The 69,892-nt window shown below is 52.5% G+C and overlaps 5 protein-coding genes across 5 annotated transcripts in view; 2 read left to right on the forward strand and 3 right to left on the reverse strand.

Moving 5' to 3' along the window:
• Positions 1-14,972: 14,972 nt before the first annotated feature.
• On the forward strand, positions 14,973-22,742 carry SOX10 (SRY-box transcription factor 10; the record flags this gene model as incomplete). Its single annotated transcript, XM_081996672.1, has 3 exons — positions 14,973-15,397; positions 21,359-21,624; positions 22,027-22,742. The coding sequence occupies exons 1-3, from the start codon at positions 14,988-14,990 to the stop codon at positions 22,740-22,742; spliced, it is 1,392 nt and encodes a 463-aa protein (XP_081852798.1). The 5' UTR covers positions 14,973-14,987.
• A 4,981-nt stretch (positions 22,743-27,723) lies between these two features.
• Positions 27,724-31,877, reverse strand: POLR2F (RNA polymerase II, I and III subunit F; the record flags this gene model as incomplete). Its single annotated transcript, XM_081998045.1, has 5 exons — positions 27,724-27,917; positions 29,587-29,658; positions 31,302-31,432; positions 31,599-31,668; positions 31,858-31,877. The coding sequence occupies 5 exons, from the start codon at positions 31,875-31,877 to the stop codon at positions 27,827-27,829; spliced, it is 384 nt and encodes a 127-aa protein (XP_081854171.1). The 3' UTR covers positions 27,724-27,826.
• A 167-nt stretch (positions 31,878-32,044) lies between these two features.
• Positions 32,045-35,420, forward strand: LOC309403727 (UPF0193 protein EVG1; the record flags this gene model as incomplete). Its single annotated transcript, XM_081997974.1, has 6 exons — positions 32,045-32,225; positions 32,499-32,561; positions 32,952-33,131; positions 33,589-33,723; positions 34,919-35,019; positions 35,316-35,420. The coding sequence occupies 6 exons, from the start codon at positions 32,045-32,047 to the stop codon at positions 35,418-35,420; spliced, it is 765 nt and encodes a 254-aa protein (XP_081854100.1).
• A 2,687-nt stretch (positions 35,421-38,107) lies between these two features.
• MICALL1 (MICAL like 1) lies at positions 38,108-58,839 on the reverse strand (the record flags this gene model as incomplete). The annotated part of the gene is made up of 16 exons (XM_081999941.1): positions 38,108-38,229; positions 38,531-38,577; positions 38,918-39,032; positions 39,398-39,471; positions 39,859-39,949; positions 40,582-40,708; positions 41,037-41,171; positions 41,660-42,138; positions 42,469-42,863; positions 44,242-44,305; positions 44,802-45,382; positions 47,708-47,844; positions 48,573-48,676; positions 49,795-49,936; positions 51,823-51,871; positions 58,694-58,839. 16 exons carry the CDS (start codon positions 58,837-58,839, stop codon positions 38,108-38,110), a joined length of 2,808 nt encoding a protein of 935 aa, XP_081856067.1.
• Positions 58,840-67,539: 8,700 nt separating this feature from the next.
• Positions 67,540-69,892, reverse strand: part of EIF3L (eukaryotic translation initiation factor 3 subunit L) — a gene marked incomplete at its 5' end in the record, with an annotated part of 14,741 nt that continues 12,388 nt past the window's right edge. Inside the window, 2 exons of the mRNA XM_082014807.1 lie at positions 67,540-67,646; positions 68,995-69,075. Of these exons, the coding sequence (XP_081870933.1) occupies positions 67,608-67,646; positions 68,995-69,075 (120 nt within the window). The 3' untranslated portion in view covers positions 67,540-67,607. The remainder of the gene's footprint in view (positions 67,647-68,994; positions 69,076-69,892) is intronic.

The raw sequence follows: 69,892 nt of genomic DNA on the forward strand, positions 1-69,892 counted from the left end.
GGCTGGTTTGAAAGCCTCATTTCATTTATACCAGAACCTGTTGCCCCATCTGGGAAGCCATTGCTGGACCAACTTTACATGGATAGGAAGAAGATTATTCAGCAAGTGCTGAAATGGCATCCCCAAAAAGCTGACAAAAAGCCTTAGTTCCTCAGTGTCCAGTTGCTACAGGCCATCTCCTTCTCCCACAACCTTGCACACTCGAGAGTGGTTCATGCCAGAACATTTGCATCTCCTTCCTGATATGGTCCACCAGGTCAAATCTGTTCATCACTCAACATCCTAGCTTTAAAAAGGGAAATCCTTCTGTTTGAGAAATTCCCCAACCACGGATGGCTACCAGTGTTTGAAGTGAGGAAACAGAACCTGAAAACCCAGCATATGACTTTTTTTTTTAATTGTCAGGGTTCCTTGAGGGTGCAGAATTTCATGCAGTCTAATATGGTGTGTGTAATGCATTGCCACACTGTTATTTATCAAGGGGATAAAATAAATATTTAACTTAGACATAGAATTAAGCCCCCAATAAAGAAAAATTCAGATTGTTTCCAAATAAACTATGTCTGAACATAAAAGACTGTACCTGGATGATCTGGCAAGTCAGTCTAGGTGGGGGTGACAAGTGCTGCCAAATCCCTTCCCTGCCCACTTGTTCTGGCTCTGCTTTTAAAAAACAGGAAGAAATGTGTAGCGACGGGTAGGAGGTGGCGTGGTCCCGGGGAGAAGCAGAGCCCCGTCTCCTTACACAGCTAGCAGAGAGTGGAGCAGGAGAGCGGAGGGTAGCACAGCGCTGTACAGCTGCAGGGCTGCTCACAACAGGGCAGAGCTCCCAGAGAATGTGCTCTTTGTTCCCTCTCTTTAAAGGGTAAGAGAAACACTTATGCATGGCAAATTAGCCCAAAAATGTATTTCTCTAAAACACCCGATTGTCTGGCCAGCTCTGCAGCTGCAGGGAAGTTCCAGGGAGAGAAGGGGGAGGCGGCGGGAAGGAGAAGGAGGGAGGCAGGGAAGAAGGATTTTGATGGCTGGGGGGGGTGGGGGGTGGAAGGCAAGATGATTGTGTGAATGAGGGAGAAATTCTCATGCCTCGATTCAAACAGAGCAGACCATGGAGCACGGGGACCCCTGACAGAGGGGCCACATTGGCGGCCAGGGGACGACGGATGCTGTGTGGTCTGCTGGGGGATAGGGAGAAGAGGGGGCACGAGACAGCTGTGCTTCGGGCAGCACGGGAACGGGCAGTGGTGCAGCCGGTGGTGCCGGGGAGTCCTGCCGCCCAGCAGGTTCAGCTGTGCCATCTGGGCTGGGATGCTCAGTGAGCTGTGCCATGCTCCTCTAGTCACCATGTCGCGCGTCCCAGGGGCGACGGGCTGTGACTCCTCTCCTGCTTCAGAGCAAAATGCGCAGGGTGCGACTGTCTGCGGAGGTGCAGGGCCTGTGCTGTTCCCAAGAGGTGGCACTTGGGTTTAAAATGTCCCAAATGTACTTCTTGATTAGGAACTTGATCAAGGCTTGTTATGAATTACCAGCTTAATGCTGATACTCATTTAAAAACTCCCAGACCGTTGCTGGCAGACAAGTGATTCCTTGAACTTCCCTGGGGTTCAGAGAGCAAAACCGAACGGTAAGATTCTCAACAGCTGCTCAGACTGTGAAGTTCATGGTGAGTGCCACAGTCCTGTCCCTGCCCCAAGAGATGCCACTGAAAGCAGAGTCAGGCCCACCATGAGCACAGCTGACACCTCAGTGTCCAAGGAGCATTGCCCATACTGTCTGGGATGAGACATCCTTTCCATGTGCATGATGAGAATTTATTTTCTCTTACATTATCTGCTGATGTGGAAGGAGAGGTGCTCCCTGCTGCAAACAACAGTGTTTTGCAGGTACAGCCCTGAGGCAACCTGACCGGTCCTCATTGCTACCTACTGAATGCTCCTGGGGACACCTGTGGTGTGATCGAGATGCTGCTCTTGGGGGAAGCAGCTCAGGCAAGACTTTGCCTTTGAGGATACTCAGGGATATGCCTGCCTGCTATAAATCCAGGTCCCAGTGCTCTGCCCTTTCTGTGATGTGATCAGACCTACTCTGGGCAGACAAGGGCATCTCCTTCAAAGCCACCAGTGCCACCTGCTTGTGAGGGCTGATGAGATTGGCAGGTAGCCTTAGGTTAGGCAAAGCTTAGACTGCCCATGAGAAAAAAAGAGAGTCATGAGAGTCTCAGATGGGGATTTGGTTTCCATACATTCCTGTAACTGTCCAGCTCAGGTGTAGAGTTGATGTTGCTACTGGTTCAAGTTGGCACAGGCAAATTGTTCTCTGTTTCCAGGTTGCTGCTAACCTCATTGTGTGACCAGATTTTTCCAAGGAAAACCCTATAACTCTTCAGGCTTGTAATCCAGAAGAAATATGAAGTTCCCTCTCACTGGACTGGAGGAAGGGAAGGACAGGTGGACCTGGATGTTTTATCTGAACAAGTAGTGATACCAACTGCTGGTGGGAATTACTTATTCTTTCTTGTCAGGTTAGATGAAGATACTTTGGATGACACTGGGTATGGAGGTACCTGCTGGATATGGAGCAGTATCTGACTGGGGGAAGCCAGCATTAGGTTTGAGAATTCCCTATAGCAGAGAAGCAGATCAGACTTGTGTTGGAGTGTAATGGGCAGAGGAGGAGGTGGGGAGCTGAACCTCTCTTGAAATGGGAAGCTGTTGACAACTGTATAATGCTGTCATCACTACCTGGCTCATCTCTATGTGGCCACCGGGATGGTTGACTCTCTCATTTTATGTTTACATGGGGAGAAGAAGGTACAAAATCAAGTCAGCAATTTTTCTCAGCTTTGGCACACTTTATTTTCCACTCAGGTGAAAAAGAGTCCCTCTGCGTGCATTGCCACACATCCTTGCGGTAAGGGGGAGTCTGTCCCGTCCCCTTCTCTCCGCCCTTCCACTTCTCCTACAGCTTCAGACCTTCACAGTCCTGCCACACAACGCCTCATATGTCCCTTTAGAAACACCCTGAACTGCAGCCGCACGAACATGTGCGACTGCGTTACATGAGTTTAAGCCTCTAGTTTTTAAGGCCACAAAGCTACAGCTGTGCCAGCGCTGTGCTTCACGCCTGACCTTCAGGGAGTGGGTGGCACAGATTGATGGCAGGCCTGCCACAAGTCCCAAGATCACTTGTGGCAAGGTGGGACTCAGGGAAACCAAGAATCCAGGCACACTCCAGCACTTTGTGGAGACCCTGAGATCCCCCAAGGATGGCAAGGATGTCATATCATCTGAAGGTGGGAATGACTGGTACCGGACAAGCATTTATTGGCAAATCATTTGCCAAGAATTGGGACTTCAGGGGAATGAAAAGAGTTGCAGATCCAGACCTAATTCAACAAGCACTTTTGGCTGGAAAGCGAGTGTTGGAGGGGGATTTTTAAAATAGCAAAACATTTCATTTCAAGACAATCTTCCTGAATTCTTCTGTTTTCTAAATGCAAGAATGTTGTGAATGGACATTTTCAAAGGGAATTTCTGATACTTCATTTCAAAGCAGCATTTTGCATTTAAAACTTGACCCAGGTTGAAAGATGAGAGGTCAGACACAAGAGCCTAACAACCACAAAATAAAACCTGCTATTTCAAGTTCAGCAGAATATTTTAAACTCTGAGTTTAAAAAAACTTGGGGAAAAAAAGGAAAAAAAAATCACAGCAGAGCTCCTGTGCATGTCCAGATCAACGTGCCCCTGTGCGACACCTCTGAGGTGGTGGAGACACTGGAGCAGAAACAGCCAGTGTGACTGGGATAAAACCAGCCAGGTAGTGGCCTGAGATGTACTGGAAAATGCCCTTGAGCATCCCAGATGGAATTTCACTCTTATCTATCTCAATAGATTTCACTCTGATCTCAAGAAGGCTGTTTATGGTGCGATGTGCACTTCTTAGGTATACTTGCTTTGGTTCAGCTCCATGGGTAGCAGCAGGCAGAGCAATGACTAGCAAAGCCCCTGTGGCTGCGGCAGGTTTACCCACGTTGTCACCACCCAAATTTAGGCAAAGCGGCAACCAAAGCACCATTGTCTTCTAGCACTATACTGCTGTTTCGTATGAAAACCAGCAGAGCTCTCCATGGGCATGTGTCCATAGCCAGCTCCAGGGGAAAAAATGCTAGCGTAAGCAAGGTCTGGGCACAAGAAAATCTGTGCTAATTTGGGAGAGGACCCTTCTTCTTACTTCTCATAGCAGGTGGGTAGGCTGGGGGACGACGACCAAGTGGGATGAAGGACACTGACAATGCTTTGAGAAGATGCTGTGCCATGCAACTGCCTCTTCTGTACAAAGACCCGAAGGTTGTGAAGAATAACCTTCCTCCCCTTTCTCTGCCGGCCCCAGCCCCTCGCTCCCGCCGCCCCATCCTCTCTGCCATGCACACATGGTCCCCGCTGGCCATGAATAGAGTTGGCACGGGTGGGCCCAGCCCGAGCCACTGGGACTCACGACTCCCGACCTGAATAAGCAGCATAAAGGCACGGAGCAGCCCCGTCGTGGCTCCGTCCCGACCCATCCTCCCCAGCTGCGACAGCATCCGCTGCGGGCCCAGACCGGCCATTCTTACCAAGTCCTTCTGTGCCATGTGTCTCTCCCTCCCTCTCTCGTCTCCCCCGCCTCTTTTTTTTTTTTTTTTTATTTAATCCCCTTTTTTCGAACATATCATTACAGGAGCAACAAAAAAGATGGGACAATACAGCCATTGATGAACTGCTCTCGTCCTCCCGTCCCAGTCCCCCCCACTCCCTCCCTCCCCTCCTCTGGTGCGTGCCAACACTCTTTCCACCCGCCCAGGGCTGGAGCCAGCGCCAAACAACCTCTGCTAATAAACAAGAGGAACCAGATAAACCAGGAACACAATAGAGGGATTTGTTGCACTTTAGTGATGGTGGGAACAATGTCAACTCCGTGGCGCAGCTGCATGGACCCCCTCCCATCCTCTCCCCCCACCGCCTCGCGCCCCCCGCGCACTCGCAGCCCAACACTGTGATTTATGAAAGGCCAAAGGTCACCGTGCATTAAAGGGCTCCTTTCTTGCATCATTTATTAACCCCTCTACGACAAGAGGCGCTCATTGTGGCAGTGGTGGTGGCGGTGGTACGGGGAGCGGGGAGGGGGGCGGAGGAGTCTGTCCTGGTGGCACTGCGTGTGTGTCTCAGAGGATGCCAAGATACAGAGCTAGTGCTTAAACCTGGTTTTGCACCAACCTGGTGTGTATGGGGAGGAGAGAAGGCTTTGGTGAGCTGTGTTTGGTCACCAAAAGCAACTCGTGTGCTCCAGCATGGCTCCATTCATGTTTCACGCAGGTCACCATCTGCCCAACCTGCGCTTGCTGCCAGGCTGGTGAGCTCAGCTCACGGCCGGTGCTGCAGCCGTGCTCACAGCTAGGGCTGACCCGAAGGGTTGGTCTGAAGACCTCATAGTCCATATGGTAGGGTTGACCATGGTGCATCACTGGAGCCTCGGGTCACCTTGTGCCACCAGGTGTGGTCACGCGGGCCACCAGCAATGCAGCCAGGCAGAAAGGAGGTGGGTCAGTCACGGAGCAAGATGGGCCACTCCAAGGTCCCCTTCTCAGTCTAGTAGAGATGTGGCCAATATCTCTCCTTTTCTCACCAGAGCTGGTTGCCATTACAGGCAACGCTGCAGTGTCACCAGGCAGCACTTTCAAGCCTCCCTGCGCAGCCGTGGAGCGACACTGAAGTGCTGCCGTACAAACTCACTGTCCTGATCTTTTGCTCCTGAAATTGCAGTGTCCAAAGTCAGTTTGGGCAAGACAATGCAGTAGCAAAGGCTTCAGCACTGAACTTTGTGGTCCCTTGAGCTACAGCCCCATGCCCCCGGCTGTGCTTGAGGGCTCCCTGGAGACCCTCTCCATGGGCAATCTTGTTTGGGAGGACAAATCCCGTGGCCATCACAGGCTGGGGGTGATGGGAGAGCCCTGGAGAGGGGGTGTCTGGTTCACATCCACCATGGGGGCAGTGGGGTTGTGCTGGTGGCGGGTTGCCTGGTCCACCCCTCCTGGCTCAGCGGAGGGGAGGCTGTGGTGTTGACAGGTCAGGATGTCTTCCCTGCTCCGGGATGAAGTGATGGGTAACAAGCTTAGGAGATGGTGGGAGCCCTTCGAGTATGAGTGTTGGGGTGAGCCCCTGCACGGGGCAGAGGGGACGCAGAGGCTGGGGTGAAAGGGAAGATGGTCCCACCACCCGAATGCTGGACGGTGATGCTGGTTACCAGCCAAACGGCTCCTGCCCTGGCTTTGGTGCCTCGGCCTCGGGCCGTGCTCCCTCGCTCGCTCTCCCTTGCATTCCTCCGGGAGCTGATCAGGGCTTGAATGACACCCCAGATGACTCTTTGCTATTAATTCCTGCGAACAGAAAGGGCTCCTTGTTCTCCCAGTCCTACTCACTGGAGGAATTACAGGGGCCAAGGCAGCAGGCTGAAGCCTTCCCGACTTAACCCTTCCCCTGGCTCCCCAGGAGCTTCCCTGCAGCCAGAGGACTGGCAGAGGTGAAGATCACTCCAGAGCCACCTTGGCCACTGCTCAATGAGCCCACCGGGGTCACCCAGCACTGCTACAATCACAGGTCCCACTGGGAGGGTCCCCTTTTCTGGTTGTTCTGCCCAGTCTCGTACAATTCCATTTCTTTCCCCTCCAGGCATCTCTGTCGCGCAAACCGAGAACACTGGCTCCCTCCATTACATCGCCCTGGATATGCCAGACTCCACCCGAGAAAAGGCAAAACCAGTCCCCTTCTCCCCCAGCTCCCCACTCCTGCAGTGCTTGCTTTTGGGGGTCCACTTTTTGGAAGTGCACCTGGCCTCTCTGGCAGGAGACGAGGGGGTTAACAGCCAGGAAGGCTCCGTGCCACCCATCAAAGCGGGTAGCAGACAGGCATGCTGGCCAGGTTCCTCTTTGATCTTCCCATACCCAAGTAATGCAGGAAAATTGCCCTGTTTAGCCATTGCAAGGCCTCCCTGTGGCCATAAAACTTTGGGCTGGCCAAGATGACAGGCCAGGAGATCACATTGTGATTTGATGACAAGGTGATTGTCCCCTCTCCTTTCCGTGAGATTTTCCCTACGCCTCCTCTCTGAAGCAGCTGGCACCGTTAGCCCACTGCTTTAGAGCAAAAAATGCCTCTGGGCAAAGTCTCCTGCTTGGCCACATCAAGGCAGCACACCAGCGGCAGCAGCAGCCTCCTGCACCTGCGACAGCGCTCACCGTGCCTTGGAGAGGGAATGGGGTTTTCTCCTGCTCTGGCACTGGGTGGGACTCTGCAGCCACGTCCCAGCCCCAGGCCCCAGAGAGCTTCCTGAGTTCTCCCATCCCATCCCACCCCATCCCGGGGTGATGGGAGCGCAGGGCCACGCACCGATTGGCATCATCCAGCCCGTGTCATCTATGGGGAATGATAACCCCGGAGGAGCGCAACCACCACGATGTTTCTTTTGCAGGACACCGGGTGTGACAGAGAGACACAAACAGCCCAGTCTTGCAGAAAACAACTTGTTTCCCCTGATACTCCATGACAAAAAATAATGCACAGAGCTAACTGTCCTGAAACCACATGCATGCGGTGTGGTGCTGCCAAAACCTGGGCAGGGTTGCAGGCAGTTCTTTGCTGTTCATGAGGGACCCACACCACTTTCTTTCTCCTCAGGCTGCCTCCTGGGCAGCCAGTTCACTGAGACTCCTGATAGAGTCATGGCTGGAAGGTCTAAGACCAATATTGGGAGCTTCAGCCAAAAATGGTGAGGGGTGATGAAGACCAGAGCCCGGCAGTGGTTCCTGTGCCCAGCTCCATGTTGGGAGGCTGCCTACAGCACAAGGCAAATTGAAGAGCTCTTTGGAGATCGCGGCCACCACAGAATTGTGGAGGGTGACACAAATGTGGGCTTTGAGGACCCTCTGCTTCTCCTGTTCATGGGAAGGCCTTGAAAACGAGAGCCTGGGAGGGCAGTTGTGACATTGAATCAGAGAGGAATTTGGAGAGAAGGGCATGAGGAAGTGGTGGAGACAGGGCTGGGCTTGGATGCTTCGGCAAAGGATATGGCCTGGTCCTGATCTCTCCCAGGCTGTCATCAATCATGTCCCATGATGTCTCACGAGTGAGACCAGCTGCAGACCCATAGATTTTCCAAGTGTTATGGGTGCCTCTCCCTTTGCTCCTCCCTGCTTTTCATTGGAGCATCACACTCAGGCGATCTTCAAATAAAAAGAGTAACCATTTGAAACCTTGCTATTTTTTCCAATTCTTTCATGACTTCCTCTGTGGATGGTTCAGATGGTCACCTGGCTATCCCCTCACTAGCCTCCACTTCCCCCCAGTAACCAGTTTCCCAGCTATTTTATGATCATGGTGATGAGGTATGATAGGGTGCCATGGCATCTCCATACCAAAGGGGACATGCAGTCCTCACGGTGGATGGTGGATATACTATTTCTGGCTGGGGCAGCCAGACTTCCAGCATGGGCCAACTGTCCCTGCCATCCACAACCTTCCCAAGACCACCTGAGTTGCCTGGTCCTCTCCCTTTCTCTTTCTCCCTCCTGAACCACCATGGGACTGAGCAAATCCATTCAGACATGCTCCCTTTCCAGCTTGAGGGCTCTTCCTGCCTCGTCTTCCTCACCAAGCCCTCCCCTCCAGCCACCGTGGGCCCAGCGAGCCTCATGCTGGCGAAGATGCAAATCTCACGTGGGATCCAGGGAGGGTCAAGGGCTTGGCTTTGGCACGGGAAACCCGGCTCCCTTCCCCATCAGGGAGAGAAGGGGAGACTTCTGCATCCCCCTCCCTGGCAGGATGTCGGGACGGTCACCCCCCGTCCTTCCCACAGCATCACAGGGGACACGGCCAGTACAAACCCGCAGTAGTCTGCCCGGCGCAGGTAAGAAGGCAGCAGGGGCAAGACCCCCTCCCACCCCCAAATCCTAAACCTTGCCCCCCGCCACCCCTCCTGCCCCTCATTGCCTCGCATGCCCACCTCCGCAGGAAGGGGATTTTGCAGAGAGGCGGTTGCGCCCGCTCGTCCATCCCCGTGGCCGTCCCCATCTCGGCCACCGCCGCTGCCTCAGCTCCTCCTAGCCCGGGTCTCCTCTCCCGTCTTCGGGTCTGGAGCAAGCTGGGCGCTCTTAAAAAGCTTTTTATGTGCGCGCGCGCGTGTGTGTGAGTGTGTGTTAATCACATGATTGTCGTTCACCTGTATCCCGAACAAAGACGGCGCACTGTTTAAGGCCCAAACAAGAAAGTCGGCAAGGGAAGGGGGGGGTGTTGGGAAAACTGAAGGGGCCGTTGAGAGAACAGGCGCGCGCGGGAGAAAATCCTTATCAAACTCCCAATTCATGGGTCTCCCTTTCCCTCAGCACACTGCGGGTATTGTTTGGCTGGGGGGGGTGTGTGTGTGTGTGTATTTTTTCAAATGTCTGTGTCATCCCCCCTCACTCCCCGGCTCTGACGCTGTTTTACTGTATGGAAAGATTTCATGGGGAACCCCTCCCATTTTCCCAGGCGATCCTGGGACAATACCAGTGCTGTGCCCCCGAGCTGGGCAGGGGACAAAAGCTGGCCCTGGCTCTCACGCTGGGGAGCCTGATGCTCCTCTGCTGTGGACAGGCTCTCCCCTTTTACTCCTCCCTTCCCACGGGTGCAGGGGATGGGTGTCATCTAGTAGAATCCCCTCCGCAGCAACCTCAGTGGTCCCACCTTGGTGGTAGAGGTGTCCCACCGTTGTGGTCTCCCTGCTGAAACCCTACTGAATAGGTGCCCCTGCCTGCCCCTGCGATGACACAACCGGCTTGCCAAGCACCCAGCCCAGAGCAAGACACCTTTCCCATCACCCTTGGGAGTGGTGTGGATGCAGGGGCACCTAGCATGGTGAGACATCTCCACTTCCTACCCAGTTTTACCCACTGCCCTCCTGATACGGCTTTATGGTGGAGAAGTGGCATCCTTCCACCTTTGCATGTTGGGAACTGAGGCCCATATAAACTGTTTCACTGACATGTCACAGGAAACTTGTGGCTTAGCAAGGTCTCCAGCTCATGAACCACCTCCACTGGTAGACCCTTCATCCACAAAGGACTGTCCCTTTTTATGGACTACCCAATCCTTGGACCTGGAGCACATCATCCACCCAGAAATACATGCTGAAAAGAAGAATAAACCTGCTATATGAACACTTCCCTGGGCACCAGTCATTAGGAAGGAAGACTTGCATTTAGAAAGACCACTTCTGCAATGTTAGCTAGTTGCTGTGGCCGGCAGTGGCTCTTGGAGGATCCTTGTCTCTAAAAAGGGCTCCCAGGGGTCACTGGAGGATGAGACATGCCACCCCAGTGATTCCTGAAACAGGGGAGGACTGCTTTCTTCTCCTGACCCTCTGCCTATCTTCTCACATCAACTAAAGAGAAAGCATCACACCTCTTCCTGCTGCAGTAGAGTTGTATTTTCCACCACAGCTCACTTTCCTGCCTCTACCTGTTCATAGCACAAGAGAAGAGATGACACGTGGACGGAAGAGCCTTGGAAAAGGAAATCCAAGCGTGCATCTGCAGCCAGTGCTGTGAGAGAGGGCTGGAAACAGGGAAAAAGGTGCTAGAGGGAAAGAGAGCTCAGAAAGAGGAGGCAGGACCAAAGGATACAAAAAGCAAGAACTGGAGAAAGGCAGAATGAAAGGAAAAATACCTTCCCTGCCATTTAAATGTGAGGAGACACTGAGACTGCAGATTGCAGAGACTGTGTAGCCAGTACACGCTTCTTTGAGGACATCCCCATCTGCAGCTGATGCACCCACAGCTCTTCTAACAGGGCACAAATGAGAGCCAGCTCCTGTCTGGCACGTGGCAGCAGCCCCTGATGGGGACAGTGGGCAGTGGGACAAACACTGGTCCACAGCCCTGTGGGTTACTGAAATCCCTTCTGGGTTTGATCCCTTTCTTGCCCCAGCTGGGAGTGAGACACTATTCTGCTCACCCAGACCCTGTGGACATGCAGGAAAATGTGAGCCCCACTGCTCACTGTCTTGTTGGGGTCAAGCACCATCTTGTTCTCTCCGCGAGCCTGCCAAGTGGCCACTGTTTGGGGTATGAGCTGAGCAGGCTGTGAAGCTCCTCTCAGTCCCCTGAGGGGCTCCTGGTTGTGGAACTTCTCCATCAAAGCACTAGCAGGACCCCTGGATCCTTGCTCCCTACCACTTGGTGCCCAGCACACTGTATCCCCACTCTGGAGGGCAATAAGAAAACCCTTCCCCATTGCCTCTTTCCCATGGGGTCCATAGAATCCAGCCTCCCGAAGGAAGGGCAAATAAACACCTTTTTCTGGCCATTTTCTGTGACATCCTTCCTCCCTGCCCGAGGATGGAGGTTAGCTGCAGCCAAGAGAGCAAGCAGGGCAGTGCTTCTCGGTGGTGGCTATCTCCCCATGGGACAGGAGACCAACTGTCCTCTCCCTCCAGCTTTCTCACACCTCACATGCAGGATCCCTGCAACTTGACCCTTGCAGGCTGTGGGAAGATGCCATGAACTCTGCAGCATCATTGACTTGGCATCCAGTGGGCCATGGACATCTTTGTACAGCCCCACTGAAGAAGTAACCTTGCCCCATTCATTTTCATTGGTTATCTGTCTTCCAGATGGAGGGTGAGCTGCCAAACTGCCCCTGTCCATGCCGTGAGACCCTTCTCACAACAACCGCAACCCCACTTCGCAGCCAGGGTCTGTCTTGGTGAGAGAACTTGTCCCATACTGTAAGACTTGAGATTCACCAGCTGCTGCTTTGACGGATGAAGCGGGGTCCAATGCTGGTTTGCTAGGCTCTCCATCAGGTTTTCCTAGCATCCAAGAGAAAGGCACCCACATTCATCTCTTCCAAAGGAAAAAAGGTATCATGTGAAGAAGAGTATCTGAGCCCATCTTCTTCTGGAGCAGGTAATGCTGAAGAAAGAGAGAAAGGGTGGAGATGAACTCTTGAGAGGTCTTTTTTGAAGAGGTGCAAGACCACGCCACAGAGGCACCTTTAAGCACCTCTGCCTGCTTGATGCCAATGTCACGTAGCCATTACCCCTCTCAGCTCTGTTCAGTAAAGACTTCTCACTGGGCTCTAGTGAGGTTTTCCCTGCAGCCACCCTACAGTTTCAGAGCTTTATTTACTCCAGGCAATGGCAGACGTGCAGGGAAATGGCCCTATGCTGTCAGCCAGATCTGCAAAGGCAGTGGCAAGCCCCACAGGTTTGCTCTGAAAGCTTTAGCTCAGGTGCTGAGCACCAGCACCATCCTTGGGACTGGTTCCCTAATGTTTCATGTAGTGCCAGCCAGTGGTTTTGCTGGGTCTTTCTAACACAAAGTTTCTAGAGAGTGAGTATCTTCTACGGGAGTTGAAAATGTTCATGAAATCCCTTGAAGCTGGTTCCCTTGGTCACATCCATTCATATCTTTGTGTTTTCTGACTTAGCACTGAAGTGTCTTCAGGTTGGCTCTCCAGCAAGGAGCTGGGGCAGGAGCTAGGTTTGTCTCATTGTCAGGAGGACCTGGGAGGATCATCAGATTTTACATGGGTGACCTCTCATGGTTAGAGGGTTGCTGCTGGTCTGTACCAGCCCTGGTGACAAAGGAAACTGAAGAAGCCAACTACTAGAGGCATCTGGAAAGGAAAGTGAGCTAGAAAATGGAAGATGTGATGGAGAACATCCTAACCCATTGAGTGCTGAGATCCTCTATATGTCCCAGTGCACAAGCAGCAAGAATGAGGATGAGTGAGTGTGAGAGAGTCCTTCTCATCAGAGACCTCCCTTTCCTCATGAAAGACCCCACATTTGCCTTCAGGAGCAATTCAGCATGCTGGAGAAAGCAGAGCCTGCTTGTCTCGGCAAGACCCCACAGAGATAAACATGTTGTGACAAGCCCATCCTTAGGGTGCAAAAGTCCTAAGAAGGTTCAAACTGGTATCCACTGTCCAGCAGTGTGGTATATCCCTGGATCTGATGTCCTCCATCCTTAGACACCCCTGACCTCCTGCATCCCCTTCCCCACCCCACAGACTGAGGTCTGGATGAGGGTACCCTTTTGTCAGTGGCTTGACCCCAGGGTCCCAGGCCAGCTTGTTGCAGCACACTGGGATCTCTGTGAGATGCTGTGATGGGGACCAGGGACTCACTGGGCACATGGGGCCACAAGACCCCACAGGAGCAACTGCACTAGCTGGGGGAAGGAGGGGGATCGCAGCCCCAGGGTGCACGCCCATCTCCCCAAACCACTCCAGACCCCTTCCAGCGCCCTGCCACCCCAAACACCCCGGGGCTGAATCCTCTATCACCATCTCTGGGGCAGCCATGCCGCCGAGAGCAGCCCAACACCAGCGGCTCTCGTGAAGAAGTCGGTGCTGGGGGAAAAGCGGGGAACGTGCCGGCAGCCAAAGTGGGGTGGGGGGCTGCCCGTGTCCCCTCCCTGCCGTCCCCGACCGTATTCTGGCTCTGAGGAGTGCTTGGCTCCACCTTCCGCCCTTCCCTCCCCCGGTGCTAAGCAGCAAAGGCAGCTGGAGACATCCAGCCGGGGTATTAGTAAAAACCAAGCCTCCCTCTAGGAATGGCACTCGCCTGAGAGCCTCCCTGCGCTGCGCGCCCCGACGCCGCCGGGGCTGGGAGGGAGAGCAGGGGGGCCACCGGGATACGCAGCCCTCGCAGGATCTGCCCGGCACACCGGCCAGCAACGTAAGTTTTCCTACCTGAGCTTGCTCACACGCGCGCGCGTGTTCGCTCGCGCTTTTTTTCCCCTACTTTCTCCTACTTTTTTCAATTGCCCCAGCGAGGGTCCATGTCGCCCTCTGAAACTGGGAGGCTAGCAGCCCTTGCTCTGCATTGGCTCTTTTTCATCTCAGCCAGAGGCATGCTTTTCTATCCCTTCTTGTTTTCTTTTTTAATTTCTTTCTTTTTTTTTTTTTTTTTTTTAATTTCTGGATGGGGTACTAGAGCGGCCTTTATTTTTATTGTTTCTTTCTTCAAGGGGGGAAACTGCTGCATGGCAGCAGGGACTTTTAGGGGTGACCGCAGACAGAAGGAGAGAAGGGGAGTGTGTGGGGCTGGCAACCCAAAGCTTTGGCTTGTCTCAAAGTTAAACTTGGTTTGTGTTCGTATCTATATATATATATGAATGTGAATATGTATATGCATACATACACATAGACAAGCATGTATGGGGATACAATGGAGATGTATTTGAAGTCTTTGGTTTATGAGCTGCGAGAGGTTGGGTGAGGGATGGGGTGTCCCCGCAGAGGCACTTTCCCACAGCTGAGATTGGGGTCTCTGGCTGCGGATCCAGGGCCAGGGCTGGCTCCCTGCCTGGTGGTGCTGCCCGTTGAGCTTCTCCGGTAGCCGGGATATAGGTCCCTTCTAGTTTATCGATACGGTGCTGGCACTCCTCCTCCCAAGCCTCTCCCTGGGCACTGTGCTGGCATTTCACCGCATGCCTTCGAAAGAAAGCAGCACTTCCCCACACAAGTTTTGAGGCCGTTCTGCCCCATCCCACTCCCCGTGGGGAGCTGCACGCGGGCAGGACGGTCCATGACTCTCTCTATTTGGGTCCCCAACTCCCCTTATCCCACTTGCCGCAGGCCCCTCCGCACATGTCAGCTCCAGACGATTGCAGAGATAGGGAGCAATATTCCAATTAATCAGGGGCCCCGACCCATCCCCACCCCCATCGATCACGGGTTTTGTGGTGTGCACGGCAATTGCTTTGCTTGCGCTTTTATCAAGCGGCCCTGTCTCGTGGTCAGCTCTTCAGAGAGCTTGGAGTCCCTTTCAGATTTGGTGGTCGCTTCTCCGTTTCTCTCTTTCCCCCCCTTCTTTCCTTTCTTTCCTTTGTTTTGGTCTTCCTCCCTCCCTTCCCCAGTGAGAAGAAGGACACCAAGAAGGAGGAAAGAAAGGGCTTGTGAGTGACAATGGCTGACGACCAAGACCTTTCAGAGGTGGAGATGAGCCCAGTGGGCTCTGAAGACCACCACTGCCTCTCACCAGGACCCTCCATGGCATCGGACAACTCCCCCCACCTCACCGGCTCCGGGAACGGGGAGATGGGGAAGGTCAAGAAGGAACAGCAAGACTCAGAGGCGGACGACGACAAGTTCCCGGTGTGCATCCGTGAGGCGGTCAGCCAGGTGCTGAGTGGCTATGACTGGACCCTGGTACCCATGCCTGTCCGGGTCAATGGAAGTAACAAGAGCAAACCCCATGTCAAGCGGCCCATGAACGCCTTCATGGTCTGGGCACAGGCTGCCCGGAGGAAATTGGCTGACCAGTACCCGCACCTCCACAACGCCGAGCTCAGTAAGACCTTGGGGAAGCTCTGGAGGTAAGAGCAGGCGGGCAGAGGGGGAGCACAAGGGCTGGGGTCCGGAGGTGTCTGGAGAGGACTGCGCGGTCATGTGGAAGGATGAAGACTTAGTGGGATGGAAGGGGTGTCCCTTGAGGGGACCTTCTTCCCTATGGGGAGCCCCCTCGCAGGAGGCACAGTCAATGACTGGGGCAAGAGTGGTGGTTGGATGTAGTGAAGGCTTCCTCAGCAGAACTCACCTCCATCCTGGATGGCAGCCCTTTCCACATGTTTTCTACTAACCTCCTTGGTTGTTCCTGACCAGGACGTTCCTGTCCTGGTCCTCTCCTGCCTGACTGCCAGGGGAGATCTTGTTTTCTTGGTTCACCCTCTCTGTTGGGCCAAGTTGCGCGCTAGCAGAAACTGGGCTGAGCCCCATCCAACTTAACTCACTGGTGGCTGCCTCAAGCCTGTTTGAACTTGGGTCCCAAGGCCAACAGGGAAGAGCAAGCGGGAAAACAAGTTACAGCTGAGGAGGAAGGTCAGGGGAAGGGAGCCAGGAGGTCCGAGCCCTGCACCCATCTTTCCCAGGACGGTCCCAGTTTTGGCAGGCCATGCAGGTGCAGCGAGATGGGCAAGGAGAGACCCTACTAGAAAGGGTGGCTGAGGCTTAGCATAAAGGATGAGACCTGCAACGGCTCCGGTCTTAGCACTCTCTCTTGCAACATGCTGGCTCAAACCATCCCCATCTCCCTTTGCACCCAGAGAGACGCCCTCCCTTTTCGCTAGCACACACACGCTCGTCCCTCTGGCCCCATCAGTTGTTGCGCTCATTTTCATTTTGGCTTCATGCAGATCCCTGGGTCCTTCACGTACCCTCCCCAACCCACCCTCCTTCCTCCGGCAGACCAACAGGCTGCCCCGATTCACTGCAGCCAGCCTGTGGGTGTGCAGACAGCCGCCATGCCCAAGCCAAGCGTGTCAGGCTGGCCGTGCCACTTCTTTCCCATCCGACCATCTCTGCCGATAACCCCACCAGCCTGTTATAAACACTTTCCACCACAAGTCCCCAGCACCATCCCCTGCCTCGCCTCGCACCAACCAACACAAACCAAGGCTCGTGTAAATGGTCCCTCTCATTCTCTCTCCTGCCCTGATGGCATTTCGTGCAGGAAGCCCTCAACCTTGGGTGGGCCAAGAGACCTTTTTCCAAGCAGAAGCACAACACACTCCGTCCAGCAGCTGATGCCAAGGTCTCCTCCTGGCTTCAAACCTTCTTGCTCACAAGGAATCAGCCCTTGGGCATTGGCTTCTCCCTCTGCTACGCCAGCCCATTCACCTTGGCCCGTCAGTGTCTACTGTAACCCCAGCAAAGGGATTTCTCTGGGAAGTCGAAGGCAGGGCGTGATTGCCAATGTCTCATCTGATCCTCTTTCCCACTTTGTTCCCCGCTGCCTTCCCTTCCCTTCCCTTTACCACAGCACTTGCTCCCACTTGGGGCTCTGCTGACAGCCTCTGGACCAGGAATCTGTGTTGGAAGAGGGGGGGTGTGTGTGTGTGGAACTCACCTTATTTGTTCCCAAAGTGTTATGTCAACGTATCGTTACTTTATTGCAAAATTTTGCCAGATTTTAGAGCAACAGCCTCCCTCCGGACATTGTATTTCCCTTGAAATCATAGCAGAGCGGTGAAACACTCCATAGGTACCGCGTTCAGAGCGCGGGGAGACGCAGCCCCCGGCCCGTGACCACATTCATGCACCCGACTGCCTCCCTGCTCCCAGGGCACGGCTCCTGCCGCTGGCCCCACGGGACCCCGAGCAGGGCCACGCTGCCGCCGGTCCATGGTCAGCATCCCCGGGCGTTTCTCGGGGCACCGTCAGGCCAGGGAGCGTGGGTCAGGCAGAGAAGTTTGCGGGATCGGTCCTGGGGTTGTTGCGCGCTGCTGGGTTTGCCACCCGGCTGCTCTGCTTGAACAGGTCCCCCCTCTGAGCGCAGCTCGTGCAGGCTGCAGCCCTCCGAGCCGCGACAGCCCCTGCGGGGACTGTACGGAGTCCAGTAACCCAGAGTAAGCTGGGTTATGGGTGCAGTCGGTGTCTGGCCTGGGTAGGACCACGTGTGTGTCTTTCTGTGAGGCTGGGGGGGAAATACCGGCCCACAAAACTCCAGAGGAGGTGGCCCGAAAGTTACCAGGATACTAGCCCCCAGCCTTGCCTTCCAGCCACAGCTGGACTTTCCTCCACTGAGGTTCCCACTGCCCTCATCTTCACTGTCCCCAAGGTATAGCTCCAACGTTTTGGTACAACTGCGAGCGGCCGGGTTGAGCTCTGGGCAGCTTAGTCCCAAACATCTGATGAGGGTCCCTGCAAAGGGCCCTGGCTATTTGCGTATCCCCACCCTTACAGGTGGCCACCTTATAGCCTACGTCACTAGTCGCTGTGGAAAATGTGGGTGACGTTTCCACATGGGCTGCTCTGAGCTTATCCAGGTAAAAGGCATGTTAGGCAGGGAGATGAGCGCCGGCGAGCATGGCGGCTGCCTGCAGACCACCATTAAAGCAAACACGTCCCCAGTGACTGGTGCTGGGTGGGGACAGCAGAGGCTGGGGAATCTTGAAAGGCAGATAGATTGAGCGGTAACCCCAGTGCCATCCTATGTGCTCCTCTGCAAAATGGGCTGTGATGGCCTGTGGTTTTTTTTTTGTTTAAGCCTGGTGTTTGCTCTGGCTCTGTGCCCTCCATGGGCCCCAGCCCTCGTTGGGAAGGGCTGCAGGACATGCCCCGATGGCTGCGGTAGCCGCCTGGCCCCAAATGCAAATGAAAGCCCAGGGGCCTTTCAGCCCCATCCACCTCCATCTGTATCCATTTGGGGTGCATGAGGGGTGCAGTCAACAAACCAAATGTACTAAAAAAGAAAGGGGAGGTTTTGTGCTCAGCGGTCATGAAGTCTCGCCTTGGCTGCTTTCCTTCCCCGGGGTGGGACAGAGAGCAGCTCTCAAATGGTGGCCAGCTGCTGAAAATGTCGGCATGACTCTCAGCCAAAATGCCAGCCAGCACCACCTCCGGGGCTGAAAACAAGCGGGGCATGGGCAGAAGGGGAGGAAGACCTGGAGAGGGAGGGTGAGAGGACCCGATGGAGGGATCTTTGCACAGGGGTGGCAGCTCCCAGGGAACAGGGTCATGCCCACAAAATCCAGGACCGTGGACATGTAGCAGCGCCCACCCAGCTGCTTTCTGCTCCCAGCCAGCCCTTGCCTTGCATCAGCCCCAATGCCCAACCCCATCACTGCACTGATTCATGCCGATGGCAGCTGAGTCCCAGCACAGGGTCAGGCCTCTGGCCGCCGAGCCAGTCGCCTGGCACGCAGCGCGGTGCAATGCCAGGCGGCAGGAGGGGAGGCTGCAAGAGGCAGGGAGAAAGATTTTAGCCCTTCGTTCTCCTCCCGGATGCTTGCCCCTCTCCCCTCGGCTTGGGGGTGAGCATTCGGTGTTGGGGAGGGGGGCAAGGGCTCGGTTAAGCCCCATGAAGGGCTTTGCTCCGTGATCCATAACTTCTCTGCCCGTGCGAGATTCCTTTGCATTATGGTCTGGGGAGCACTGGGGGCAGGAGGGGGAGGGCAGGAAGCAAGTGAAATCCAAATCCCCCCAAATCTCCCGGCCTTTGCCTGCTCGCACCAGTTTCACTTTGCTAAAGCCGATTTGAGCTCTGATCCCAGCGGGAGGGAGGACGGAGCAGGCAGCCTTGGAAAGGAGAAGGCAAAGACGCGGGGAGTGGACTTGCCGCTGTCCTGCTGGCGGCACTGCCCGTGGGCTGCTGTCAAGGGGAGAGGTGGTGAGGCACTCGGGCATAGCTCAGAGGGCAGGGATCTGACTCCTGCATAGCCCTGAGTGGCTCTGGTTCAGGCCATCCATGAGACATATCTGGGGGGCTGACCTTCAGTCTCTGTGGGAGTCTTTGCTCTGAGCTCGCCTTGCAGTCCACCCTGCAGATCAAAGCTGTCTGTGCAGCCTACAGCCCTCCCGCTCCGCCAGGTGCCCGCATAGAGAGACCTTTCATTCCCAACCACAGCATCTTATTAGCTTTAGCACCATCTGGGCTGGGAGTGCAGGAACGCCAGAGCCTGGTTGCCTTGTAGTGAAGTGTCGTGGGTTGCAAGGCTACAGGTTTTGCCTCTATTCTCCATCTCCCATGGAGATGGGCCGTTCTGCAAGAATGAAGGTTTTGCCAAGGCAAGGTTGCCTCCCAGTCCACAATGCCTATGAGGTTTGTCCATGATGTCCCTTTGGATCCCTTGGAGGGCCATCTGGTGCAGTGCAGGCTGAGGGATTAGAGCCCTCCAGGATGTGTGAGTGTGGTGTATGGTGGCGGGAGGGTGACAGGAAAGTTAGTCTTGGATTCACAGTGGCTCAGTTGCTTTAATCTCCAGGATTAAGGCAGTGGAGGAATGTGGTGTGCGGCCGCGACCTGCTCAGGCTGCCTGGAGTGAACCCAGGTCAGAACCGTAACGGGCTCCAGCCCATGCCACACACCTTCTGGCTGCTGGCCGAGGGGATGCACAAAGAGCAGGGGGAAAGGGGGTGCTTAGGAACCAACCCATTACTTGCTGGCAACCCCTTTGATCCCCTGCCAGATTTATCTGTGTGCTCCTTGAGCCGTGCCTCCTCTTCATCTTCAGTTTTTCAGGCCAGTTCAGGCCTTTGTATCTTCCTCAGTGCCTACAGCTTAACAGAACGGGTCACTTTTTAGTGCTAAGGGCTTCAGAGGTACCAAGGTACTGGCACAGCCTAATTCCCAGGTAGTTCTTTTGTTGGCGAGAAAAAGGTGTGGACATCTCATAAATGGAATGTTTTTTGCTGTTTGGGAACCCTGACATTTCTAATGGCTGTTGGAGTTGCAAGTCACGGGAAGACTAGTCCCTTCTGAGAACACTGGTTTCTGGTTGGAAGCAGGATGACCTTGAGTCACAAGAATATTTGAGGGGAAAATCATAAAATGAAACTGAAGATGCTTCTAAAGGCTTAAGCAATGAGGTTGATCTCATCTTCCAAGTGCTCTGAGCCATCCTGCCTGCACATTTCACCATTTCCTCAGAGAGCTATCTTAATGAGAGCAGCCCATGATCTGGCAGGAATACAGAGAAGAACCTTACATTTCTGCAGTCCATTTCATCCAGAGACCAAAGCTCATCTATTTCTACAAAGCTAGCAACATAGCAGCTAAATTTTTTGCAACCATCAGCTAAGTTCAGGAAGGGCTGGTCCTTTGTGCTTCAGCTTTTTGCATTATCCATGTCTAAGGTGAGCAGGGGCTTCAGGAATAGCAGAACACAGTTTGCCCCCTTCAAAATTTTCTGTAATTCCCTTTTAGGATACTGCAAGATGCTTAAAGGCCCAGCAAGCTCCACGCAGCAGCATGGGTACTGTAAAGCCAACACCAGTTGCTGCCATTTGTGCTCAGTAGAGCCTCAAACTTGGAGCAGAGCCTATGAAAGGGTGGGAGATTACACTGGAATAAACAGAGCCTGGGGAAGAGCAAGAGACATGTGGGAGGCAGCGCTATAGGATAGCAAGGGTGTGCCACACTGCCTTAGTTGAAGGATGATCCCAACTGCCCTTAATTTGCCCAAAGTCTTTGAATGCAGCTTGTCCGGCCTTATTTTACATGGCTATGAAAGGCTGCACTTTGCCTTTGGGCAATGCAAGAGAGGGTGTTGAAGTTACCGAGGTGAGAAGCATCACGCAGCTGGGGAAGGGGGACGCAGTGCTGGCACCAACCAGTGTCAGGGCTTAATAATTAACGAGGAGGAAAACATTGCTGGCTCCACTGAAACACTTCCAAGCTCTTCCTGTTGTTCTGGGAAACACCCTCAATGGGGCAACACCCTGACTTCTGGATTTACACGCTGTGTCCCACCATACTGTGCACAGGTGGGTTTTTTTTTTCTAATGTACCTGCCCCTCTCCTTCCCATCTTCTCTGCTTTACCACCTTGGCCTCTGCAGGCTGTTGAACGAAAGTGACAAGCGACCCTTTATCGAAGAGGCGGAGCGGCTGAGGATGCAGCACAAGAAGGACCATCCCGATTACAAGTACCAGCCCCGCCGGCGGAAAAACGGGAAGGCCACGCAGGGTGAGGGCGAAGGCCAGGTGGAGGGGGAGGCTGGCGGGGCTGCTGCCATCCAGGCCCACTACAAGAACACCCACCTGGATCACAGGCATCCTGGCGAAGGGTCACCCATGTCTGATGGTCATCCAGAACATTCCTCAGGTGAGTCCCAGTTCTCCGTGAACCTACTGACAGGTTACAGCCAACTCAGAGGCTCAAAAGAGAAGTCATCATGGTGAAAGCCTTAGCCATGTGGCTCACACCTTTCTTGTGACCCAGTAAACTCTGCTGGAGTCAGCAGTATAGGGACGTGCCCAAGTTTCATGGGCACTTGCATTCCTCTGGTCAAGCAAGGTATCGTTGCACCCTCCCTCTTTTTCCACAAGATGATATAGAAAGGTTTGGTTTTGGCTGGCTATTTCTCTCTCCCTCCACTGAAATCTCCAGCTGGACAGCTGCTGGTATACTGGAAGGAGTGGAGCTGAGCTGTGTATAAAGCCATGCAGAAAGAAGTAACTCAACTCTTCTCTCCCTTTCCTCCTCAAAATGTTTTTCACATTGCAGGTCAGAGCCACGGGCCCCCCACACCTCCTACCACCCCTAAGACCGAGCTGCAGGCTGGCAAAGCTGACTCCAAACGAGAAGGGCGATCCCTGGGGGAAGGGGGAAAGCCACACATTGACTTTGGCAATGTGGACATTGGGGAGATCAGCCATGAAGTGATGTCCAACATGGAGACCTTTGATGTCAATGAGTTTGACCAATACCTGCCGCCCAACGGACATGCTGGCCACCCAGGCCATGTTGGGGGCTACGCAGCAGCAGCAGCTGCTGGCTACGGCCTCGGGAGCGCCCTGGCTGCAGCCAGCGGACACTCTGCCTGGATCTCCAAGCAGCATGGAGTCTCCTTGTCCACTGCCACATCATCGGTGGTGGACTCCAAGGCCCAGGTGAAAACAGAGGGGTCCACCCCTGGAGGTCATTACACTGACCAGCCCTCCACCTCCCAGATAGCTTACACATCCCTGAGTCTGCCCCACTACGGTTCGGCCTTCCCCTCCATCTCCAGGCCACAGTTTGACTACCCCGACCACCAGCCCTCAGGACCCTACTACAGCCATTCCACCCAAGCCTCTGGCCTCTACTCTGCCTTCTCCTATATGGGACCTTCCCAACGTCCCCTTTACACTGCCATCTCTGATCCTGCACCCTCCGTGCCACAGTCTCATAGTCCCACACATTGGGAACAGCCTGTGTATACGACTCTCTCCAGACCATAGGGAATGGGGAACGGTGACTGAAGCAGCGATGGAAAGGCTCCGAAGAATCAGCACAGGCAGAAGAGCCTCTGAACTCCGAGCTCACTCAGTGTCATCCAGCCACCAGAACCCACTGAGTATACAGAAGTGCCTTTCTTGACCCCGGCTATCGCTGGCTCACCCGCCTAGAGGAAGGTTTTTCGTCCTTTCACCCTTTACCAATTTCATGCAGGCCATGCAACTGGCTTGCAACACCTTATTGGCCTTCTAGATGAGGATTCTAGACATGGAGTGACTGGTCCGTGGTGGGTTTCGTTGTGCGCACCCTGGACTGTACGATGAGAGGGACTGTCCTTTCCTTCCCCTCCCCAAACTGCTCCAGAGAGTTAGCAAGGGTTTCCAACAGGCCATGATGGCCAACACTTTGTCACCTGCTGCGGGTGAAGAGTGGTTGTTCAGCCTTGGTGAACATGCTACGGGAGGAGTAGTAGGGAGGACAGAACAGCTGGCTTCCTTGCGATCAGCGTCGTGCAGCAGTCCTGCCTAAGATTCACACATGCATGAATCTTGAACCCCGTTGGAAGACCAACCTACGCTTGCTTCCCTGCTGATTTCCACAGCTGCATCCTAGCTTTTGTCCCTGCCTCTTCTCTCCATTCTGTCTCTGTTTAATCCCACACTCTTTCCTGCATGGAGATTTTAAGGCTTGCCTGAACTACGTGTAGGACTCAAGAACTGCATTATCGGTTTTTGTTACTGATATCACAGCCTGTATGCACAGGTGCATTCATGTATGGAGGTGCAGGAGAGGTGGGGAAGGACCAATGAATCATTAAGGTGCTGTGGGTGAATCCTCCCTTCTTACAATTACTCTATATCATTCATTTATGTCTGGCATTTCTGGTATCTCAGTCTTTTCTAATCTCTTCAGCATCCCAAACAACCTCTGAGCAAACTTGGTCCTTGCTCTTTCATGTCTGACTGTGCCTGCCTGAAATGAAGAGGCACCAAGAAAGCTACTATGCGCTTGCCAACACCCCGAGTTGATTCCAGTGATTGAACCCCCACTCCAAACTCAGGCTGATGGCATGTGCATCCCCGCTCGTTTGTTCATCACATCTTCCAGTCAGTCAACACCTCCCTCCTACCTACGCTGAGGATGGAAAGATACTCTTGCAGCTTTAAGCATGGTAGATATGCACCCAATCTTGGATGAGTATAAAGAAAAGCAGCCTATTTAGGTGCAAAGGAATTTGTTTTCCCCTTTGGGTTTCAAATGGGAAACGATCAGCTCTCGCAGTCAGATCAACCTCCTTTTTTCAGCCCAACGCCTGAGGAAAGTCTGCTTACTTCTCCTTTGTCACCTCCAGGACTGGGGTGGTTTGTCATGCCAGGGAGTGAACTGGCACAAAAGTTGCTGCAGGAAAAGATGACTCCTGGCAATTGATCACAGAGACATGCTGTGGGATCTTACAGTGGATATTTGAATCTAGAAAGACAAAATACTTTGACCAAACATGGACTGTGATCAGTGCCACTGTATCCCCCTGCTGATATGACTGTCAGATGCCCTTCCTGCCACCCTTAGCTATGGATGACTTATCCTTGTGGTGTCTGAAAAGATCATGTAGAATGTTTGCTCCTTGTACGCATGTAACCTCTTCCAGCTCTGCCCCCTTATTTATGCAAGTAGCACCTTCCTCCCCCACCTCCCTTTCCCCAGTCTCTATGCTGTCCTAGCACCATTAACTCCGCATTAAACATATGGAATAATAAACTTAAAAGTTTCATTTTCATGTGTCGGGGGGTTTTTTGACCTCTTTCCTGCAAGGTCTCTGTTTTTTCCCCCCCAGTAAAGTGTATGATGGGTCACACCACCACCACACAGATTCTGTGCACAGCCTTCCTCTGCCTGTCAAGAAGAGGACACAGGCGGAACTCTAACAGGCTTACCAGACTCCTTCACAGAGATGAAACTCATCTTCTGTTCACACCCCAGCACCAGCCATTTCTTCAGTGAGAAATGTAGTAACACTGATCCTGTTCTTCAGCTACGATTCAGCATGTGCAATTAAGAGCAGCACTGTTTTGCATGTGCTTCACCCAAGAATTTCTTAGTGTGATTGTTAATGCTCTCCATAATAGGAGTGTGGGGTTTCTCATCTTGTTCCTCATCAACCAGGTGGCAGACAACATACCTTTAAAAAAAAAAAACCCTCCCCACATACACAAACTTGTGTATTTCAGAAGCAACCATTTCATTAGTTTCTCTGTAGAAACTCAAGCCCCCGGCCTCTCACCTTCCACAAGCAAGAACCTAAATACAAACACTCACACACAGAGAGTGTATTCAAGAATAGATGTATACACCTTTTTACTTATTGAAAAAGATATCCTGGGTGTAGTCAGGTCCTGGCAAGCTATCTGAAGCTGTTTGGAAAGAAAATGTACAGCAGGTATCGGTCTGCTTAAGAACATCTCCCAAAGCCAATGGTAGTAGCAAGGTAGGATCCCAATTAACACAGAGACTCCACAACAATTACAAATTGATTTCGAAGGGTTTCGGTGCTGACACATGTGATCAATCCAGTAAGTTTGTGTTCACCAAGCACTTTACGGGTCAGTAGAGTAAGCAGGACGTCTAGGAACTATGGAACGGTTCAAAGCTTTTTAAAAGTCACAGCACTATTTGGATGAAATCCTGTATAGGGCCAAGAGCATCAGCAAGCAGAATCGCTTAATGGATCTAACAACAGTGATGCCAGCTGAAGAGCTCCATGCAAAATAGGACTGTTAGCCATTCACTGAAGAGGAGGAGAAATCTCCACCCCAAATTACAGGCTGTGGGAAGAGTCCAGAAGGGAATGACTGCACTGCTGTGCAGGTCAGGAGCAGACCTGGAGGGATGAAGAAGGGAAGCCATGGTGGAGTTCAGAGTAGGAGAGCTGATCACAGGGGTGGGAGAAAGAAGGGACATGGTGCGGATGAACAGAAGAGTAGGAAAAGAAAGTTCTTAACCACACACAAGTACCATTCTCCAGCTCTTCAAAAAGCAAATTAAGAAAGTGAGTGGGCTCTGCCCCAATTATTCTCTAAGGGGATGCCTCTTATCATCGAGGAGAGTCCTCACAACTAAGACAGGTCTGAGAAAGCTGCTGGTAATAGAGGGGTTAACCACTCCTCCTGCAGCCTAGCAGGAGCTGGCGCGGCATCCTTCCCTATCCCTTTAATCGTATCTGATACAGATGCAAGGCTGGGGAGGGGAGGTGGGTAGGGAACAAAGAAGCCATTTAAAAAAAAAAAAAAAAAAAAGGACAAGAAAACGACCCCCGCTCCATGGCGGACGCCAAAACTGCTGCACAAAGGCACCATTTCAGGGCTGAAATTTCACCGCACCAACGTGATTAAAGGATTCCATGGAGGGTGGGGGTAGAAGGCTGAAGGCCACAGTGCTGCAAATTAACCTTTTCTTGGTAAGGATGGCCTAGACCAGGAAGCACTTGTGTTCCTCACAATCAGCCCCCTCCCTACACCTGCAAGCATCTCCACATTCCCTTTGACGTGTCATTTTGCCCAGGGATCCACTTAGCTCTTGCATTCTCATCTCCAAAGCCAGCCCCTCCTGTGCACATCATGAAAGGAAGGATGGACAGGTGCTTTTACAGGAAGCAGTAAGAGAATGACATTCATGGCTGGTTACATGAGCTGAGTTCCCAGGCAGGTGGATCTAAACTCCCTTTGGGACATGGATGCTCACCTGCAGGCAGCGACCACACATACAGCATGGAGAATGGATGCTTTATATACACAAGTGTTAAGACAAACTAGCTAGGAAGATTCTTCCCAGAGCAGTACAAGGACAAAAATCAATGTAAAGTAAAAACCACATTTACCTTCCCTCTTCTTCTCTGAATAAAGAGAAAACAAAAACTCCAGGGGCACTTTCTAAGAAGAAAATTTGGAAAAAAAAACCCCTCAATGTGTTTTACATAAGAGCTCAGATGTTCCTCATGCAGAGCAAGAATCTTGGAGCACAGAGAAGATCAAGAAATGAAAACCAGGTAGCGGCTGGCTGGAAGCCCTTGCAGATTGCAATGCATCTACCCAACTCACCTTGATTTGAGCAAGGGGTTACAATTTTTGTCCTCCCTGCACATCAGAGGTAAGAGTGCAGGTACCTTAAGGAGACAAATCACCAATCTTTCATCACAGTACAGATTAAAGGAATGCTAGGGTTTAACTACTGTTGTGCCACTATATGGTCCACAGGAGTGCATACGGCTGAGATGGCTGGAGAGCACCCACAAGCCCAGGACCATCAGTTCCACCACGTGTCAGAGAACAGTCATAAAAGGAGCAAGTGTGGCAACAACCTAAGACTGCTGAGCTGGTGGGACTGCGAGTGACAACCCTGCTTCCGGCTGGGGCAGTGCCACTGAAAGGGGATCCCCACCTCTGATAAGCAGCAGGAGCAGGGAAACAATAGGCGATTTGATGAGAGCTGCTCTACGATACTCCTGAGAAGCCCCACAGCCAGCCCTGGCCAGAGAGGAAATTGGGGGTTTCCACAGCAACCTGCTGAGGGCACAAAGGCCCAACTGTCTAGGGAGAAGCAGTGGAGGTGTCTCAGCACTCCCGTTTTAAGAAGGAACAGGGGTGGAGGGATGGAGTCTTTCTGAAGCCAAAGTACCTGCAAGCACATTTTTGTACAGCAGGAGTTGAATTGGCTATCGGGCCTATAACTGGGGAGGAGTGGTGCTGGAGGAGGAGGAAGTAGTTACCCCAGTCTTTAGCCTAGCTAAAAGGTACGGCCTTTGCAGTTGAAAAAAAGCTGCAAGAAAAGCATGGCACTTGGCTCCCTAATCTTATTAATATAGCCCATGACACAGAAAAAATAATGACCAAGCTGGTAGAGAGAAGTAAGAAAGTCTTCTGTTGGGCATGTAGGACCAAGAAGAAAGCCAAGGTGGGAGCAAAAAAAACATTAACAAACAAAACCACATTTACCTTAAAATGGGGAGATTTATAATTTATTTACACAAATATAAACAAAAATAGAAACATCTCTGGAGACAGAAAGAACCAAAACAATGGCTGGAAGCTGATCAGTCTGTGATAATTAACTCATCCACGCCCCAGTCTTCATAGCTCCCATCTGGCAGGTAACGACGGATGATTATGGGGATCTTCCGTGCTCTGAAGGGAGGACAGAGAAGTGAACAGAAATGCTGGAGCCTTCACTATACCACTTCAGCAGGCAATGGGAACTGTCGTGCTTAGCAGCTTCAGTAAGCTCATCAGGTTTAACTGAGAGATCTGTGTAGCACCAGTGATTTGGTATTATATCGTAGAGGGAAGTCCAAACAACCTTCTCTCTTTTGTAGGTGCAAAGCACTGAGCACCCTTAGAGTTGAAACAACCAAAGACCTACAGAAGGTCAGCCCTCTGTACTGTGTAGGAAGTGAGCCCTGTGATCTGAACCCACTGTGAGACAACACCGAGCATTTAACACAGATATAGGGGGAAAAAAATAAAAATCAAGGGACTTGAACAAATCCACTTTGTTTGACGGAAGACTTTTCCCCACAAGATACTACAAAAGCAGCAGAATTCTGAGAATGTTTATGAAAAAATAATATTTACAGAGTGTTTTGCACCCTGAGAGCATCAGTTACATTTTAAGGATACATGAAATAGGGACTATTCAAGGACCCAAACCTCATACAGCTGGGGTGGAGCACAGCATCTGCTAACAGTGCAGATGGAACAGTGGTTCCAATTAGAAAGCAAGAAAATGCTGAATACAATTTAACTTAATGGAAGTAGATTTAAGTCAGCAGAATGTAATCAGTCTGGAATCTAACCAGGGCATCAGGTTTCAGCCGTATCAGACTTGAAAAGTAACACAACTTCTTTAACGATCACATTCAGGGCCATTGTTTTTCCAGTAGCAAAGTAGCTCTCTCTTGCCATGAATTGCAACTGAATTTTGGCACAGAACAGGATGCCACTATACTTTGTCACACCCTGACTTACTTTCTAGAGCACATGCTCAGACCGTGACCAGAAGCAACTCAGACTGAGCTTGGAGATCTGACAGGAACATGACCTAAGGAGCTTCTGGCAATGATAAAGGAAGCTGTAATAGATATAAAGTCTGCAAGAGCAACTGCAATGCAATGAGAAACTGAGGGAGCAGCAGGACAATTCAGTTCAAGAGCAGGGACTTAATTATTAATGGAGTCCAGTTGCTCTCCCTGAAGGATACCTGCATGTGATCTAGGTCACCGACCATGCAGGCAACCTGTGGGCCAGCAGGGAGCTCTGCTGTGGAAAGGTGGGCCTGTAAATGGTCATCCAGAAGCTGCCTCTGCTACAGTCAGAAAGGATTTATTTATCTTTCTGTAAGCAGGTGATGTGTCTCCCTGCAAGCACAAGGGTGAGGGAAAAGAACATTCTTCACAGGGTCTCCACACCACCAGCCTGAGCCTTATATTTTGCCAGCATTTCATTTGAAGACAGGTCTGTTCAGATGGATGCTTCAAATCAGTTCCATTCAGGGAATTAAACTGATTCCAGGAAGATGAGGACCTTGAGTTCTCATCACAGAAATAAAGAACATTTGGACTCAGAAGTAAAAGAGGTCAGAGCACTTCTAATCATCAGTACTTTGCACAAGCAACTAGGATGGGAAAGAGCAGCTGCAGAGAAGTCCCAAAGTGAAAAAAGGGAAGGCAACTGCAGTGCTCACAGTTAACAAGGGAAGACAAGGTTGTCTTGGAATAAGCTACTAAATGCTGGAATGAGGATAGGACTGCTGGCTTTGTGGAAATCAACACACTCGCTGCCGAAGTGTGGGACTTACTTGAGTTCTTTCATGGCAATCAGCAAGGGGTCTGTCTCTCCTTCCAACTCCACCATCACAGGGGCACACATCCTGGGACAGAACAACAATCATTTGAGAGAACACACAGAGAAGGAAGAGGGACAGCTAAGTACATGCCTACCTATGTCACCTGGACAATGGCCAGCAACATAGAAGTGTGGGACACCACCTTGGCAAATCTGATTTGCTCTGTTAGGCACTTCAGGAAGAAAATTCCCCCAAGTGGTTAGACTGAGCTTTTATTTCAGTGTTGTTCTTGCCTCATTCATCAGCCTCTGCTGACCAGCTGATGCTCAAGGGCTGGTCAAATCCATACCCTTCTAGTCACCCTCTGCTGTACTTAAACATGAGGAAAAGAGTAGTTCTAAAATTAATCCAGTAAATAGGGTGGAAACACTGTAAAATGAGCATGCCTCCTACAGCTCTAGCACATCTCTTACATTCTGATTTGCTCACACCTTCCAGGCTGTTTGAGGGAGAGCGAGGAGCTGAGTTTAGGATGCGCTCTACCTCTAGGAAGAAAAAATTAAGTATTTTGCAGAGGGTTCTAACAGCAGAGCAGACATGGGTGATGGTATCCGCTGTTAGACAGCGGCGGCAAAGAAAGTTCACATTATGCATGGATAAAGCCACTGGGGGCTGCTGCTGGCCTAGGCTGGCTAGCTAGGTTGGCTAGCTAGGTTGGCTAGGCTACCAAGCACTGAAGGCAGAACAGGTAGGTAAAGCAGAACCAGGCGCCAGAGTGTTTTGGATTAAAGGCCTGGCATGGGCCTATCTTGCCGCACCCATTTTTCTGGCCTTCCACCAGTTGAAAGAATGTGCACAAAATAGCTTCACAGAGTGAAGACGGTGCAATGAATAGATTGACAAAGTGATGATTAAGGAAAGATCTGACCACCACCTACAAGCTTCTAAACAGTGTAGAAGAAAGGCACTGTTTTGAGGGTGGATATAACCAAGATGAAACTCAGCAATGTGCTTTCAGACAAACCTTGCCACAGCCTTATAATCTTGCTTATAAGGCACTTTTTCAAAGAGCGCAAAAACATTTTTATATGTATTATTAAAACAAGTCTGGAGAGGTAAATGGCTAAAGTTGAGAACAGCCAGCCTTAAGAGCACATAAAAAAGAATTGAAGTGGTATTACCTATTATAAATGAGGCACCACTATTCCAAACACTTTAAAAGACTTACAGCTTGTCACAATGCAACTGCACTTCAAACAGAGTTCAGGCTGGCTACTCCATTCCCAATTCCTGCAGCCCTGTGGTAACAACTGAAGACATTCTGGAGCATCCCTCACTCCAACCTTGGCTTTCGTAAACCAGTTCTGAGCCTTCCAGCCCACATTGGTTCCATTATAAAACGCACAAATCAGGATCAGCTTGTCACATTCCCCCCTGCCCCCATTTTGCCTGTGACCTAGGAAGGTTCACTGCAGCTGCTGAATGCCGCCCTTTCTAGGCACAAGTACCACAGTCTCAGCCATGGACAGACACAGGGAATTCACATGCAACTAAGAGCTCTGTGGTCCTGTACTTCAGTGTTGAACCAAGATGTCGATCCACAAGCTCAGCAGTCATGTAAGGGAATACATGAGATCCAGGAGTTTTTAAGGAAGAAGGAAAGCAGCTTTAAGAGGGAAAGTAGAAGCAGCTGTGGTAATGCTTAGGATATAGAGTGAAATACTCACGCTATTTGGAGGGCACGAGTGCCCAGGACTCTGGCTCGCTCGTATTTGGTCATGTAGGGTGTAGTGATCCGCTTCTGGTTCGCCTGCTGCCGCTCTCCCGAAGGGAGAATTTCCACGTTCTCCTGTCCCTCCTGGGGAAAGCAGACCAATGCTGCCACTTGGCTGTACCCACCAGCCAGGCCCCGCAGCGCTGGGAGATCCCCCGAGGCCTGCCCAGCCCCAGCCACTGCCAAGCCGGGCCACCACACAGGCCTGCGGTACCAGCAGAGCTTGCCCAGGCCAGCCGGTTCCACCCACCTCCTCCGCGTTCTCCAGGTCCTCCAGGCCCTCATCCTCCTCCACATCATCGAAGTCGTCCCCGTCAAAACTGCGGGAGAGACACGCACGTTGCACACTAGGTCGGGCCGCCCCCGGGCTCGCTCGCTCGCTCGCTCGCTCACCCGACCCGACCCGACCCGACCCGACCCGACCCGACCCGACCCGACCCGACGCCCTAGGGCGCGGTACGCCGCCGCCGCTTTCCCCTTGCCCACCCCCCGGCCGACCCCGCTCTCACTTGTCCTCGTTGTCAGACATGTTGACTCGCCACTGCCGTCCTGTCCACCGGAAGTAGGAACCACTTCCGGGTTCCCGCCGTGACGCTACCGGACGTGCCCCAGCGGCGCCGTTCCCATGGTGACGCCACGCCGCGCTGCCTCCGCCCGCCCGCGGCTCCGTTACCTCCCGGGGCGCCGCTCGACGCTATGGAGACGTCGGAGCGCCGCGACGTGACGTCGGCGCCGGCGGCAGCCGGGCCCAGCGGGAGGCGAGGAGGCGGCGGGGTGCCGGGCCGCGACGGGATCTCGGCGGCGGCACGGGGAGGCGGCGGCAGGCGCGCTGCCGGGCCAGCCCTGTACAGCCCGGGGACCCGGGAGCTGCTGAGAGGTAACGCGGAAGCGGGGCCGGATGTTCGGCCTCTCCGTATCCTGCCGGAGCGCCGGGGTCCGGCCCGTCCTGCCCCCGCGGCGGCCGCTGCAGGAGCGAGGGGAGCCGGGCGGGCCCCGGCTTGGGTCTCCTGAACCTGCATCTTCCCTTTCGGGTTTGGGTTGTGAGGGGGGGACGGCCCCGCGGCGGGTTCCCTAGCCCGTCCCCGCTGCCGGCAGGGAGGTGTGGAGCCCCCTGGGGCTTCCGTCTTCACCCATACGTTATGTTTTTCAGCGATGATGGAGGAGTCGAAGCTGACGCGTTTCCAGAGGCGACACCTGATGGACTGCGTGAAGCGTGAGTGACAGCCCTCTCGCTCTCCTGCCCGCTGCTGTGCTGCGGTGAAGAGCTTTTGCTGTTCACCATGAGACGGGGGCGTTCGCCCACAGCCTGCTTGGATGGGCAAGTGCTTTAAACCAGCAGCATGGCTGCTGCTGACAAGCGGGGACGTACGGGGTGAGGCGTCCTCAAGGGTCATCCAGGGAACAAGACGCAATGGCGTGACTTGAACCAGAGTCTGTCTCATGTCAGCACGTACCAACAACCAGGGTGAAATGTCTGTGGCACCCAGGGTCTTTACTTGTGGTGCTACAGCAGATCAACAGGCAGATCTGCTGGTGGTAGCCCGGACATCCATCCAGGCTCCTTTTCTGTCTGACTTACCAATATTTTTGGTTTGTTCTCCAGGAGGAGATACTTTGCCCCTCCAGTGCCACCCCACGTCCAGCAATGAGCCAGTGCCTACAGCTTTCTCCCCACCAGTCTGTCAGCAGAGCAGGCTTTCAGCTAAACCACATCTCCGACCAGCCAAAGTCTGCCAGGCAGGAGATGCCTACACCCGAGAGAAATTCAAGCCACGGGCAAGGCGTAAGTTGGCAAACATCACTAATAAATAAATGATGCCGCCTGGTCCCTCTCTGCCTCTTATGTCCATCCCCTGTCTGCAATTTCAGCAGTGGCAGGGAGTATCTTAATTCTTCTTCATCCTCATGCTGTCTTCAAAGATGCTTTAGAAAGAGATCTCTGAGGGAACATCTACTGTAAGTGCAGGCAGATACAGGTGATAGGGACGCACACAGTCCTTGTGTAAGATGGGAGCGCTATGTCATTTTCTAGCTTATCAATGTGAATCAAACCTCTGATGCCAGTTTGGTTGGCTCTTCACCACAGGTATGCCTGTGTGGTGCTTGCACAGTTCAGTCTGGGGATGGGCGGTCGTTAACATAACACTTCCTCTGGCATCATTATCAGGGAAGCAGTGTGTCCAGTCTCCTCCCTGAGGATATAGGCTGCTAATCATTTATTTCCCCCTTGGCATTCACAGGAGATTTGGAAAAGGAGAAGCAAAGGCTCCAAAACATCTTAGCAATGGGGAAGGATGCGGTGGAGCACAAGGTGAAGCAGATGCTGGTTCAGACAAAGGAAGAGGAGATACCTGAGCCTGACCGGTTTGAAGAACGTATGTCTTTACATACCCTGGAGGAAGGCAGGCAGGAAGCCTGGGAAGCCAGCTTCCTCCGAGGGCTGGGGTGGCAGGCTTGGGGTGGCAGGCAGCGTTGCCAATAACCCTGAAGCTCGTTGTGGAAGGAGGCACAAAGCCCAGTTTCCAAGAGAAAGGTCTTGCTGCTGTGACGCTGTGAGCCAGCCATCCTTGCAGAGCTTATGCTGCAGGGGTTTGCTGGCAGATTCAAGCTCCCTGGGCTGCCCACAAAAAGTGAACTCCGCTGGCAGGGGAATACCCTAGGGACACGCAGGGTGACCTGGGCAGGAAGCCCAGGTACTGCAGGTCTTTTTTCCAACCAGCGTAACTCAATATAGACCAGGACACTTGCCAGCCTGACCTTGGTTTGCACTGTTTTCTTTCACTCCAAGATAGAGCAGTTACACTAGCAAAGCTTAAATGTTGAGCAGAATTTTAAGCAGTGATGGACTTTGGCCTGCAGGGTATTCTGGGATGGCAAACCCCTGCCTACTAGCTCTCTGTGCTTGACTCTTCAACGTGTGTGTACACCCCAGCCAGCCCTTCACTAGCCACGGCAGCACAAAGATGGATGACACTAGAATAACATGTACAGAAGGGGTGCTTTGGTCCCTGCTGCAGGGAAGCTAGTGCAGCTGGCTTCACACATGCTTTGTATCCTCTAAAACTTGTGGCAAGCAGAGTCTTGTCCTTGACACATCTGAAATACCCATGTACTTTGTACTGTGGCAAGATATAGACCAGCTGGCTGCAGGTCTATGCTGCAAAGTGGCAGCTAACGTTCTCTGCCGCTGCTGGTCCTGGTTGCGGTCACTGGGTGAGGCATGTCAAGTAATGAACTTCAACAGCTTTAAGCAGGTTCTGTCTCCATCCACAGACTGGTTAAATTGCCCACAAGAAACAGAGAATTGTCTGTACAAAGAAAACTAGAAAGTTACTGTTCCTGCAAGATGGGGAGTGGTAAGATGGATAGGGGGTCATTTCCCACTGTGTAAGGGACTACTGAGGTATTTTGATGACACTCACAAGATCAGTGTTACAGCAGATATCCCCCTTCCCCTGGCAGGATGCTGTTCAAGCAGAGCTAGGAAATTGCGGGTTCAGATCTAGACAGAAGTGTTTTCTTGCCATTCGACTGAATCCTGTTTCCACAGTGTTTTCTCTCATCTGTCAGTGGTGAATGAAGTTCAGGAGAGGAAGGAATTCCTGGCAGAGATGGAAGCATTAGGACAGGGCAAGAAGTATCAGAGGATTGTCCTCACTGAAATCTCAGAGGTATGTGAGGGCCCTGGTGGCATTGACTGTACAGTGTGTGGAGGGAGTCCCTAGTGTCAGAGACCTTAAAGCAGTCTCCCTTCAGTACCTGAATGGGGAAGGAGAAAGGGCAGAGAACTGAGTGTTCCCCTTCTTGTGGCACAGGACAGGCATGGAGGTTTTCAGCTTTTTTTTCCATGTCTGCATGTAACTTCATCAGGGAATTAGAACCTTTGTTCTTGGGGTTGGTGAAAGAAAGGGAAAAAAAAAGCCACCAGCATTCTTCCCGCTCAGCCCTTCCCCTTTGTACTTCGCAGAAAATGCGTGAGATGGAGATCATTGACAAAAAGAGAAGTGAGGAACTGCGAGAGATCATGACAAAAGACTTCCCTGCTGGGAACAAATCCAATCCCCACGACTAGGCCAAGGTAAAAACACAAGTGCAATTTGTTCCCACCTCTTCTTCCCAGACTCTCGGCATCGGAGTCTCAAGGACTGGTCTGCGCCTGTGCCCAAAGAGGGGGCAGCACCACCTGTTGCCTAAATCCAGAAAGCAGGAGCAGTTTGTACATAACTAGTAACAGAAAAAATCTGTTGTAAAATCCTCCCCATGTGCTGATTCGCTTCTTGCTCAACAATATTCAAGAGATTAAAACACCTAGCAGCAGCTACCAAAACATGACAAAGCAGAGCCTCCTTTCACCTAAGAGTATAGCAATCCACCGATAGAAGTCTCACTCCTTTCCATCCACCCAGAGGTGGTTTCTCATGACAGCACAGTGCTAAGACGCGTGTTGCCACCCACATCTATGACCTGCTCCTGTCCGCACGACTCTGGGAACAGCTGTGCTGGCAGGTGGCGGCGGGGAAGATGCAGCCGCCTGGCCTTGCGCAAACACAAGCCTCCAGCATTGCTGCAGGTCAGCACAATTGTCTGCATCAGCAAACTTCTTGGCAGCAGCTGAACAGGGCAGGCGCTCAGGAACACAGCTGTGCTGAGGAGGGAGAAGGGATTTCAGCCCAACATACACTGCTCTCTGCTGCAGGCCTGCTGTGATTTTTTGGTTCCTGAAAGCATGGTGTGCTGAATAGCCATCGGTCTCCCACAGAGCCTGGAAATGTCTGTTTGCTCACCTCACACATATCCCCACCTCTGTCCTCCAGCAGGCTGAAGCATGATGCTCCACTATTCCTGCGTAAATCCCAGCACAAAGTCCACCTCCCAATTTCCTTAAGATCCCATCATCTGCTGCTTAGCAATACTGTCATCAGCCACTCCCCAAAGCCAGGCAGCATGCCCTGTCCCTGGGACAGCGCGAGTGCACAAAGGAATCAGAAACCTAAGCCATGATCCATTTTTAAATCCAATGTTTCTTTTATTTCTGTTCAGGTGAATGGAAGTCACAGAGTTAGTACAGTACAATTTACAAATCAAACTTCTGACTGGGCGTGGGGCCAAGGGGTGTCAGGCTGCAGCGATCCCAACGGCCTTTGGCAACAGTGATGCGACAGCAGGCTCTAAAGCAGCTTTCTTTCTCCTTGGAGAAGAGTTGTGCTTTGGGATCTCCTCCTCCCCTACCACTGCTCCTCATCAGCCTGCTGGGGTATGGCAAGAGCCAGATGGCGTCACCAGTGCGGGACTGAACTTGCCACCTCCCAGCCATGGGGGGATTGAGGACTGAGGACGGGCTTGGGTCCCTCAGGTTTTGGGAAATAAGGATGCCTTTCCAGAATGCTATGCCAGCCACCTTGCAAGGCACTGCTCCGAGAGTGTTTTGGCTAAATCCTGTTGGGTTTTTAGAAGGGACTGCAGCAGATTGCTGGGGGCTGGTTATGTCTAATTTGCTAATGAGAAGGCATGATGAATAGCTGACCAACCGAACACCCATGAAACTCTAATTCAGACTGATCCAACAATTCAATAAATAACTCCTCACCTTGGAGAAGGCAGGAAACAAAAATGGAAGGAAGAAGGGATGGTTGGAAGAACACTGCTCCCCCATTCCCTCCTCCAATGTACACACACGCACACACACGACAAATAAAATAAGGGTTTTAAAAAGTTTTAGGGTGGGTTTGAATTCATCTAGTAAAGGAGGTGTAAAAAATAACCAGCCAAACCCTGCACACTTTTAAAGTATACACAGATGAAGCTGGGTAAAGGTCAGTTGTGACCGTGCCCCTCTCCCCAGCCACTCAAGGGCAGCACTGGTGAGCAGGGGCATAAGCTTACTGCTCCTTGCTGGCACTGAGTCAGTCTTGAGCTTTTCTGCCCTTGCCTGGAAAAGGAATGTTCCTCGCTCCCCATGAAGGCAGCAGAGTCAGGGGTGTTTAGCAGCAGTGGGGGGCAAGATGTCCTGAGTAGGGCGCCTGAGCTACATCTTAGCAGCTGTACGCCATCCTCTTGGGTCCTCTCAGCCCTGTAACAGAGCCCACCCAGCCGTGGCGCTCAAGGGAGGGGACAGCTCAAAATAAATAGGGCATCAGTTATTTTTTGGCTATGGCTCTAGAGCCTTGTGATGTGGGAGTGTTTTCTTAACATTTTAGTTTAGGCCAGTAAAACCCAAAGAATCCTGATTCTAATGCCAGAGTTTTCTCCTGAAGTTAAAAACAGGACAGGAAGGGGACAAGAGTGGGCAGGCAGGGAGGGACAGGCAGGCCCAGTCCCCTCCTGGCAGAGGCTGGAGGCACATGGAACCCTCACAGTTAGAGTGGGAGAAGGGACGGGGGGCAGTTAGTGCAAGTTTTCCCACAAACACCAAACTCCTTCGCTTGCTTCTCCGTTAATAATAAGAACACGCAATGGGGTAACGTATCCAAAAAGTGAATCCATCTCCTCCCCACCTCGTTAGCAAGGCTTCACGGAGGGGACAGTCAGGCTCCTCCGCAGCCTCGGGAAGGGGAGCGCTTTGGTTGGACTCCCCCACTCCGGGCAGAGGGCTGGCGTCTCCCCGAGGTAGCAGCTCCAGTGCCTGGGGAGGGAGCGAGGGGAGAGTTGAGGGGAGCTGAAGGAGACAAGCCCCCGTTTCCTGGCAGGCATCCCAGCCAGCTGCAGAGAGGCCATGGCAGTCGGGCAGCACATCCCTCCCACTGCTGGTGTTCCCCTGCTCTAGCTTTTCTCCTTGGGCGACTTGCTCTTGGAGTCATGCTTGTTGCCCAGCAGCTTCAGCACCTTCATGGGCTTGAATTTGCCCTTCTTCTTGCTCTCGGTCTCCACCTCCTTGTGAAATTCTGGGGTTGCAAAGGGAGGTTGTTACTGCAGGATGCTCACAGTTGCACACATGCACGACAACAGGGGTAAGGGCAAGAGCCATGAATCAAAGCCCTCTATACACACTTCTTTCTGTGATAACAGGGGTGCACAGCACAACTGTGCCCCAAACCTTAATGGCCTTACAGGAAAGACTCCAGAGTCTACACGGAATAGATTCACTCTCTCCTCCTCACACAGTTTCATGAATGGTTCATACTGTCCCTCGCTGGGGTCAGCAGTGAAAACATCACTCCAAAAATCTTCCCAATTGTTTCTTACCTTTCCTTTTAATCATGGCTTCCAACATTTTATCCTCCTCCTCTTCTCTGAAAGACAGAATGAGAAAGAGATCAGCAATATAGCCCTGAAAAACAGCTGCTGTATTGTTTAAGGCTAGAGAGACTCCTACTTATAAGCCACAGAGGGGCAGATTCATCACTGTCTTCTGAGCATGTGCTACCAGCAGGATAAATCCCACGTGCTGCATGCACATACTGCCCTGTCTTTCCCCACACAAGGCATTCAAAACGACAAGGATCAGGAAACCTGTGAAAGACGTCAGCAACAGGAACATCTTGGGACACCCCCACGAGCCATTCATGTGGTACTGAGTCAGACAGGCTGCACTTTTCCCCTCTCCCCCAGCCCAGCCTACTCCTTACTCACCTCTGCCGGTCCTCGTCCAGGCAGTTCACAATGGCGTTTCTCTGCTCAATGATGGTCACCAGCTCCTGCATCAACACCTTCTCCCTCCCTCGGTCCTCATCAGTCCAGTCCTTCTCTACCCAGCCAAACCCCAAGGAAGGACAGGCAATTAAATGGCTGAAGAAGTTCTGAAACTCAAGAGCTTTTGGGGCAGAGATCACATAGCACTATCCACTGCTACCTTGCCATGCTGCAGGGCCAGCTGGGCTAGTGGTGCTGTGGAGGGAGAGCCCTGCAGGTGGCATCCCATGGGCACAAAAGGAGCCTGTCCCTGCACAAGGCTGCGACAGGCAATGAGATGGGGTCTCATCTCTAAAGACAGACGATTGCACTGGCATCCCTAACCATCTGTCTCTCTTTGCCTGAGACCCACCAAGACAGAGCGAGGGGATGAAGCCCGGGAGGAAAATGGAGGCAACTTCATGCAGAGTGATGCTTTACCTGGCTTGTTGAGGAGGCAACGCAGTTCGTACTCCACATCCGACTGCCGCTGCTCCAGGTTCTGCTGCTTGAAGCTGGAAGGGAAGGGGGCACTGCCAGGAACCACTGCAAGGCTCCAGAGAGGCAGAACATCATCCCAAGGTATGGGGTGCGCTTAGAAAAAAACACCGAGATGCTGATCTTATCCTGTAGAGCCAAAGGGCCAGGGAGCCAAGCACCAGATGGGGCCAAACCTGACTGCTCAAGGCCTTCCTGGAAGAGATGCTGCAGGGGCTCTGGTGACTCACAGTGGGTCAGTTCCGAGTGTGTTTGGATACATTTGTCTGCTTGGCCTCTTTCCCTCCCTCCTCCAGGCAAGGAGGCCGTGTCAGGCTCTCCACTAGAAGCACAATTTCAGGAGGGCTGTGGCAGGGCTTCCCACACGAGCGTCAGTGCCTACCCACACGTGCGCACACACTTACATGTAGATGAGCTCTGATTCGTGGCGCACCAGCATGTGCTTCTCATGGATGAGTTTGAACCAGTCCACCAGCAGGCTGTCCTCAGGGCTGTCTGCCAAGCGAAGGGACAATTCAAAGCCATCCCCAGCCCTGCAGGATCCCATCACTTTGCAGCAGGATGGGCTCTGCCAAGCCAGGAGAGCAGCACTGGGTTAGAGCCAACCTGACCTCAGCCTGTTCCTGAGCCCCAGAGGGACCTTAACTCTTCTCCCATGTTTCCATTCTACGGACATCTCTGTGTCCATGGTATGGCTGTGACCGTCCTTGGAGTCCAGCACAGCCCCCTGTGCTCTTCCAACCCCAGCATCAGCAGGAAGGAAGTCACCACTGCATTCTCCTTGGCTAAACACAGGGCAGCCCTAGGGTCCCGTCCTGCCCCACATCCACAGAGCCCATCACAGAATCACAGAATCACACAGAATCACAGAATCACTAGGTTGGAAAGGACCTTTAAGATCATCAAGTCCAACCACTAATCCAGCACCACCATGTCCCCTAAACCATGTCCTGAAGCGCCACATCCACACGTTTTTTGAACACTTCCAGAGATGGCGACTCCACCACCTCCCTGGGCAGCCTGTTCCAATGCCTGACCACCCTCTCAGTGAAGAAATTTTTCCTAATATCCAATCTAAACCTCCCCTGGCGCAACTTGAGGCCATTTCCTCTTGTCCTATCACATACCATTCTCAGCACTGCGAAGTTTTTCCTCCAAGGCCACGCCACGGTGCTCCAGCTGGTCCAGCTGGTGCTCAATGGCATCCATCTCCCCATAGATGTCTTCCTCGGGAATGTACTGATCTGTCTGCACCTGCCAAACCACACGGCAGAGACTTCCATTACCATCAACCCCCGGTTTCCAGGGGTAACCCTGAGGCTGGTCAACACTAGCGGAGGCACGGGGACAACAGAATGCTTCACCTAAGTGTGGACCTGAAATCCCCACCCCACTCTGGAGCAAAGGGAGACCATGGTGCTGCCACCAACTGTGTCTAGCCTAGACACCATCCTCCCCAGCCACAGCCCTCTACTGCAACCCCTACCCAAACATGCATCAGCGGGGTGCACGTATACAGCTATAGCCCTGGGGGATAGTGCAGACCTGGCTTTTGCCCCCCTGCTCCCGAGGGCCCTTTTACCTTGCGTTTGATCAGTGGGAAGCCATGTCCCGGTGCAGGAGGACGCACTGGCTTAGAGCCCTTGGGAGGTTTCTTTGCGGAGGGAGAGGCAGCAGGTGATGGCTTCCGGTTGAAGGGGTTCTCTTTACAGGAAGACTGGAGCGGGGGGGACAAAAGGAGATACATGAGGGTCTGGGAAAGGGAAGGGATATAGCATCCCAACAGCTGGGACTGAGCAGACAGGGCAGCCCTCAGGTTCATCCTGCCTCACATCCTCCTAGAAGAACACAGCACTGATCTCCACCAGCAGCCTAGCCATGGGGCAAAAAACAGCTGTGCTCCTGTTTGGCATAAGTTCCCCAGCCTCATCTCTAACAAGCATGCTGAATTATTTTCCTTCATGGTTCCCTTCCTATTTTCTCTGAGCACAAGACATCCCTCCCGCCTCTTCTCTAGCATGTGGGGCAGGCAGAGTATAAGCAGAGCCATGATTTAACGAGCATGTGCCCAAGTCTTGCTTTCAGGGAGTCACACACCAAACCTGCCTAAGTTGCAAGCCTGGACTCATGAACCCCACTGTGACCAAGTGATGGATGGGGAAGAAAAGCCCCCTGATCGGGATGGGTGGAAGGTCACCGTCTCACCTTCAGCTGTGGCTTGGGCGAGGAGGGGGTCTTAGGGCTCCCAGCACTCCCATCTGAAGCCAAGAGGATGGGTGTAGGGCTAGTCCCAGCAGGAGGCTTGGGGGGCAGCCGGCTGGGGCTGGTCTTTAAGCTGCCAGCAGAGACGCTCCTGCTGGCATGTGGGGTGCTTGACTGTGTCTCTCCGCTGAAGCTGGCCAGCTCACTGGAGGAGGAGAAGGAGGAGTTGGTGGAGAGGCTGGCTGGGGCAGCAGGGCTTTCGCTGGAAGAGATGCTGGCCAGTGGCGTGTCAGTGCTAGAGGTCTTGGTGGCCGTCGGCATGTGGACAGTGGGCTCAGAGGAGCTTTTGGGCACCAAGGCCTCGTCGGCATCACCCAGCACCTTCGCTGAACTCTCAGAGTTGATGCTCTCGAGGCTGAGGGCTGGAGATGGGGTGGAGGACGATGGCTCGGAGTGTGACAGCCTGGAGATGGGGTGGTGGGCTGCAAAGCAAAAGGAGAGCTCAGGGAGGAAGGGGGGGAAGCTAGGAGAAAAGGGGAGAGTGGTATGTACTGGGGGCAGTCATGAGTACAAAGGGAATCAGTGTCTGTCCTCAGAGAGGACAGATGGGACCCTCCAGAGAAAAGGTCTTGCCTGCCAGTGCTGTGCTCCAGTGGGTAGAGAGGACATGACTAACACAAGTCCCAGCACAACCATCACTGCGTGAAGGCCTGGACAGCCAGGGTGATGCAGAGGCACCCTGGGAAGGGGGAGCCACCAAGGGGCTGCACAGGAGTCGCGGAGGAGGGATAAGGGGGTGCGGGGAAGCTCACCTAGTGGGGAAGCACTGGGAGCTCGCGGAGCTGGCCGCTTCTTCATCTTTGGGCTGCTGGTAGGAGTGATGCCATACCAGGGGTGGAGAGGCTTGGCAGCAGTCTCGCTCTGCTCCTGCTCAGGTGTGCTCTTTTGGGCAGCAGCGCTCTCCTCTTCCTCCTCCTCCTCCTCCTCCTCCTCCTCGAAGGGGTTGTATGGTTTGGGCTCTGTGGCATCAGATCTGCTCTCCTCACTCCTGGCTTTCCCCACCTCCTCCCCATCCTCCTCTTCTGAAGTCTTGCTCAGAGTCTCATGGCTGCTGCCTAGGGGTGGAGGGGGAGCTGGCTTCTTCTTGGGCTCTGCTTGCACTAAGGCCATCCACGGTGGGTCCTTGGCTCTCGCAGCAGCTCCAGCACTGGGAGAAGAGAGGGGGGGGGGGGGAGAGAGAGGGGGGGAGAGGGGGAGAGGGGGAGAGGGGGAGAGGGGGAGAGGGGAGAGGGGGAGAGGGGGAGAGGGGGAGAGGGGGAGAGGGGGAGAGGGGGAGAGGGGGAGAGGGGGAGAGGGGGAGAGGGGGAGAGGGGGAGAGGGGGAGAGGGGGAGAGGGGGAGAGGGGGAGAGGGGGAGAGGGGGAGAGGGGGAGAGGGGGAGAGGGGGAGAGGGGGAGAGGGGGAGAGGGGGAGGGGGGAGAGGGGGAGAGGGGGAGGGGGGGAGGGGGGGAGGGGGGGAGGGGGGGAGGGGGGGAGGGAGCGCGCCAGGAGGGTGACGCACAGGAGAGGAACTTAGCCCTCAGGGAAAAGGATGGATGGAGCAGGACACCTCCCATACAGAAGCAGCTTTCTCATCCAAGGGTGGCTCTAGTCTTCCCCAGACACAGAGTGTCTTGTTCTCTGTGGGCAAACCTACAGGCCTGAGGGAAGCACAGCCTGCCTGGCTCACCCGCTGGGCCCAGCATTTTGGTTTCTGAGTATTACAGCCTGCTAAGCAATAGTAAAAGCTGAGCTTTATGGGCACAGCTGTTCTTCCCTCCCCAACACCATTCCTACAACCAGCTCTGCTCCCCAGGCTGTGCATGGAGGGGGAGTCAAGACCAGATAACTGCCCTCTGTGGTCATGCTCCATTCCTACACTTCAGAGGACTGTCTGTCGCCTTCAGAGCGTCCCAGGGACTGACCCCTCCTCATTAACTCCTGCGGTGGAAATCCCCTGCTCCTCTGGAGGCACAGCCCACAGCCAGCCCGCACCACGGCTCAGTGAATCACTGCTCACCAGGAAAGCAGCCGTCACTTGCCGCATGCACCCGCTCCGTGGCTGTTGCGAACACGGAGTGCTCGTGCAACCTCTCTGTCCCAAGAGCAGGCAAGAATGAACCAATGCCAGCGGGCTCCTGGGTAAGAGCCCAGGACATGTAAAGGTTGCAGCCAGGCACTCACAACATCCCTGCACTGGACCTTTCCCAGGACAAACACTCCACAAGGCAGACAAGTGTCCCCTTCTCATCACCCACAAGTAGGGCCGTCTCAGAAGGCACTTGGCAGCCTGCATGTGCCACAAAAACATCTTTCTGAAGCCCCCAAACTCTTTACAAACCCCAAGAGACAAAGACCCTGGGGGATATGGACCAACACTGTCAGCCTGACTGTACTGGCACCCATCAGGGAAGGGACCTGATTATAGGCTACACCCTCCTAAGAGCAGGGGCTGATGCAGGTGGGAGAGGAGACCACAGCTGAGCCATCCCCACAGCCCTGTCTTGCTATGGGGTTTGCAGGTGACCTGTGAACAGAAGGACGTACCGATCAGAGGAGCAGGGTCTCCCTCGGGGTTTTGGGACAGGGGGGCTGGGTTCAGGTACCCTACCTAGAAAGACACAGGGTCAGACTGTCACAACACCAAAGGACATGAAGAAAGAGGTTAAATCAACACGAGACACCTCTTACACATCTCCCTGCAGAAGGCTGGCTGCTCCCACTCCCTGAAGACCTCATGGCATTTCTCCCACAGTCAGTCAACCCCAAAAGTCCCCCTTGCCTTTTTCTCCCCACCCACCTCTGAAGCTACACCTGGAGAACTGACCTGCCCCACTGTTCCCACACCTGTGAACTGCTCTAGCACAGCCACCTTTCCGCCACGCTGGCAGCACCCCCCTGAGAGCTCCAGAGAAATAAATACAAGGGAGCAGGCTCCCCGCTATGGGAATGGCTGGCAACCGAAGGCTTGGTGTCCGAGTCTGAGATTTATTTGATACAGAAGGGCGTCAGGCTGCAGAGAAGGAGCAAAACTAATCCAACCTGCAGCTGACCATCTTGGCTACTGCAGAGGCAGACGGTAACCCCTGCCACCACTGTGTTCTTACCATTCACCATGCCAGGCCCACACTCGCTGCTCTCACCCTGGGGGATGGACCTGGGCCGGGGGACAGGGTGAGAGATCGAAAGGGAGAGTGCTGACGCATCGGTGGCCCTCCTTGGGGCAGGGGTGGGCCGTGTGTCTCTCAGCCGTCTGTCCAGTGAGCTGGCTTTGTCCTGGGTGAGCACCGTGGGCTTGCTGGGAAGGGGAGGTCTGGGGGGAGTTTGGGAGACGGGCACCCCGCTGCCTGTGTGGGCAAGGGGCACCGCTGTCTCTGCTTTGCCGGGCATGCTGTCTTTCTCCGCTGGGCTGGCTGACCCCTCTGCAGGCATATGGGTCTCTGCTGTGCTCTCCAGGGAGTCACCGTCATCCTTCCCCACGTCCACTCCTGTGGGGAGGGTGTCCTCACCCATGCTGCCAGCCCCAGTTTCAGTTCTTAGCTCTGGCGACCGTCGGTCTGGGCTGGGCCTCCTCTCTGCCTTTCCGCTCACAGCCAATTTACCACGATGCTGCGTGCAGACGAAAGTCCCTGCCTCTGACCCGGGCTTGTATGACCCCGGGAGCAGTGTACTGGAGCATTCCTTACACCTGCCAACAAGAAGAGAGTGCCTCGTGAGATGGGGACGCCATCCCATCCTCAGGAAAGACAACACACCTGGGAGATCATTGCAGGGCCATGGAGTTAGTTGCCACCCCTGCTACTAAATCCTAGCATGGTCATGGGGAAGTCATTCAAGAAAGGAGAGGAACAGAGAAACGTCACCATGCCACTGTGTGAACCCACAGGGAGTTCACAATTCAAATACTGCACGCATTTGGGTTCCTCCTTCAATGCAGAAAGGTTTTAATAGATGTGGAAGGGCAACAGCTGATATTGGAATACAGCATGGTTTCCAGACCTGGAAAACTAGAAACCCACGGTTTTCCTGGAAAAGATGCAGCTAGTGGGGGACAGGAGGGGCTACAAGATCACAGGCAGCCCTGGGAGGGTGAAAGGGATCAACCATTCACAGATATGAAACAGGGAGTGTCAACTGGAATTAGGGAGCTGCTGGTTCAGAACTGGCACAGGGAGGCTGTGGGCTGCCTTGTGGGGGCCAAGGGTCCAGGTGGATTAAAGAACCATCAGACACATTTGTATGGGAAAAAAATAAAACAAAAAACCACCAAACACCGAGTATTAAATAAAATGACACCGCTTCCAACACAGAAAATCCCTACACTGGGGACTTGAAGAGTACACAAGAGAAGCAACATACATGCCTAGCCCAGTTTCACACTTGCCCTCGCTGGTGCCAACCATGGCCACCACCAGGACATTTGGCTGGGAGCACCAGGGAATGACACAGTAGTGCTGTTCTTACATTCACTCTGCCTTGCCTGTTGAAACTGAGCTAATAGCTTTCCCGTCCTTCACTGTCTGCCACATCTCTTTGGATCATCCACTCCTTCCACACTGAGCCTTTGAATCCTCCCTAATGAAGCCCTCCAGGCACAAGCGTAATACGCAGCATTGGCAACCAAGTCAGCCCTTTTCCACCTGGGAAGGGAGGAGGATAGCATACATGAAAGAGAGCTGAGGGCAAGGGGCCGATCAAGCACTCCCATGAAAACCAAGCTTGTTTCTTCTTGCCTGAATACCTGGTGCTCCCAGCAGCTGGCTGCCCTACACTGCAAGCAGATAGTTTTGGTGAGGAATTCTGCTCTGGGTGTCCAGTTGCCTGGGATTTCCTTTGAAATGTAGAGCAGAAGCATGAGGACACAGGGGCTCTAGAGAGAAGGGGTATCATGAAATGAGAGGTGGCAAGTTTGGACAAGGGGAGAAAGAGGTTTGTTTTGGTTTTATCTCCGTCAACCCACAGAAAACACTGCCACAGGACATTCTTGACCAAGCACCCATGAATTAGCAGAGGGAAAAAAAAACCCAACAAAGACAAGAAAAGCATAAGGAGGCAAAACACTAAGGATGAAATTACAGGGATTTCACTGCTCAGTCTGAAGGGCCATGAGCTGTGCCAAGGCAGACACAGCACCTCTCCTATTCCTGGTCCGTGAGCAATGCTGCACCTGCACCCCAAAGCACCTGTTTTTGCCTCAGCTGCAGATGGGAAGCTTGATGGGCCCCAGTGCAGCTCCCTTCCTGCAACGCTGTTTCTATGACACATCCTCTGCTGGCTTAGGCAGGAATTGTTTATACAGGTGAGTGAGACCTCCCATATTTTCCCAGTGGCTCAACATTTCTGTCCTCAAATGCCAGCTGCCCACTTGCCAGCTCTTGTCCTGTGGCTCACAGGAGAGATCTCATCCCTTCATCAGAGCAGGGAAAGCAAAGTGAAATGACTTCACAGGTGCTGCAGGTAAGGACCTGCACCCAGGGAGTAACCACAGAGCTGCTGACGTCTAATCCCTCATTCCTCAGTTTGGCAACAGTCTGCAGCTCTCCACATGCCCTCCCGAGAGCTCAACACCACCTCAGGCAGGGTGGGAGCCTGTATATCCACTTGAGGATGTGGAATGTAGGTGGAAGGACGTCTGTGGGATGATGTCCTGGCTTAGACTTCATCAAAAGATGGTGTTGGGGGTTCTGGGTAGGCAGGTGGTAAAGAGGCAGAGTATCCTGGTTTATGGAGGTGGGAAAAGAAAAAGGGGCTGGGATCCCAAGTCAGTGGACTGGGAAAGCACAAGAGAGCAGGTTAGGCAGGGAGAAGAGGAGGCAAGCAGCACAGGTCTGTACACAAGGGGCTGGTCAGACCCCTGGGACAGGGCTGGCAGGCAAACAGACCCTCTTCAGTACCATTTCAGGCACTGTGTTGCCCAAGGACAAGGACACATGAAGGCAGGGTGCAGCTGCCTGCAGACCTCCAGCTTGCCCGGGGAGAGCAGCTGCGCCAACCAGGCCTGGCTGTGACATACCTGAAGCACTGGCGGTGGTAGAGCTTGCCCTCGGCCAGGTAGCGCTGGACCAGATGGACGTGCTGCTGGCAGGCCGCACAGGTACTGCTGAGCGTGGTGCGCTGGGACTGCTCTGCTGGGTCCGAGGGGGCATCGTCCTGAGACACAAAGCATGAGGAGCTCAGGACATGCGCCACGAGCCACTCCCCAGCCCACGGCTCCTCCAGAGCAGCTGTTCCCCATGCAAGGTCCACAGCTGAGTGCTTATGGCACAGCTCAGGGGCTGACCTCAGGGTCCAACAATGCACAGAACAGCTGCCTCCAAGTCCAGGCACAGGCAGGCTGCCTCTTCCCAAATTAGAGGGGGCCACTCCAAAAGGTGCCTTGCCCCTATCTAGAGGCAAGGCTGAAATGCTGTGGAAGGGACTCATCTAAATCCCGTGCAGTGGGGATCTGCAAGGGGAACCTCCTCTATTTGGAAAATGTGCCATCCCAGACATTCACTAAAACTTGAAATAAAGGGCCAAGAAAGAAAAAGGCATCTTTTCTGCTCTTCTAATCCCACATTCCTGCTCCTTCCTCATCTATAGAGTTATCCTCTCCTAGGAAGGAGGGTGTTTGTGCCCTGGGTGGCTCAAGTACCAATCCCCCCCCAGCCTCTTGCCTGCCATGGACATATTTCAGTCCACAGACTCATAGAGAGAAACGACTCTCTCAGCTGGGTCCTCCAAGGCACCAAAATGCCAAACACCTCTCCTACCCCAAAACATACAGTTAGCCCCCTGTACGGATGCATTCTGCTGTGACGAGCTCTCTCCTGTCTCCTCACCTGCAGCACAGGGAGGACCTCTGCCTATGGCTGGCTTTGAATCAAGAAATTAGGTACCTGTGGTGCCGGGGGACTCTCGACCACAGCCACGGGCTTCTTGTGGGACAGCAGAGGAGGCGAGGAGGCAGCAGCTGGGCGCTTCATAGGCGGAGGGACTCTGGCTGGAGGCAGAAGGCAAGGAGGGTCAGGCACCAAGAGGGTGACTCACGCCACCCATGTGAGCAAAGGGGCGGGGAGGAGAAAAAAAATCATCCAGCCTTGTGACACAGAATGGGACTTGCCACTCCCGACACTTCAGTGCCTATTTTAGTGGGACAAAACAAACACAATCTAATAATGGGTCGGCTGCGAGGCTGCCAGAGAGCCTAGCCCTGCTGTGAATCCCCTTCAATGGCTCAGGGACCCCAGCCTCTCACTGTGATTTGATTTACGCATCAAATTCTGCTTGACTTCCTTGCAACCAACTCCCTAAGCAATGCTTAAAGCCCAGAGCACCCCGGGTAGCTGCTAATGTATTGTTGCAACACGCTAGGCTCCAGGGCTTCCAGGCTGTCAACAGGTCTGCAAAGCACCCCTTGTCCGTCAGGGCTGGCACTCACACACCAGTCCCCAGCGGGAGTGCTTGGCTGGGCAGCCAGCATCCCTAGAGAAGCACAGGCACGTGGAAGAGATTTAGCTGACATTGTGGCTAGATAGTGGAGCAGAGGAGACCTGGAGCCCTCGTCTCCACCCAGGAAGGATGCCCTGGAAAAGCTGTCTCAGAGCAGCACTCAGCCCAGGTCGCAGTTGCAAGGACAGATGAGCTGATTTGAGACACTTCACCCTGGACCCTCTCCCTCTGTCCTCCGGTTGCTTTACACTTAACCATTGTGACAAAAATTAACTACTGTAGGTGTATTGCCTAGCTAGCTTTCTCCCATGTTAGTGGGTTAAAGCAGATCACAAAGGGGTCTGATGAGCACCAGGGGTGGCCCAACCCAAGCGGCAGGAATGCAGCGTCGAGGGAGGAGAAACAAGGCGTTCCTCTTTCTGCAGCCTGAGCTGTTCCATCACTCCCCACCTCTTGTGAAACCTCACCCTACTCGACACCCTGTTCCAGGTCTTCCTCACCCACACCAGCAAGATCCAGGAGAAGCAGGTACTACCTGTTCCTCTCCCCTTCCCCACAAACACACACAGCTCCCATTTGCCATAGGAAGGTGGAAGCACAAGGTACCACTGGGTTTCCAGTACTCAAGTAGGGGCAAACTGGAAGCCAGAGGGTTGGGAGGACACTCACCTTGGCTGGGGTTGTTGAAATGGTTGTAATACTGAGACACGTACGTCATGATGCTTAGACAGTCAGGGACTTTCATGGAGACCATGTCATTGGGATCTAACAGGGCTGGGATGCCCAGCTCCCGCTCTGCCAATTCAAAGGCCTGCAGGGACAGCAGAGAGAGATGGTAAGGAGAGAAAACTGATGCTCTCTGAAAAATAAGAGAAATAAAGGTGGAAAGGACCTGGGGGAGGTTAAGTAGTTAAGAAGGTTAAGCCTATGGCATCCCTGACAGACAGAGGCTCCCAGACATGCCACTTCACTGGAAAGGTGGCATCAGACGCAAGGGAACAAATTGCTGCAGCTGCCCTTTCCTCAAAGTCATTTCAGCTGCCTGCGCCCCTGCAACTCCCACCTGAGGGGTCTTGGCATTTGGCTGCTGCACTGGGACAGAGAGGGTAACTCTCAGGAAGTCTCAGTTTTCACCGGAAAAAAAAAAAACACAGTGTTTTTTCAACCCGCGAAACGGGCACACGACCTGTGTCTTCATGCAAGAACCCGGCAGAGAGCTGGCACCGTGAAGGGCCAAGGGCTGGAAGATAATTCCAGCGATGCAGCCAAACACCAGTTTTATTGAGCAGTGGCTCTGGCAACCCTAAATGCTCACCCCACAGAAACACTGACCCTACCTATCCTTTCACACTCTGAGGTGTCATGTCGACCCCTCCTGCCGTTAACAGCCATCTCTGCTCAACAGCCAGCAGCCTGCCATTCACAAGCCACTTCAGTGCTTTTCTGTGTCTCAGCGAGCAGAAATGACAAGGACATTGTGATAAGAAGCACAAAGCTCCTATGATTGCATACAGAACTACTTGAAAGGAAGGAGTGAAGGAAGAAAATAGCTGTTTGAGAGCTTCCCACTTAGTGGTGTATGTGGATTACTGGCTATACACCGGCCATCCCGCTGTTGTGCCGCCAGCAGCATACCCACAATGATGTCTGAGGGAGAGGGGACGCAAGACTGCAGCAGGGACTGAAGAGAAAGCGAGTCAGGAGGGGACGGGAGCGGTGTGGGCACTGATTGGTGAGGTGCTAGGTGCAGGGTGTGGGTAAAGACCAAAGGTGCCTGATCTCTTGGGTACAAGATGCTGTACAGGGTGTGGGATCTAAAGAAAAGGAATGGAGAAATAAATGAAAATGGCTACTTGCAGTAACTGGGGGTGTAAAATGCCCACTGCGGATACCCAGCTGTGCTCAGCCTGACTTTAAGTCAGTTCTCTGGACTAAGCCTTGCTGGTCACAAGAGTGCAAGCAGCAGGAACAATAACAGACCTCAGCTTAGGCAAGAAACCTGTTGCATTGGTCTCGAATGGGAAAAGATAGCTTCTATTTGCTGAAAGGGGCCAACTGGTCTAGGAAAGGGCATGGCCAGGACCCAACTGGAGAGCCCTAATCCCAAAAACCCAAATGACCTAGCTTAACTTGTCTTGGGAAGGTGATGGCCCATGTCTCTCCATGGACTATCAGATGGAGCCTGCGGCAATTAGGTCTTTCTCTCAGAGAAATAAAAAGGCTACTGCTGCTCTGTCCAACCCCTAGCCCCTGGTATTGGCCATCTTCCCATTCTCCACTGCCTCCTTCTGCTGGTGGCTCCAGCTGTCCCAAGCAGGAGGGAAACACTGCAGACCAGCCAAGGTCCACTATGACCTTCCTCTCTGCTTACGTGTGGAGTAAAACTAGCTTCTTGCTTCCATTGCCTGCAAGCCTAAAACAGCTGAGATCAAGATGATGTTGCACCATTTTAACCTTCACCTGAGATGTCGTCTGGGCAACTATCAGGATTACCATCTTATCTTCTCTTCAGTCCAGGCTGGAATCTGATGTTTCAGATTCCCTTTTGTTTCCAGAGAAGCTCCTGCCTGTTACTTACAAACACAGATTTTTCTCACCCCTTCACCACTGTCACAAAGTCCTCCCACAATACATGACCTTCATCAAGTCATTCTGATGTCCTTTATTCCTTTTGTGTACAGAATAATGGGGACTTACCAAGCGGTTATTCTCATAGACATCATCCTTGGAGAGGGAATCAAAGTCTCTGAAATGAGGAAGCACAAAAAAAGCCACATGAGATGCACAGGAAGAGGGCCCCAATGCCACCACACACAGGTTCTCAGGACAGCCAACCTTCCTGGGGCATTACAACAATCCAACATGTAAGACACTAGATAAACAAAACCTTGGCAAACCAGATTTCAGCTTGTAAAGGGACAAGGAAACCAAAGGGAAATTGTAATTAAAAAAAGAAAGCAAGTCCCAAATGGGTGGTGGCCAGGAAATTAAAATGTCATTCTTGTCTCTCATTACCTGCTTGTTCTGCCCTCATGGTTAAAGGCTGCTGAAATACCAGGGCCATGTTGCAATCAGCACCACACAATGCTGCACCAAATGGTGCCCATCACGCCAAACTTGCCCCTCCAAGGCCACCAGCACAACAGCAGGAGGAGGATGGGGAAGCAGATCCCCCACCTTAAGAGAAAGAGTCGCCTGTGCTAGATCTCTCCTTCCTATGACAGTCCTTAGACAAACCCTCCGGCACCACACCTCAAAGGATCTGAGGCCACTCCAGGATCTGGGGTGACACAGCTGGTTTTAAACTGCACTTCTTTCCTCTCTTGCCCCCCAGCACTTGCAGTACACAGCAAACCGTCCTCGGTTGCGTCCAAGGCTGCTTACTGAATGCAAGGCACTCAGAGCACAGAGAAGAACCCCAGCAGTTCCCAACCCAAACATGTTGTGGCATTTCACTTGTGCCCCTGGATCCCTTTAGGGGATTGAATCAGCCTGGCCACAGGGATTGACGAGCTGCCTTCATCAGAGGAGCAGAAGGTTAAAGTGGTTTTCAACAGAGGGGGAGAAATACAGGGAGGAGTTAGTTATACCTTTTGCATGTATGCATGAGTATAATGCGTGAAAACAGCATCACGCTAAACCAATTACAGCCCCTTGCTGTGAAGGATCTCAGCTTGGTAGACAGTAAGTTATCCATGGGACAGCAATGTGCCCTGGTGGCCAAGAGGGCCAATGGTATCCTGGGGTGCATTAAGAAGAGCGTGACCAGCAGGTCGAGAGAGGTTATTCCCCCGCCTCTACTCTGCACTGGTGAGGCCTCATCTGGAGTATTGTGTCCAGTTCCGGGCTTCCCAGTTCAAGAGAGACAGGGAACTTTTGGAGAGGGTCCAACGGAGGGCTACGAAGATGGTTAAGGGACCGGAACATTTCTCATATGAGGAAGGGCTGAGAGACCTGGGGCTGTTTAGTCTGGAGAAAAGAAGGCTGAGAGGGGACCTTATCAATGTCTATAAATATCTGAAGGGTGGGTGTCAGGAGGATGGAGCCAGTCCCTTTTCAGTAGTGCCCAGGGATAGGACGAGGGGCAATGGGCACAAACTGCAGCATAGGAAGTTCCACCTCGATATGAGGAAAAAATTCTTTACTGTGAGGGTGACGGAGCGCTGGAACAGGCTGCCCAGAGAGGTTGTGGAGTCTCCTTCTCTGGAGACCTTCAAAACCCGACTGGACGTGTTCCTGTCCAACTTGCCCTAGGTAATCCTGCCTTGGCAGGGGCGTTGGACTAGATGATCTTCAGAGGTCCCTTCCAACCCCTACCATTCTGTGATTCTGTGATTCAGCTGTGTTAGCAAAAAGAACCCTCATGCAGCAGCTCAGTGTGCCTGGGAGCCGGAGTCATGGAGGAGGAGACAGCCCAGAGAGGTTTAGGGTCAGGCGAAGCCACCAATAGCCCAGAGAGAGGTGCCAAAGCTTGAGAGACCAACCCAGAAAGACAATTCAGATTAGAGGTGGGGAGTGTGTGTCCCCCACCCCAAAGGTGGTGTGCAGGAATCAGGGAAGATGGCAAATCCTCAGCCATGTGCCCACAGAGAGGGGCTGTGGGAGCCTCCCTTCCTCCATCCCCCTTTGGATTTTATTGCCTTTTCCGCTCCAGCACCGCACCATAGGGCAACTGGCCCCTTCCCAAAGCCACTTGCATGCCTTTCCCGATGCTGCAGAGGAAGTCCGTGATGAGCTCAGGAAGATTCTCCCAGCTGCCTGGGCCACCATAAAATTAGACTTCCTCCGTTCAAAAGCAAGAGGCTGCTGGTGCTGCTTCCTCCCAGATAAATGAAACCGCAGCTGCTTGCCGCTGCGGGAGCAAATGCGGCAGATATGGAGGAGATGGGGCTGGACGTTCAGCTCTGTGTTAAGCACCTTTCTGAAAGCACGTGAAAATCCACACACAGAACTCAGCCTGTTCAAAATACTGCAACTTTTCTCTCTCTACGTGCTGGTGAGGAAAGGCTACAGCCACAGACTTCGCTTTGATGTGAAAACTAGTGTCTTTTTTGTATTTATGATTATTTTCCACTGGGAGATGTTTTTTCCCCTAAGTTTGGGTTGGTTTTTTTTTTTTTTTGCCTAGAAACCCCTTTAACCTTGCAGTATTTTTTTTTTTTTTTTTCCTTTTAAAGAAAATACCAGCTTGGAAACACAGGAGAAGTGATGACAGCAAAGTTACCTATCAACTGCCCTCTAAACATTCATGACCTTCATTTTGAATGCCCTCACTTTCAGGATATGGGAGTGGTGCAGCTGGAAGCTTGAAGACTCCTTGGTGGCCTGGGCTGGGATAGTATTTTTTGACAGACAAATCATAAAGTCCATTCCACTCTGTCCCAGCAAACCAAAGCCATTTTAGTAAACCAAGGCAAATCTGCCTGGGAAAGCAGATGCCAGCAGAGAGGACATGAAGCTCAAGAGGTAACAGGGGAGCTCCCATGCAGTGTGGGAACTGAGGATTTTTTCCACTAATGTAGGATTGCAGACGCTCAGCTTTTACCCAAGATACTGAAGTCCATCAGTATGATGCCCCAGGCATCACGGTTTACTCAGTTCCTCTCCCCTGCATGTCCCAGCTCCTTCTCCGAACAAGCCAAGTAGGACCACGCTGATCTCCACCACACCCGACATGAGCACTCCCACGTGCCACTCTGCTGTGCAGCATCCCCATGGCTCCAGGTAGGCTCCCTGTACCAACGTGCAAGGAGCACGGCCTCCCAGGCATGGGGGAAAGTCACACCACACACACACTCCCCTTTCCTCTCTATAACCTGCCTCCTCTGCAGAAAGGCCAGAACTTGCCATCCCGCAGCTCCGTGACATGTGGCTGCATGTCACATTATTTCCTTGCCCTGATCTCAGCAGCCTTTCATCCAGCCCCGCTCAGGCTCCTCTGCTGACAACATACCAGTCCCAGGGACTGGATGTAAGAACAGGCGAGACTCTGGATACCCCAGTTGAACAACTGTCTTGACTCAGCAAACCCCAGCGTCGTAGCATATCCTGGAGTAGTATTTCCATACAAATAACATCCCAAGTGCTTACCTAATTAGAACCATACAGAGCCACTAAGCACTCCGGGGTTTAGGGCAGCTGCCAGAGAGCACAGCAGACCCAGGGAAGGGGGAAGGGTGCGCCATACAGCTAAAACCCGAGCAAATTCCTGGATTCCTCAAACATAAATCATGAGCACTTTTAACGGCAGCACCGCATAATAAGCCCTTCAGCTTTCCAGTCTTGTCAGAGAAATGCAGGCAGTACATGGGAAGGAACAAATGAGATTTGTGATCCTGCCTGTAACCAAACCCACAGCTCTGGGGACACAAAACAGTGTTTCTAGCGCACAGCTCTCATCTCCTGTTTTCCTCAAGCCTCTGCCTCTCCCTCGGCACTCGAAAGGCGTGTGCCATGCTCTCTTATTCTTCTCGCCCCTGAATGCCAAGAACCTCCCCTGAGCTCTGGGGAGGCTGCACAGCTTGGGACACTGAAAGATCCTTTCTGCTTTGCTAAGCTGCAGCAAATGCCTTGTAAACACTAATTTCATGCTTTAGATTTCTAGAGCACTGAGCAAACAAACTCATTAATCCCCACAGTCCATTGTCAAGTTGGCCTGGATGCTTCCAGCTTAACTGACAGGGGAAAAGAAAAGATTAAATGTCTTGCCTCGAGATCACACAGCCAACAGCGCAGTCAGAAGCTAAATCTAGGTTTCCCATTTCCCTGACTGGGAAAGAGAGGCAGCGAAACCAAGCGAGGTGTGTACAGTAGTGGAGCTAGAGTCAGGGACTATCAGCTTCATGGTTCAACACGAAGGTCCTGCAGGTATGCACCTCATCCTTGGTGGTCAGTTCAAGACATGTTTAGTCGGATTCAGTAGACGCTTCCAGTCTACTTCTTTCAAAAAACAAAGAAATCCCCAAAAAATCCTCAAAACCTCTAGTGTTTCCAAGAGCTCTGCAGGAGCTGCTCCAAAGCTCTCCAGGGGAGCATCCCTCTGATGCCACCTGCCTTATCCCGAGGTGACTGTGTTCAAATCAGGGGTCACTTGGAAAACTGTCCTCAGCCTCACTTACACATGCGGCCTTTCACACATACAGCCTCTTCCCCAGTGTGTCACCTACCAGCACAGCAGTGCAACAGGGGTGCATCTGGGCAGAGTCAGGCAACCAGGACAGACAAACAAACAGCCACCTCAGCAGCAAAAGAAAGCCCAGAGGATCAGGGTGCCAGAGAAGCAGTGCTGCACTGGTAGAGAAGGGAGCTCCACCTCAGCTCTTGTATGGATGTGCCCATTCCTCCCCTCTGCGACCCAGGTGGAAGCCAGCAGGAAGCAAGGAAGCAGCTGAGTACAGATGAACGTCCGCCTTTGGGGAGCAGTGCAGCAGTCTCATGTGGGTCAGGAGAGCCCCGCACGAAGGACCACGCAAGGTCAGAAACGTACTCACATATCCCTGCCAAGTCCCATTACCGAGCTGACTGAAAGCACTTTAGAAGAGAAGAAGGGAAACTACTTTTCCTCCGCTGTCAGGAGATTTACTGCTCTGATTTGACCTTCCTATTTCCCAGTTGGGACAGGCTGAAGAAGCTGGAATCAGATGAAATGATGCTACTCTCCTGACCACCCTCTGAAAATCCTTCTACGACGTTCCATGTCCTTGTAAGGCCTTGGGCTTTGCCTCTATGATACAGCTCGTGCAGCAGAACTGTGAAGCATTTAGTTAGGACATCTGCCAGGAACAGATTTAAGCCCACTGACTACTTAAGAGCAGTGGCTGCTGCTTAATGGGATGGTAAATATGGTTAATGGAAAACCATCAGGTGGTTTTAGTGGTGTTTATCATAAGCTTTTTTTGCTGAACCTCTGCTTTTCAGTTCCCAGTTATTGTGCCACTCACACACACAACAAAAAAAATAATTCAGAAACACAGTAATTGCAAGTGTTCCTGTCCTTAATTTGCCTCTTCCCCTCCAGCAGCCTTGCGACTTGTGAGCTGGTCAGAGCGAGCCACATCACCCAGGAGCTGCCAGGACACAAGACCACTCAGCTCCCTCAAGACTCAGAGCAATGCAAAGCCACCGTACATCTCGGCTCTCGGTGGTTCCCGAATGCCACGCTGAGGGTTTTGTAGTGGCCACCTCAGGCAGCAGTTCGGTTTCTAGCCTACCTGTTCAGCCTCTGTTTGTAAGAAGACAGGCCTGTTTTGCCCTCTCATGGGCACTGCAGCTCCACAGCGGCATCACCGTCAATCCTCTGCCTGCTAGAGATGGCCTTTTTTGTTGCTGTCATGACAAAAGGTCATCCCAGGGCCAGCTCAGAAAAAGAGGACTTGGTCAATTCAGGCAACCTCAGAAGAAAAACCACCAGCCCCGGAGCAGAATGTGACAGGGGACGCAGCACTGGGCTTTGCTGACAGGCGAGGAGTGTGTGCACGCCAGAGGCACAGCAAGGTGGGGCAATACCTACCTGCATTGCAAGGGCTACCAAAGATTAGAGCAGACGGAAGGCAGATTCCCAGTGGCGCGGGGGCATGCAGGGTAGAGCGGCAGCAGGTCAGAGCAGATTCCTTCCAGCAGCTCAGCCAGTTTCTCCAGCCTGACACTGTGCCCCCAAGCAATCCCAAACTCACTGGCTGCCTCTTGAAACTCACATTCCCCCTCAGAGTCACCCTTCGAAAGGAAGGCTGAGGGAGGAAACTCAACTCCAAGACATTTGCCAGGGGAGGCTAGCAAGGCCTGATATTCCTGCTGGTATTTGGTATCTTCTACTTTCAGTGCGGCATCCACAGCAAACAATATGGAAACAAAAGCATGAAGCAACCCAGTCCAGGGCTCTGCGTGTTTCGGAGTGGCTGCCTTTGTCAGCTGGGAATGTCCCTGTGCCAGGTAGGCCTCTGGTGCTCAGGAAGCAGGAATGCCCACCTCTTGCAGAGGCGAAACACCCCCACACCCAGCTCCCAGCATCATGCCTCTTCCTTGACAGGCACCACTCTCAGTTGGGTGTACGGCAGTACCAGTACGCTAGCTCAAGGCCAGACCTAGCCCACCTCCATGCTCTTCTTTGCCTTAAACCACACGACTCCTGCTAACCCTGACCTTGATGTGTCTCCAAGCCCGGGTCAGAAAGTCACTCACTGAAACACAGCATCCTTCACCCCCATACCCAATTATTTCAGAAGGCAACAGAGCTGCTGCCCCACTCTCTGCTCCCAACCCCCTCCACATCCACGCACTGGGAGAAGGCTCTGTCCCTCCCTGCCAGCCAGCCCGGAGCTGCTTCCTACGGCGCCTCCAGCTCCCTACGACCCCCCGCCCGCCCTGGCAGCCCTCAGGAGAGGGGCAAGGGGGCTCGGACTGCTCAGCCCCTCCAGAAACGGAGCTCCCGGCGCCCCCCCTTCCACCCATCTCCTCCTCCTCCAGCCCCCAGCGACCGCGAGCCGCAGCTGTGCCCCGCGGCGCCCCGTCCGGGGCGGCGGGCGAGGCGAGGCCGGTGCCGCGCGGCCTGCGCCGCCGCCGCCGGACTCACAGGAGGTCGGGTCGGTGCCGGTGGAGGATGGCGCAGAAGGCCAGGCCGTCGCGGAAGGAGGCGCTGAGGTCGCGGATCTCCACGCCCCGGTACCCCTCACACTGCCGGCGGCACCAGGCTTGCAGGGCGCCCCGCGGGCCCGACATGGGGGCGGCCGCTCCCACTGCCGCCGCCGCCGCCGCCCGCCGCCGCGAGCCCAGGAGCGGGGCGGGGGCTTCGGGGGCGGGGCTTCCGGGGGAAGGGCGTGATATCGAGTGGGCGGGGCCTTGAGGGGCGGGGTCCCCGTGGGGCGGGGCCTGTGGGTCGCGGGGCACGCGGCGCAGCCCAAGCCCCCCGCCTGTCCCGGGGCTCGCACGGTGTCCGCCCGCTCCCCCTCCCTGGCGAGGACGGGAAGGGCTGGGAAACGGGGGGCAGAGTCAGACCCTGGGCCGCCGGCGGGCCAAGTGAGAAACACGGAAGAGAAGGGGTCAGCGCGGTTCCCTTAGAAAGCGGAGCTGGATGCTCCTGGGAGCGGGGCCAGACCCCAGGGCTTTCTGCTTCCAGGGGAGAAGGGCAGCAGGCTGGGGAGACGCACCCCGCACTGTTCAGGCTTAGGCATAGGCTGCTTTAGCCAGAAGCAGGTCTCAGCGGACCCAGGGGCACAAAGCTGCGGCAGCGGAGGACGTGGAAACAGCAGACAGCGGAGTACGTGTGGGACATCGGTGGCTCCCAGGGCAGGCACGGGGCCAGGGAGGGCTTTGAAGATAAAGAGATTTGGAGTTGCAGGCAGCACTTCACAGGAAGCCCTGGAAGAAGTGGAGGAAGGGTGCAATACAATCTCAGGAACCCACGACATCAAGGAGATGAATTGTCATGAGAGCTGGCTTGCATGCTTAGTGCCATGGTCTGACACGGTGGGGAGAAAGCACGCTGTTAAATGCTAGTTTATTTTGCTACACATTTTCTTCATTTCCAGTTAGGCAAAGTGGGGGGCAATAGCTACCTCAGTGGAAGACCAATCCATCACACAGATATTGAGCTTGTTGCTGGCAGTCCCAAATCAGCAGGAGTCCCCTCAATTTTTTTCTTTTATTTTAAATGCACTCTGTATTCCTTTCTCCAGTCAGAGCTCATGCTTAGCACCCTCCTTCCTATATTCCACTGTTTCAATTTATTACTTCATGGTCCCAGAGCTATAAAAAGAGAAACATAAATTCTCTCTGAATGCCTTCCGCAGCCTGCCCCCTCAGTGCCCGACATAAGCAGCGGTGTAAATCACAAGAAAAGCTACTATGTAGATGTTGCCTTCAGAGGCGTGGCGACCTGGTTCAGGAACGGCACGGCGACCAACCCCAGGCCGCTCGGGCCATCAGCTCGCTGGCACCAGTGTGGTGGACGGCAAATGGCGTTTATTGGTGAGTGACACGGCATTATATAGCTTGGGTTTATAACATCACTTCCGTCTGCTTACATCATAAACTAAACGCTATTGGGTATCAGGAGAGGGGCCCTGTCTTTCTGTACAGCGCGATACCTTCCGGCCGCCAGACCCTACCTATCTACATTTCCCCCCTCCCTATGCGTAATTAAATTGGCTAAAATATAACAATCTTAAAAGAATATATATATCATAATCTTGGATAAGAAACATACTAAATGCATCCTACTCCTAGTCTATGCTTTATAACAATCTTAAAAAATATATATATCACAAACTTGAATAGAAAACGTAAGGCACACTAAGAGGTAACTGCGGGGTAACTGGGAGCAACGGGGTATAACTGGGGATAGCTAAAGGAAATTTTGAACAAGAACATTCTTAAAGCAATTGTTGGCGTTCTATCAACATGATGTTAACCTTCTCTAGCCGGCTCTTAACAAACGACACGAGCCTATTCAATATACAGGGTCCAAAGATCAATGCCATCACGATAATTGCGATCGGCCCTATCAAGGTAGATATCAGAGTGGTCAGCCATGGTGAATGGTTAAACCATGATGCAAGCCAACTTTGTTGTGCCTCTCGTTCCCTTTTCCGTTTTTCTAATCCCTCTCGTAATTTGGTCATAGTGTCCCTCACTATTCCGCATATACACAACATTCTTCCCTTAGTGCAGTGCACACTCCCCCTTGTTGTAAGAACATCAAGTCTAATCCTCTTCGATTTTGCAACACTACTTCAGATAGTGATCTAATTGATTGTTCCAATGCACTTATTGATTGTTCAATTCTAGCCAGGTCCTCATCTACTGCCATCCTCAGGGCGCTAAATTCTTTATTCTGTTGCACCAAGGATGCTACTCCTGTACCTATTCCCGTACCTCCTATGATCATTAGAGTAGCTATTGTTAGTGCTGTAAGGGGTTCTCGTTTTGAAAGATGATGTTCCGGGGTAATCTGTGAGTCGTAGACAAAGTCTTCGGTACGGTAAAAGATTTTGGGGACTATAGTTACCTGGACACAATATTCTGAGGATTCCTTAAATTTTTCCAACAACAAACAAGGTGTAACTCCCATAATAGAACAAACCCACTTGGTATTGTTGGCCGGTATTAACCACTTTGCAGGGGTTTTATCTTGTGTCTTATTAACACACAGTTGTTCTTTGTGCTTTGGGACTCTACCTACGCACACGCCACTTCCCACCACCCGCGCTAATGTAATTCCTTGCTTTTCTGTGTCCCATATACACTGGACCAGATTCGAACCATTTACTCATATGGGTACGTCACTTACTCCTACAGCCTCATAAAAGGGTGGTTCTATTCCGTAGCACAGCCAACAATGCTCCGTAAGATTTGGGTTAGTTTTGTTCAGTACTTGGTAGCTAGTTTGCATTATTTTCTAGACAGGATTTCCATCAGGAATTTTGGTGGCGCGTGTCACTGCAGGTGTGGTGACTTCGGTATTATTTGTGGTAATATGTAGTAAAGGTGTAGATATTTGTGGGTTAAGAACCGGGTTAGGCCCGATTGCTTGGGGTGCTTGTGGCACGAGCCTAATAATCTGTATCACTACTCCTGGATCTGTGAAAGCTTTGTGAATGAATACTGACCACATTTTCCCCACAGCCCAACCCGTATCAGTCGGGTGTAGGATTTCTAGATTCAAATGGGTACAAGTACCTCTATGATGTATCATTCCATCGCTCGCAAATTTTGGACGGTCACACTTATTTGGTCCCCATGTTACCTGCAAAAATGCATCGTTTTTTCTTGGCTTCCATCTATCACTTGTTACAATGGTCTCACATCCCCAATATCCACAAAAATAATATCCTGGATAATTACAATAACTCATTCCTGGGTTTGAGCTGGGGCACCAATATGTTCCCCATAATGATCTAGAATTGGGTCCTCCCACTATGGGGAATAAATCGCCAATTGTTATCGTAAAAGTCGGGGCACCTGCTGTTATGTTTTCCCTTATCACTTTATCACCACGTGCAGGGTCTCGTAGGACCCACCTAAATGGCCGATGGGGATGGTACTCTGATGTTACCTGTCTTACAGTGACAAGCCCTAAAATTAAGATTACATAAAGGCATCGTAGCCCCCCCCCTTGAGGGTTAGGTCGCTGTTGTTGTTTGGATTCCGCCAGTGTGGAGCTCCCAGGTGCGGACAGGATGCTTGTCGACTTGTCGTCCTCTCTCGCCACCGGGGTGTACGGGTTACAGGGACGTCCAATAATCTGGTCCTGTGGACAAAAACTCACAGTTTTCATTAGCTTTATTCTGGAGGTCCGGTTTAATAGACTTAAGCAGATACCACTTAACTTTGCCATCTCTTTTGACAGCAGCATATCCTCGCCCTGTCAGGACTAGCCTCCACCCTTGTTCCCATTCTCCCAGCTCATTTTTGATTATAACTAACGGGCCTTCTTCTAGCGCTCGAGTGGCCCAATGTTTTTGGGTGGGGCTATTCATCTCTTCTCCCCTGGGGAATTGATTTAGTGCTAAAAGAGCGGTCGCTAGCAGGCGTGCTTGGTCTCCCAGGGGAACGGCGTTGGCATAACCTTCTGTTTTTGCCAACACCTCTAATTTAGATTTCAGAGTTTGATTTGCTCGTTCGACTATAGCTTGTCCTGTGCTATTATACGGAATACCGTGTGTTAAGGTGATACCCCATTTCAAAGCAAATGCCTGGACTGATTTAGAGACGAAGTTCGGGCCGTTGTCTGTTTTGATCTGATTAGGGACGCCAAGCCACGCCATGACCGTCAACCAATGTTGGATGGTCGCTTTGGAGTCGGTTCTAAGGTGTTGTGTGGCTACGATCACTCCGCTATATGTATCTATGGTTACTGCTAGCCACGCTCAAGGTTTCAGCAACTGACAGAGCGTAAAATCCGTCTGCCACACTTCGGAGGCCTTAAGGCCTCTGGGGTTGACTCCACTGGCAGTGATCGTAGGATTCCTTTGGTTGTTGAATTGCACTGCTGACGTAAGCAATCTGCAACAACCAGGCCCTTCGCTTCCGTGGGCAGGGTCGAGGAGTCGACCGCTGCCTGGAGGCTATCCACGAATTGTGTAAAGCTCTCATTTTCATTTTGTTTTATTGTGGACCATGGCGATGGCTTGACAATAACTCTAGAGGCTGTGCGAATAGCTTCTCTGGCTGCACGAGTAGTTGTCATTACTTCATGGGCCCGCAGGCCCTGGGCCTGCGCCTGGGGGGTAATCATTGTTGGGTCTGTACCCATCAGCTGCTGCAGGCTGGAGCCATGTAGCGGGTGATCCGCCCCGGTTACTTGGGCTAGTTGTCTCGCACAGTTGTCCTCCCATTCTTGTTTAAAAACAATCATCCCTGCCCCGTCGAAGATCAATCTACAAGTTTGTTTTATATCGAACGGGAGCATATCGTCTCCCCCGAAGACGCCATCTATGAGGGTGGAGACCATGGCAGAATTAAGCCCTTTATCCGCAATTGCCTTAACAATCGCTTGTATATCCTTAGGGTTTATTGGCGAGTGGACCCTCTGTCCCCCATCTGTTACCCGGACCGGGAATGCTAGCGCAGCTGATAGGGCCCAGCTGGCGCATGCAATCTTTATTTTCCTCCAGTCCATGAGAGGGATTTCTCCCCATCGCGGTTCCTCTTTAATTTGGATGGGAATATTTTGGCTCTTGATTTTGTTTATCTCCGTTTCCTCCTCCTCTAAGTTTGAATCAGTTGTGAGCCACTCGTCCCAGGCAGTGCCTGACCCAGAGTCGGAACTCGACTGACTGGTTACTTCCGGTTTCCAGTATCTTTTTGTTGGGCTCCGGCCCCGCCCGCTTCCCTTGCGGGCGGGCCGTTCCCGCCCTCTTGGTTCGCCCCGCCCTCTGCTCGGCGGGGTGTTTGTCCTATAAGGGCATTTTTTCAGATGGCCCCTCTGATTGGCTTTCCGCCCTTCGCTCGCGCTCCCCTCCCCTTCCCGGTCACCCCCACCACCTTTCTCTTCCTCGTTCTCCTCCCCTTCCCGTGTGTGTGCGCTTGCTCATGCTAGCGCTTCCTCCGTGTTCCCGCCAAGGGCATCCTCGCCCCGCCCTTTGCCTTCTTGCTCGGCCCCATCTTGGGGCGCGTAGGGCGGTGGTCTAGCCCAGACTTCCTCAGACTCTGGTTTCTCCGCGGCGCCCCTGACCTCCTCGTCTAGCTTGCCCCAGAAGGATTTAGGTCATTTCTGTCCCTCCGTAAGCGGGTCGGGGTTCAGGAATTGAGGGGACGTGTCGCCCTCTTGCAGATCTTTAGGCTCAGTAGAATCGTCATCGTCTGGGGGGTGCAAAGTCTGCGTGGCAGCCCCGACTCCCAATTTCGGGGTGGCTAACAAACAGTTCTTTGCCACCTTCCAGGTCTCCTGTTCTTGTATGGCTTTCTGCAGGGCCTGTACGACTTTCCCCCACGACTTAAGGTTTTTCCCACAACCTGAGGACATAGTCTCTTCGGCTAACGCTTTAGTGCATTTATCCCACAGTTCGGGGTGTAGAATATCCACCGGCTGGGCAATGACCCCAATTTGCAAGAGTCTCGCAACTGCGAGAGTAAAATCTTTGGGTTTACAATCAATACCCCACTGCTTATGTAATTGTGATACGACCTTCACAAGGGCTTCCATCCTCCTTGTTGGTCCAGGAGCGTCCTCCCCACCGGGCTGGTCCTGCCGCTCTGGCCACCGTTCACCTGTCCAGGCGACGATTCCCGGGTTTCGGCACCACTTGTTGCCTTCAGAGGCGTGGCAACCTGGTTCAGGAACGGCACGGCGACCAACCCCAGGCCGCTCGGGCCATCAGCTCGCTGGCACCAGTGTGGTGGACGGCAAATGGCGTTTATTGGTGAGTGACACGGCATTATATAGCTTGGGTTTATAACATCACTTCCGTCTGCTTACATCATAAACTAAATGCTATTGGGTATCAGGAGAGGGGCCCTGTCTTTCCGTACAGCGCGGTATCTTCCGGCCGCCAGACCCTACCTATCTACATGTAGAGAAAAAGGAAATGAAGTATTGTCTTGGTTTTGTAACAACCAAGCTGGCGGCTCAGCATCCTCCAGACCTGCCTGACAGCGTCTTCCTGATGTATCCTAAGGGAGAGCAGGATCAGGGATGTTTTCTTAACGGTCTTTTCCAGGGTCCATAATCACACTCACTCCCTTCATGACTGCAGGTCAGAGACAGACACACAGAGTAGATAACTGTGTGCTGTGGTTTCCTTGGATAAAACCGTTTTCACCAGAACAGCCTGACCAGAATGCTTCCACCAACCAAACCCTGCTGTGGCAGGCAAGGCTCGATCTCTAAGAAACCCACGCCGCCTCCCTGCAGAGCGCCTTTCCAGCAGCAGCGGGGCTCTGCTGATGCTGCTGAACACCCTGCATTCCTCTAGCTTCAAGCAGTGCCAGGCACTGCGGCTCGCTGAGCCCATCTTTCCGCCCTGTGAGAGCTGCGAGCTCTTCCTGCCTTTCTTCCACCAAGTGCCGGTCCCACTCAGTTAATCTTCAGCGGTCCCTCATACAACGCCTGGAGCCAGGCAGACCAGAGGATGGTCTCTCTGCATCCTCTGGAAGCCACTCTGGCAGACAGAAACACAGGCAGCAGCATATTCACATACTTGAGAACAGCCTGTAAACGCTGCAGTGTTTAAGAGGATACATACATGCATTGAAAGTCGGTAATTCCAACATGCCAATCACAGATTAAAAATGGACAAAACCCCAGTAACACGTTAGATTCCTTTACAATGCTGTGAACTAGATTCTGACCATGGTGATACTGCCCTGCCAGATGTGATGTACAACAGGAAAACCTCTATCTTATCACACGTTCTGGAAAAGATTTAGGCTTTGGACAACAAGAGAGCAGGAGGGGGTTGCTGTTGATGCCTGTGCTCACTGTTGGTAAACAGACACAAGCAAAAGTGCCAGCCATAAAAATAAAAAGAAGCATATTCTCTTGGTATGATATCCAGCTCCCAGGGGCTGCTGCAATGCAGTGGCATCTCAGTCCTTTAATTTCTTTAATGATACAGCTGCCTCAAACCCTTCAGAACTGCAGGTAGTAAGTCCTTAGCACACATAACACTAACAGCAGCAGCTAGGTGGACAACAGGAGGTGCCTATTTAATCTCACTCTGTGCTGCCCATATGCTGCCCACCCAAGTTACACGACCGGCTGATGGGAAACAGAGTTTACTTCTGAGCAGTATCTAGGACACTAGAAACTTGACCCTCATTCAAACACAGCGTATAATCCAACAAAGGTTAATTATTCCTGACTTTCTAAACAGAATCGCATACTAAGCCAAGCTGGACTGCCAGGACCCCTCTCTCAGTGGAAAGGAATGAGAAGGGGGGTACAAAGAGGCAGGTGGTATATATGAAGCATGCTTTGTGTTGCTTTCCTATTATACACGCAGGTTTTTCTCTCGCACCTGTTTCTACCACTCAAACACCAAACTATTTAAAGACAACAAAAAGAGAGGGGAAAGAGGGTGTGGAGGGCAGAGGAGATGCAATTCATACTTTGCATTCTGATCCCCAATATTTACAAGTCCTTGATTTCCCTTTATAGAGCTAGTTTTCAACTGTTTTTTTCTATTTCAAGGCCCTGCAAGTTTGCCTTGAAGAATCAAAGTGGCTGGAGAGCTGGGAAAATTAGCATTTAAAGGGTTTTAATAAATTAAACAGCCTTGGGGAGTTTTCTGGAGAAACAATTAAATTGAGGACCAGGACTTGGGCATCACTTATGCTGAAATAAAACACAACCTCCAGCAAGGACATCTCATCAGATGACCAAAGTTAATATTGGTTGAATGTTTACAAAAACCCACCCCCTTCCTTTAAAAACTTGCCAATCTACTTTAGAGCATTTCTACATCATAGCAACCAAACCAAAAAGAGGGGTGGGAAGGCAAAAATGCAACCTGCTAGGAAACCAACTACAACTCAGGTTTATTCAATGTGTGGGGCAAGAGCCAAGAGGATTAATATTAGCTTGCATCTCTTTCCGTATCCTGTGGAAACACTGTATAACAGCTAATTTTCTCCCTGTTAACCAGTTCCGCAGCCTTCCTGGTTCACTGTGCACAGTGTCTTTACAGAGCATGGAAAGAGATCTGCTCCCCACTGATACCTGCAACAGCATGGGCCAAAGACAGCACAAACCAACAGCAGCTGGCCGTGTCTCCACACGTAATTATATTCTTCCACAGAAGAAAAATAAATGAGTACATCAGATACTGAATGCTCACCAGGAAAATTCCATTAATTTATTAGATGTCTTGTCCTTGTTGTAGGATAGTTTGAGCCAAACAAGTCTGCTCATTTAAGTACAAAAAACCTTCAGCGTCACAGGAGATTCCAGAAATGCCACAACGCTGAGCTCCCTGCCTTCACCACTAAGAGAATCATCTCTCCCACCCATTTCTCTGCTCAGAGCGATCACGGCATCCACAGAAGTTTTAGGGTCTCTGGCCCATCTTCTTCAGGGTTCGATTCAGCTGTAATTAGAGAAAGCAAATGTCAGGAAAATACATAGTGATTGGCATACACTACTGTTCCCTGCAGCAGCTTTTATCCAATGACTCTACTGGTTCCTCTCCCACACACTGACAAACAGAGCTCTTGCACAAGTGCAGGCAAGTGTGCGAAGTAGAATGGGAACTAGTAAAGCTCCTCTGCTCTCTCGGAGAGGAGGAAGGAGGATGTGAGAAGAAGACGGTGCAAACTTCTAGCAGTGGTATTGCAACCCTGTATTGCTCAAGTCCCCACATCTCAGGATTTCACTGCCTGTTTCCAGTGTGCAGCAGCCTCTGTCAGGAGAACGGAGCAGTGACAGAATGTCACCTCCTGGCTGAGCAGAAGGCTGAAGTCATCTGTGCTCCAGAAATCTTTGAGGTCACTTTCTAGTGCCAGAGTTATGAGGGTAGAGATATGATTTTGGTTGCTACTGATAGGAACACCACAATTGTCTAGGGACAATGGGAGTCAGTGCCCTTGGACAATAAAACCCTCCCCCTTTTCCACTGTGGCTTAAACGAGCACTTCTCACACAAAAACATAGCATTCTTCAAAGGCCAGCAGCCACTGCTTAAACCACCTGCCTTTGCCCCGCACCTTCAGAGCCAGGGCTCACCCCAGCAAGGCATCGCACAGCTGTTTCCCACAAGTGTGGCTCCTCCTGGGCCTGCACAGCCCAATGCTTGCCCCACTTTTCCTACAGTTTGTCTTGGTTTCAGCTGGGACAGAGTTAATTTTCTTTGTAGAAGCTAGTATAAGGCTGTGTTTTGGATTTGGGATGAAAATTATGTTAATAACATAATGATGTTTTCAGTTGTTGCTAAGCAGTCAAGGACCGTCCAGCTTTTCATTCTGGCTTGCCAGTGAGAAGGCTGGGGGTGCATGGGAAGCTGGGAGGGGACACAGCCAGGACAGCTGACCCAGGCTGGCCAAAGAGATACTCCATACCATACGATGTCATGCTTAGTATATAAAGCCGTGGTGAAGAAGAAAGAAGTGTGTGGGGGGGAACACATTCGGAGTTATGGCATTTGTCCTGCCAAGTAACATTACACGGGACGGAGCCCTGCTTTCCTGGAGATGGCTGAACACCTGCCTGCTGACGGGAAGTGGTGAATGAATTCCTTGTTCAGCTTTGCTTGTGTACGCAGCTTTTGCTTTGCCTATTAAGCTGTCTTTATCTCAACCCACGAGTTTTCTCACTTTTACCCTTCCGATTCTCTCCCCCATTCCACCATGGGGGGAGTAAGCGAGTGGCTGCATGGTGCTTAGCTGCCAGCTGGGGTTAAACCACAACAGAGCTACACAGCTCTCCCACCCAGGCCTCACCTCCTCAAACTTGTGGATCTGGCGGATGAAGAAGTCCCCATAGCGTCGAGCAACCTTTGTGTCTGCAATATGGATCATATCCTGGGGAGGGAACAGCATGAGATCACAAAAACGACTGCGCTAGCAGGGAGACAGCAAGCACTGCCGAATGTGAGGAGCAACCAAAGGGGCTTTACTCCAGCCCTGGTTCAGCATCACACATACCTGACGTGCTAGTCCCACAGCAACCATTCACCTCTGTGGGCTGCCTTCCGTATACCTTTGCCTGGGATGCGTCCCAAATTCACACTGTATTCATTTCCCATATTCTTGCACACTCTGCCTATTTTTGTCTCTCTTTGCAGCAGTTTGACAGTCCCAACCCTGATTCATGCTCTGCTCTCCCTCTACCAGCAGCTAAATGTCATGCTATCTACCAGGAGAGCTAGGCTGCTATACAAGTCAGACACAAGTCAGTTTGGTTCAGGTAAAGAGGGAATACAAAGCATGAGGACTTGCAGGAAGAGGTCTGCTCTAAGGATTAAGAGCAAGGGGCAATCTGTTCTCCTTCCTAGCAAGGAACTTAACGGTTACTGCTATCTTCTTTGAAAAATAGAATCCTTAAAGGACTCTTTCTCGAGCTTCCTACTGCCCAGAGCTCCAAGGGCAGGACCACACCTTGTATTTAGATTCCTCCTAGAGCAGAGCTAAATGCTGCATTGGTGAAAAGTGGATCTGCAAGATAACCAGGCAAGATCCCTGCTTTGTCAAGCAAAGGAGAGGTGTGGGGGAGACCGACAAAGCTGACAATCACACCTGACACACTGACAGCACTATCTGTCACCCAACTATCACTTCCCAAGAACACCAACAAACAGTTCCCTCTGTCCTGGGGGAGACATTTAGGACCACCGTTTTC

The sequence above is a fragment of the Phaethon aethereus genome, assembly GCF_964289735.1.
Source record: "Phaethon aethereus genome assembly, chromosome: 1".
Lineage (NCBI taxonomy): Eukaryota > Metazoa > Chordata > Aves > Phaethontiformes > Phaethontidae > Phaethon > Phaethon aethereus.